Source organism: Ruditapes philippinarum, unplaced genomic scaffold (assembly GCF_026571515.1).
Source record: "Ruditapes philippinarum isolate M1 unplaced genomic scaffold, ASM2657151v2 ctg333_1_1_1_1, whole genome shotgun sequence".
Taxonomy (NCBI): Eukaryota; Metazoa; Mollusca; class Bivalvia; order Venerida; family Veneridae; genus Ruditapes; species Ruditapes philippinarum.
Genome location: NW_026864795.1, coordinates 253,976 through 325,509, shown reverse-complemented (window position 1 = coordinate 325,509; position 71,534 = coordinate 253,976). Strand labels below are relative to the sequence as shown.

At 33.1% G+C, this 71,534-nt stretch overlaps 4 protein-coding genes across 5 annotated transcripts in view; 2 read left to right on the top strand and 2 right to left on the bottom strand.

Moving 5' to 3' along the window:
• Window positions 1–390: 390 nt before the first annotated feature.
• LOC132726827 (uncharacterized) lies at window positions 391–8,681 on the top strand. The gene is given in 7 exon segments (XM_060712207.1): window positions 391–679; window positions 717–780; window positions 782–2,116; window positions 3,070–3,306; window positions 5,960–6,067; window positions 6,872–6,988; window positions 8,003–8,681. Coding segments are annotated over 7 exon segments (2,739 nt in total). The 5' UTR covers window positions 391–429; the 3' UTR covers window positions 8,631–8,681.
• Window positions 8,682–18,640: 9,959 nt separating this feature from the next.
• LOC132726826 (uncharacterized) lies at window positions 18,641–45,745 on the bottom strand. Of its 2 annotated transcripts, none has more exons than XM_060712206.1 (4): window positions 45,135–45,745; window positions 42,149–42,372; window positions 41,269–41,375; window positions 18,641–18,804 (listed from the first exon to the last, which is right to left on the bottom strand). In XM_060712206.1, the coding sequence occupies exons 1-4, from the start codon at window positions 45,430–45,432 to the stop codon at window positions 18,645–18,647; spliced, it is 789 nt and encodes a 262-aa protein (XP_060568189.1). In that variant the 5' UTR covers window positions 45,433–45,745; the 3' UTR covers window positions 18,641–18,644. The 2 variants fall into 2 exon arrangements, with proteins under 2 accessions (XP_060568189.1, XP_060568188.1); XM_060712205.1 differs by lacking the exon at window positions 18,641–18,804 and adding an exon at window positions 38,985–39,503 and having other exon boundaries at window positions 45,135–45,743.
• LOC132726824 (uncharacterized) lies at window positions 32,668–33,584 on the bottom strand. Its single transcript, XM_060712201.1, has 2 exons — window positions 33,440–33,584; window positions 32,668–33,254 (listed from the first exon to the last, which is right to left on the bottom strand). The coding sequence occupies exon 2, from the start codon at window positions 33,232–33,234 to the stop codon at window positions 32,668–32,670; it is 567 nt and encodes a 188-aa protein (XP_060568184.1). The 5' UTR covers window positions 33,235–33,254; window positions 33,440–33,584.
• Window positions 45,746–56,875: 11,130 nt separating the features above from the next.
• Window positions 56,876–71,534, top strand: part of LOC132726816 (stimulated by retinoic acid gene 6 protein-like) — a 25,883-nt gene continuing 11,224 nt past the window's right edge. Inside the window, exons 1-7 of the mRNA XM_060712191.1 lie at window positions 56,876–57,038; window positions 60,626–60,704; window positions 61,060–61,139; window positions 62,094–62,227; window positions 63,626–63,746; window positions 68,219–68,270; window positions 68,882–69,025. Of these exons, the coding sequence (XP_060568174.1) occupies window positions 56,986–57,038; window positions 60,626–60,704; window positions 61,060–61,139; window positions 62,094–62,227; window positions 63,626–63,746; window positions 68,219–68,270; window positions 68,882–69,025 (663 nt within the window). The 5' untranslated portion in view covers window positions 56,876–56,985. The remainder of the gene's footprint in view (window positions 57,039–60,625; window positions 60,705–61,059; window positions 61,140–62,093; window positions 62,228–63,625; window positions 63,747–68,218; window positions 68,271–68,881; window positions 69,026–71,534) is intronic.

Genomic DNA, 71,534 nt, shown 5'->3' with positions numbered 1-71,534 from the left:
CTTAAAATCTTGTCCGGCTTTCACAGGTCAAAGTGTAGGTGGGATTCAAATGAAACTTTACAAAAGAGATTAATACCATCCCTAGTTGTGCATATCGCTGTTTGTTGTTTATATTGGGTTTTTGTAATAAAGGCCAAGATGATTAAGATATGGGCTAGTGAATTTCTTATTTTCAATCACATTTAAATATAAGATATTAATTTGTCTTTTAAGTTACTTTTTATTAATAATTTTAATATCCATAATCATATGATCTTTACTATGTTTAAAGGACTTAAAAACCCAAACAGAGTCATGGAAACATAATACATTTAAGTAGCAAGGAAAGATGTTATTCTGAGACACATGTAACCAGTTTTGTAATTAATTAATGTAAGATAAATTCATCTTAAAGATATTATCCACTATTTTCAGAGCTACATCACCGCAATGTGTAATCCATTAGAGAAGAAGCAAGTCCAGTTTGACAAGTCCTCATGCTCCGAGTTAACTGACCCAACAACTTTAGAATACATAGAAAAAACTACCAATGCTTTTATAAGACCATTGAAGAAAATTGCTCAGTTTGAAATTTCAGGGACAGAGTTAGCAGTAACTCTTGCATTGTCACAGATTGAAGAATTAGCAGGGACAGCATTGGTTGGTAAAGATCAATGTAATGTTGAAGATGATGATCATGATGAACATGATGGTATGATAATGATCTCCCCTAATACCCATGAATGCATCATCCAGACTTTCAACAGTATTAGAGAGAGCACTTTCAGCCAATAGCGACGGTATTTTGCTCGGCTGAGGATTATCGTAAAGTTCCACAAGCTGTAAAACGAGTACTTGTTAATTGTCTACAAGATGATGATCAAGATGACATTGATGATGAATTACTTTTTGCAGATGGCACGAAGGAAAGTGGTGATACTGATAATTTTAAACGTTCTAACATAATGATGTTTTATGAAGGTGATGAGAAACCAATAGAAGTTGATGAGAAAACTACAGTACAAACATCACCTGGTATATCAACAATAGCTGAAAAAGTGACAGAATTAACTGTGTCAAATCCAAGTGTTTCCACACTTTTAACAAAGCAACAAGAGTACTTGCGTAGTTTTGGTATGTCAGTAGGTTTTAAAGAGGCAGAAGTAGATAAAGCTTTATGCTTTGTTCATGAAAAGACCAGGCCATCTGATTTTCTTGATATGTTAAATTCACTTCAAAACCAGGAAGAGAACCAGGAAGAGAATGACAGCGATGATGATGTCATCATTCTAGAAACAGAAACTGTAAATCTTGTTACTGATGAAAGAATTGTGGTTGATGAAACTCTAAATGTTAAAGATAAAGGGAAAATATCTAAGGAAAGCAATACAAATGATAGTAGAAGACTTTCTAAAGCACCTGGTCAAACCTCCTTACCAGATGGGTATAAGGAAAGATTGTTCCAGGATTTCTTTACTGAAGATGAAAATTGCTCTGTTGATGAACTTAAGAAGAGGAATGCTGAACGACAAAAGTTGTTGCGACAAAATTTTGAAAGTCAACAAAGAAATGATGCTAATAATGAAACTACACAAGAACAAACTGGTAAAAAACAAAATAAAAGAGGAAAAAATAGAGGAAAGAAAAAGAAGCAGCAGCAGCAGCAACAGCAACAATGTGTTGAAAATAAACAAGAAAGGGAAGGCATGCATGATAAACAATTCCGCTTAGACACTAATGAAAATGATAAAGCATCTAAGAATGATGATCAGACTTGTGTTTTAAGGGTTTGGAGTAAAGATCAGGGATCAACAAGTGCCAGTGTTGGGCAATCAGCTGATGAACCATTTCAGACAACACCAAAACGTAAGGCAGAAAACCCACAGCAGCAGCAGCAGCAGCCTCAACTAATCTCGGGAAATAACAATAATGTAAGACAGAGATCTCCAAACCCTGGCTTTAAAAGTGGGACACAATGGGTAGAGCCTGTAGGCAGAGGTAAAAAGCCGATGCAGATTGTGACACCAGTAAATACAACAGGAGGAGATTTCAACAAGATGGCTGGACAAGCTCAAGGTGGTCCAGTTGAGGAGGACTTAAGATATATTGTCATTGATGGGTCGAATGTTGCAATGACGTAAGTGAAGTTACATTTGTAATTTTTGTCTTGTAAAATTTTCAGATTTTCCTAACTTTAAATGGAATTAAGTGTACATAGTACTACATACTGAATTAGCATACCTTTTTATTCCATACATGGTACTTGAGTCTATTAATCCTCTACCTACCAAAATGGGATTATAGTTAACCCTGCATCTGTCTGTCATTCCAACAGTCTGAAGATACCTGGATCCAGATTAAAAGTACAAAAGTTAAGTTGTTGATACTTGGAAATAATGCACATCATTATTTTTCATTGTGGTTTCCATGCTTACAGAAAAGATGAAAACCAACAATAATAATTGAACAAATCTGGATCCTGTAATAACTAAGTATAAAAGCTTGGTTCTTAATACTTGGTATCCATCTCTCCATCCGTCTGTCAGTCTGATACACTATGGGGTTATGGTATTTTACTACTTGACATTGAGTGTCATTCTGTACAAATACTAAATAATTGGCCTGATAAACAAAGGAACAACCCCAAAATGTCTATCCCTGAAGGACGTCTGTCTGTACAAAAAAATTTAGAGTCTGCTTTAACTTAAAGAGTACAAATGCAAGGTTGATGATACAGTTTGCAGATAGTCTCAGGACCAAAATATATGTATCAAAGATGAATGTTGATGTGGTTGTGGAAATAGTAAAAACAATAAAATCAAATGCATAATTTAGATCATGCTATATTTTTTTTTGATGATAATCTTTTTTGTAAAAATTATTTTCATTTCCTTAAAAATAAAATTGCACAGCAGGAGTGATTTTTTCCTAGATATACCTCAACTTTTGAAAAATTGAGATAAAATCTTATTTCCACATCTATATAGATTGCAATAGGGAATCAAAAAACTGGAAAGGGGACCGCTGCATTGTCTTGTAATTTTTTGGACAATCTTGTATTGACAATACATTGTATTTTTTTCTTTACAGCCATGGCAATGGAAAACATTTCTCATGTAAAGGTATAAAGATTTGTGTGGATTATTTCCGTCAAAGGGGACATAAAAATATAACAGTTTTTGTTCCTCAATGGAGACAGTACCAGCCGAGTGATACCAACATGATTCTAGATCAGAACATTCTATATGAACTAAAACAAGAAGATATATTAGTGTTTACACCTTCTCGTAAAATTGGCAGGAAACTTGTGGTTGCCTATGATGACAGGCAAGTATAGTGTTTACTTATTGAATTACATACATTTTCTCACTAGGTTATTTTAATGTTTTTTGCCAGCATATCATTTAAGTAAACAGTTCATCAAATGTGTCACAGTGATTTAATTATCAGTCAGTAATTATTTATGTAGAAAACATGTCAACAATAAAGGTTTAAAATTTAGCACTCTATTATCAGATAATTTGTCCACATACTGGCACATATACCTACAATATTCTCTTTCCCTATATCTTATACATAAAAACATATTTGATTTTCTAATGTTACATTTGTATTAAAGATATTCTTCAATTATTATTTGAATTGTAATTATCATTTAATGGCATGATTTGTGAATTTATCATAAAGGATATAAATAATTTTAATGATTAGTAATGCTATCTTTGACAGCTTTTTTTCTTTTTACTTTTAAAATTTAATATTATCATCTTTAACTATCTAAATTGATAATCGTTCTTCCTTTTATTTCTTCAAGAAATAGAAATTTGGCTAGATTACTGATTTTTAAGTTATGTCAAATCATCTTCAATCAGAATAATGATGCATAAACTGAAATGCATGTGTAATTAGATTAGTTATAATAAATTTATTTATCACATAAACTGCGGCGCAGGAGTGTAATAAAGCCATTTAATAATCAAAGCACAGAAGGCGCTGAATTTGTTTGGGTCTCAGAATGTAAGAAAGGTGCAGGTTGTGAGATTATATGTATAGTGCCACCAATGCTTTCCAGCGTTTTAATTGTAGTAAATTGGCTATAAGACTAATTGCAACACTGATATTCAATCCAATGTTTATTTGACTTTAACAATTTGAAAAAAAAATGAGTTACCTTTACTGGGATTTGAACTCCAGACCTCTCGCTTCCTAAGCGAGCCCGAAAACCCTTCAGCCACGGTGAATTTATATGTGAACGGGCTGAAGAAAACCATATTATTCTAAATTAAGGCTTGTAACGACTTTAACTGTTGTTTAACACAGATGTAAATAATCCTGGAGCTTACTATAAGCATTTATATTTATAAAGAATCAAAGGGCTGCAAGTTCTGTGGTATTTTCTGATCTTTGCAATCTAAATCGTACTGTATATCTGTATGCATTTTCCTGTATAGGTTTATTTTTATGTATTATAATTCATTTTGCAAGGCACCAGAGTTTGATACATACGGAATTCTGCATAACTAGAGTTGCATCAAAAAATCATTTATGTTCATTTTTTACGACAGCCACACTTTATCCTTGCATATCATGGCTACTTCCTTAACAAAAACACTTAAAAAAGAATTTAACAAAAAAAAAGTTTCCTCGACTGGGATTCGAACTCGAGACCTCTCACTCACTAAGCGAGCGCGTTACCACTGTACCACGGAGAAGTTATACACAGAAAGTCTGAATAATATCAAGTCATTCTAAATTTAGAACTTCCATTGCATTTCGGGTTTGTAATCCTTATTAATTTCGAGGTATTTAGTTCAGCGTAAACCTGTTGTTTAAAATTGAAGTAAATATTTTAGCGAAAATCCTCTCGCCCAAACAGTCCGACATGTAGAATCTATATATTCCACTACTCGGTTTGTGTAGTATTTGGTAATAAATAGTATTTTCATTGATAAAATCATATTCATCCGCGTAATTTGTGATAGTGCATTTATTGACAATTCTATAAGCCAACGCTATTGTTTAACTTTAAATGCGTTGTAATTTGTTGGATACTTGTAACAAAATAAAATATTTCTTTCTTTTAAATCGCTAGTTTAAAGCTGTTTTGAGAACTACTTGTTGTTAGGTTTGTCGTAAACTTCTGTGTCAGAGATTGAATGTCCACTTTGTATTTAGTTATTTTCGATCAGAAAATACAATAAAACAATATTAGAAATCTTCGACCATTCGGGAATTACTTTGCTTGAAAATTGATGCGCCTGTCTTTGACCATCTTTACGCAGTGATCTCCCCTGAATTTTTCGGCTTTAGTGTACATACAAAAGGGAAGTAACCGCTTCAAAAAAGTGGACTACTTTCGGCATTTGCAATTAACAACATTAGACTCTGAAATTTCGCTACCATTATTTGTTTGGTCTGACGACCCAAACAAATAAAAACGATATTACACTAGTGTAATAACACTTTGACGTGACGTCATTTGCGCTATATAGAAACATAGCGTTAAAGCGCGCTAATGTTAGCGTTACACTATAGGCGCGTCATTGAAAAATTACTCATTTTAACAGTTTACTGTTCTTATTTTATATATGTGATAAAAAGAATATTATATTCGTGTAGATTCAATACTAAATTTATTGAACTCATTGAAAAAACAATATTATGCTTGCCAGAGGCTCGCATAATACAATTTATTCTATTAATTACATATATCCAAAATAAGAACTATTTATGGTAAAAATGAACACTTCTTCATTGACATGCCAATAGTATAACGCTAAGAGTCAGAACAACTTTACAGCACTTTTGAATATTTTGTATAACACATTTATGATATGAATTTGCAAATTTTTAAAAAATCGAATATGCTCTTCCATTTAAAAAAAGTAAAAATGCAACTGATACATTTACTAAGTTTATCAGTATTTTATATTAATATTGTAAAAAGTCATAACTATTGTTGTTTTACTGTTTATTATAGGTTTGTTTTAGAGCTAGCCGAGGCTGAAGATGGTATTATAGTGTCTAATGACCAGTATAGAGATCTCATGTATGAAAAGGCAGCATGGAGAAAGTTAATTGAAGAAAGGTTTTGATATTTTGATTAATTACACACGAAAATGTCACTGATTAACTTGTAATAATAATGGGGAGAGTTTACTGTATAGAAAACTTAGGTGACAAACAATAGACGATTAATGCACTTTTTTTGTTCATTATTTAACATTTGCCGAAGCATTTAAAGCCTGAGCCCACATTGCAACAGATTAAATAAGTCTGAGGTCTTCAGCAGATATTAATGCCAAAAAAAAGGTGGCGTACATAAGCTCTATTCTGATGTAAATGTATACCTTTTTTTTGTTGTTGTTTTTTTGGTAATTATGTGTTTTCAGATTTTTTGGTAATTATGTGTTTTCAGATTTGAAATTGCACTAAGTACTGGTTTACAATTGTCTCGCCCTTCTTTTTTTCTAAGCCTTTTTTTGCCTGATAAATCTTTAATATGAAACACTAGCATGGTATTCTCTATTCACTGTGTGAAACAACAATGTCCAGACCTTTGCCTTTTGGCTTGTATTATTGCTTAGTGAACTTCTGCAAAAGTTATATAAATCATGACCCTTTGGATAAAATAGGCCCGGGCCCCCATTCTGGGAATCAAATCACTTGGTTTGCATAGACTTATATACTTAACATGTCTTATGTTAATCTTGACCCTGAGGTCAAAATTGGCCCTTGCTTCCTGTGGACTAATGTATAGGAAAATTCATCTAATCTCTTTGTGGAAAACAGCAATTCGTAATTTAACGGAGTTTATTCCATTACTGATTATATTTATATACTAAATGAATAGTATTCAATTACGATTGATATATCTATATATATTATTCAGGTTGCTCATGTACAGTTTTGTAAGGGACAGATTTAAGCCACCAAATGATCCACTAGGAAGAGAGGGACCCTGTTTAGATGATTACCTTAGAGTTCCCAAAGTGACACCTTTCCAAAGGTAAAGATAGCATTAAATGTTAAGTCAAACATATTTATATTCTGCAAATATAATCTTGTTGATAATGAATGGAGATAGAGCTAACTCCACCAATATTTCCCTATTGTTAAAATTTGATGTTAGCAAACATTCCCAAACTACATGTATAAGAGAAATGTTGTCAAGTTTAATAAATGTCTTTAACAAATTACTAGTAACAAAAATTATTCTAAAAAGAAAAAAAATACTGTATTTCTAAATTATAAAAGGCAGTATTATATACATATAGGATATTAAAGTTTTTTTCTATAAATGCAAGATTATTTTCATCGAGTGGTATGAAAATATATATTTCATGAGTAGCGGTAGGCACAAGTGAAATATGATAATCTTCATACCACAAGAAATGCTCAAGTATTTATAAATTGTACATGTACCTGAGCATTATTCATAATATGTGTAGTCTACATACTTTGTAAAATAAACTAGAGACAGAAACTTTTTAACTAGAAACAGAAACTTTTAACTATGTTCAACAATATAGATATTTGTAGAACATAAAGGCACACTCATTTTGATAATTTCTATAAATAGTAACATGTTTAACATCAAACACCTATATATAATGTATATTAATGTCATATGGTAGATATATGTTGTCATTCTTTCTCTGAACTTATTGTGTTTTGCCAATTTACAAAAGTGGTTTGTATTTGATACAACATCATACATGTAATTTATAATAATGCTTCAGCATTTGGAAAAGATGTATGAATACTTTGTAAATTTGTTACAGACTTACTTTAGAATAAGGGGTTTCTGTGGCCAAGTGGTTAAGGTTTTTTTTATTCTTCAAATCACTTCCCCTTCACTCCTGTAGGTTCAAATCCCATTAGGGACTTTGGATTCTTTCATGTGAGGAAGCTGAGAGGTGAGGGGACACTTGTACAGTGTTGGTGTGAAGTAAAATCCTACAAAAACAAAAATCAGTAGAATACTTAGTAATGTCAAATTGTTTTTCCTTTTCATTTTCAGATACCGGCAAGGTTATAATACTCCACATCAGCAACAACTACAACAACAACATCATCAAAATCAACAGCAGAATCGGTCAAATCAGCAACAGAACCAGCATTATCAACCATTTCAGTCACAACAAAATTATCAGCAACAATTCCCACAAGCTGTAGGTCATGGACACATTCAGCAAGGTCAAGGACAATTTAATTTAGGTCAAGGTCATATGCAGCAAATGCAGCCACCTTTTCTAGCAGGTAGAGGAAATTTTGCCAAGGCTGTAAACCAGGGTCTTAATTATAATGAAAATAAACAACCATTCCAAAAACAGGCAGTTGGTGCAAGAAATAAAACACCTGTTCAAAAACAATCTGAAGGTCAGCATTTGAATGACGCAGATAATGCAACACAGGGAACAAAACAAGGTAAAGGTCAATGGAAAAGTACAACACAGAAAGGTCAGTGGTCACTAAAAGGAAAAGGAAATCCTAGAACTGATGAGGAGACTGAAGAATTGTTTAAAGAATTAAGAATAATGTTTCCTGATGATGATCAGGAGGAAAAGATAAGAAGTGTTTTAGCCAATCATGACAGGGAGCGTGACTTGACCAAACTTACTAATTATTTAATGAGTGTACTGTTTTAATAAATCTATTTTGTTATTGAATTTATTATCAATGAAATATTTGCTTTATGATATGTGATGTTTTTGAATCCATTGTTGTCACTTTTTGGTTGTAAAACAAGAAAAAAACTCTTAAAACTGCTTAAACTTTTTCTGCAAAAAATATACTATCTTTTAATTAAGAAATAATTATAAATTACAAATCCGATACTTAGTAATAAATGGCCTTTTTGACAAAACCATGAAATATCATGCCTGCAAAATTTATGAATTTACAGTAGTTGGTCCAGTCTGAGTTTCTAGCAAAGACAATGAGACATAGCTGTGAGACCAGTATCTGTTCAATCTAGCTAGTATAAATTCAAAGCAGTACATGTTTAGCATTGTTTAGGGTTAATTAGCAAAAGAACAATTTATGTGTTCGGATAAATCCTGGATATATTTTAATGAGATGTATGGATACATTTTATCATAAGCCAAAATTTATTATTTAGTTTGATAGTAAAATTAAATGAATGATTTGTAAAAGTAAAAAGTGCTATACTTTAATTAATAGTCTGTAGTTGAGTGGCTAAGGTCGTTGACAAAATATGAACCAACAACTTCAGATTCTTTCTTATGAGAAAGCTATCCAGCTAGCTTACCTTGTGTTGGTGATTCTACTCCGGTGCACGTTTGTGCCTAAAAAAATGCTCAATAGGGCACCTGAGGTCTTCCTCCACCAGTAAAACTGGAAAGTTGCCATTGACGTAAAATCCAACAAAAAACTTTTATCAAATTGCCAACTGGAAGGCATCCAGATGTTCATTTATATGTAATTTCTTAAAGTTAACTACAATTTCTAGATTTTTTAATAGAAATTGAAGTTTTTATGTTCATCATAAAATTATAACAATTGGGCATTTTTTCTACATTATTAATGTTGCATAAAACTGGACAAAGCGTCACAAGTAATAACAAACATATTGTCAACTTCTCCCTAACAGATTATAGAAGATTAAGAAAGGGACACAGTTGTAACTATGTATAAGATATTTTGATACATATTACATTTTAATATTATGACTCTTACATCACCTAGTCTAGTCTATAAATTCTCATGAATTCTAAAACAATACATGTACATTGCCATATTTCTTTCTGCTAATTAAATGTTAAAACTAGTTTATAATGGATGATTTCGTCACCTAAGAAGTAAAAGGTCGTAAGTGCATTTTTCATAATTTTCAGGAACAGAGTTTAAAGGTTTATACCTGTCTAAAAAGAATCAAAACTTGAATTCAGAGAAAACCAATTATTCTTATGTTATATGTTATTATATCATCTTTATTTTCTTATACACAAACATACAAAATATCCAATCAATCAATATCATCAAAACTGTACATACGCCCTTTTTCTCCTACATTTTGCTAAAGACATTAGAATGAAAAGGTCACATATGGCAAATATGACCTTATGCCGCTGAGGGATTTTAAGTTAATAAATTAACTGCTCATTCATATAAGATAGTATTTGACAAATACTACCCTTTCATTCTTAACAAATACACAAAACTTACACATACTAAGGGTGACATATGACACATCTGACCTTTTACCACTTACTTTTTTTTGTAATCGTGCACATTCACAATAAAATTGAAAACAATTATTCCTTTTGAAAATACAATGTACATTGAATATATTTGTTCTTCATATATGTATTTAGAATAATGGGTCACAATCACTAAAATGGCATAAACAGTCCTATAAGCAATGGAATGAAATTATATAACCGTTTGAAAGTGTTCAAGTATTAAATGATAAAAGGCGTAAAATCCATACAAGATTTCAAGGGTTACAAAAATAAAACTTTTACAGTTCCGCCATCATATCGTCACATAATCACGATTGTCTGTTTTAAGATGCCATCCTTATACATCCCAACTTTTAAACATAAAATCAATCAGAGATTTTTTCTCACTTAAATTTCTATACATGTATAAAACACATACTTTTTAATTCGTTTGTTACATTGTTAGCAGTTATTGTAAATTGTTCACCAATTAACATTCTTCATCTTCATACTCTGAATTTTCAGGAAGGAAGTCTTTGTTGCTTTTGTTTGTTGGTAAGCTAGCAATATATGAGTGGAACTCTTCGGGAATAATGTCTTTCGTGCAAAGGAATTCTCACATTATATCTGTTTATATTTCGATTCTTTTACCGGGACATATCCTTTTGAACTACACCAATCCTTGTAGAGTTGCTACTTAAGCTTTATCATGGGCTACATATTGTTTCTTAGAACTTTTTCTAGTGTAGTAAAAAAATTTTTATATGTTCGTACACGAATTTCACTCTTGCATCATTGATTTTTGTACTTGGTGTGTGCCTACCCCTCAAATCTGTTCCTTGAAATATACCATTTGTTTTTCTTTTAAGAGTGTACCGTATCAGCTTCTCACCAATATCGAGAGTTTTAAGAAAGAACTTCTGGCAAACACGGATGCTTACTTCCCTTTTGAAAAAACTGAATTTCAACGATACTTTTCTTTTGCTTTTAGTTCTTCTAACCGGGTCGCTTTTCGATACAACAACGCAAATAAAACAACGTAGCCTCTCATAAGTTGGAAGTGCATAATACATTTCAAATATATTTTTCTCTCTGTTTCTGTGAAGTTACTGTTCCATTTGAATCTTCATTTAGAGCAGTCACTTGGTTTAACTCCTTTTCCTTTCACTGTTTTACCCGATTTTGATTTGCAAGATTTTCATTGCAGTTTGTTTCTTTTACGTACAGGTGACTGCCACTCTTTTTCATTTCATTTTCTTTTCCGGATTGTTAGCGTCTGTTTAGGGCTGTTATAGTCTGCACGTTTGTGTGCTGTAACAGGAATATGGTTTTCATTCCCACAATGTTCCATTGAATTAACTCTTGGTGTATTATCAGGGGGAAGTTCAGTATTGTCTGGTTGTATAATTACTGGTTTGGTTGCATCATAATGCTCATTATTCCAGAATGCAATATACGCTATTTCAATTTGCTGGATATGTCCATCTTGTTTCCAGTTTGATGGCTTAACATTAATAAATGGAGTCGAAGTCGAGCTTGAATATATCCGCACTTCACAATTTAAGTAGTAAGCAACAGCTATAGACATGCAATCGGCTAGAGTTGCATCCCAGTGACCATTGCGTCTCATAATGCTTATATCTCTTTCAAAAACATCACTTTGATTCTCTCTTTGTGATATACTTGTCAAGAAAGATAAGTATATGTCCTTATTTTGTTGAATGTGATCACATAGCGAATTTCGAAAAGTATCTTCGTTCTTACATAAATTGTTGTTAACACTCTCAGCAACAGCTGCAAAGAAACAGTTTCATTCTGCGGGAATTTAAACTCGTTTTCTTATATTTACTGCTAACAGATGGTCTAATCTAGCCTCATGCAGTCGATTTAACCGTGCCTTAAGTGATGCAATTGTCTTGCTACACTTCACTGCTTTTTTTAAATTCATCATGTGTTTGTAAGTTTCTTGATTTTTTTCTTCTTTCTTTTAAAAGTTTTATTGATCTTGTAGGGGACTTTCCTTCTTTCGTTTGTTCAATAATTTCTTGGACTTAGATTTAAATGTAGATGCTTTTTTTTCTTCCACGATTTGTTTCTGCAACAAGTAATTTGTTTCCTTTTCTTCTGTCTCCTTTTTCACTGTTTTATTTTTTGGAACTCTTCTGTCTCTGAATCTGTAGAATTTAATATGTCCTTTTGTAGATCATATGATATGTCCTGATTACAATCATCAGAATACTCAGTATCTGTAACGATTAACATTCGCCGAACAGACTTCCTTTCTTTTCCTTTAAAATTATATTCCAGTAACTTTGAAGTGGTATATCCTCATCAGAAGAACTTTTATGATGTTGGGCGTCTCTGTGCAGCTTTCCATTGATTTCATTTACGTTTTGTCCGCTGCTGCTATCCTGTATTTCATGTTAATTCAAATGTTGTCCCTTGTTTTTGATCTGCTTTTCATGTTTGTTCCTGTGTTGACCATCGTTACTAGTACGTATCTCATTGTCATTCACGTTTGATCCTGTATTTCATTTCCATGTTCTTTTACATATTCTCCCTTGTTACTAGTCTGTTTTTCATTTGCATCCACAAGTTGTACTTCGTTACTAGACTTTATTTCATGTTCATTTATGTGTTGTTCCATATTAATAGCGTATCTCATTTTCATTCATGTATTATACCTCATTATTAGCCTGTTTTCAATATTCATTAATGTGCTGCTCCACGTTACTTGCACATGTTTCATTTTCATTCACACGTTCGTCATTAGCCTGGTTTTCTTGATCATTAACATGTTGATCCTGGTTACTAGGCTGTATTTCAGATGGATTCACCTGCTGCTCCTTGTTACTACCATGTATTTCATGTTCATGTACATGTTTCTCGTCTTTACTTTCTTTGTCTGAAATGAAGAATATGGAATAAAACATGTGTTAAATTCAATTAAATGCATTTACTGAATAATAATCACATAAGTAAATATGCAGTGGTAAGGTTTCATATAGTATACATGACTTTCTTGGTCCTTTTATAGTATGCTTATTACTTATGATGATGACTTTTAAATCAGTTTAATCAGCAACTCGCATAAACTCCCACCTTCCATAGACAATAACAGTAATATTGTATCAGCATTTCCAGTCACAAAGTTTATTTTCTTCCACATTGTTTAAGACAATTACCTTTATTGACAGCCACATTAATATCAAAGTACATCTCATCATCTGACAATTCAAAATACATGTATAGGTCTTCCTACAAAGAAAGCGTATACTTATTACTTAACGAATTTTATAATTTGGCAGTTAAATGAAATCAAAGAAATTTGTACCTGGACACAATTGATTAAGTTACATGCACATAAACATGCGAGACACACTACTGAACAACTTATTTTGCAGAATTAGAATACTGGTTATTTACTACTATTAGAATATTGTCTCTAAAATATGATATAAACTATTTTACAAATTAATTATTTTGCAAAGAATTTAATGAAATTGTACAAACCTGATTTTCTTTCATCCATGATTCCTTCTTGTAAACATAAACAAATGAACGTGGAAAGTTTATGATATTAGTGAAATTCTTATGTTATCATGTACTGAAATGATTTTCTCTATTATCTATAACACTGCTAATTTGTTCAGATAAAGGGGGCATATGTTTTACATTAAGTGTTTTGCATAGAAGGAAAAGGGCGTAATTGGCAAATACTACCTTATACGTCAGTTTTGGCATACGTTTTGCAAAAAAAGTTGAGAATGAAATGGGCATATTTGTCAAATCTGCCCTTTTACCGTTAATTTAGTTTCACTTAAGACCTTTTACCGCTCATTGAAATTTAAAAATAGTTGTTATGGCCTTTGATTTCTAATCAATAACAAAGTCAATAAATGGAATATAGCCAAGATATTTTTACAGAATATGCACATTGCTATGTGTATCACAGAAATGTTTAAATCTGATTTTCGGCAAAATGTTAGTTACAACCTTTTACCACTCGGGTGACGATTTGTTACATGACATACATTGAGTATTTATCTGTAAATATTATACTCTCTTATTACTACAGGTTCACTATAAGTTTGTCCTGTCTGAAAAACAGGATCCTTCAAAAATTAAAAAAAGTATTAGAAATATATTCATGAAACTTGAGGACGCATTCATAGATGGGATTATAGAGATTATACACATTGTTTTATTTTGTGCCTATTTTCAGAAATAATGTTGCTATGGCAACAAATAGCATTGTTGCAGAAGCTGATAATATTTTAATCTTGTAACATGTTTAGGAAGTAATAATTTGTTGTCATGATTGATTTTCATCCAATTACTTTTGATCTTGTACAAAACCTACACAATTTTAGACAAGTTTTACAGATCACAGATAAGAAGTCAATGGGCATTTATCTGTCTGTTGTATGTATTCAAAATTTTATGGGCCCCATTAATCATAAAATAATAGCTTTCAATTTTTGAAGTTTTGTTCTATGTAGTACAGGCCCTTCACATGAGTAGATTTATTACTTTGCTATAGTTGTACTTGGGGGGGTGGGGACTTTCACTAATTGAAATACTTTCATTAATCTTAAATAATTGAATTTTTAATAGATTATTATTTACAGTCTAAATGCTCAAGCATAGAATACAATTAAATATTTTTTTCAATAACATACCTGTATGAATTTGACATACAACATGACTGTGCCAGCATTGGGGGTTATTCCCTCCACCATTTTATTTGATAACTCATTCTGTGTCATTATCATTAGCAGATTTCAAAATTTCGTGTAATATAACAGGTAGAATTTTCATCTTTATTTTGCAATGAAATAAGAATTATTCCATACCACACGGTTTTTAGTTAAAGGCCCATTATTCCAAAAAGATGCTTTATTTGTATATCACAAAAGCTTTTGTTTTTGTGTGTCCTCTTTAAATTTTCAAAGAAGAAACTTACTGGTAAATTACTTGAAACATATTTTGCTTCTGCTGTTCCTTGTAACTGTAATGTATCAATTTTTAAGACAAGAAAAGTATAGCTAATGTGTGTGAAATTTTTTATCTACAAGCTTATCACATGTTCAATGTAATTATTTTAAAGGATATTGGGGCTTTATATTTTCTATGTGGCTAAATTCTGTTAATATTATATTATTACAAATTGACATTTTGTTTAGAGAAATACGTTTTGATTACCATTATCACACAAGAATGTGTTAAATGTGTTGTAAATCATTGGAAATAATTTTTGTTACTTAGAATTATATATAATTAATTTTGTGATGTATAATGTTTGTATTGTTTGTTAAATTTTATAAAAAGGTGCAGTAAATTGTGTTATGATAGTTGTTTTGTGCCTATTTTATAACCATGCGTTATCAAATTCCATATATTTGTACTTTTGTGAACATATTGTGTGTGCATAAAGCTGCGAATCTTTGCATATAGCAATCTTTGCACATAAGTGTATGTGACATGTTTGATAAAATAATAGCATGCACTGCTTAAATGACATCACTCTCTCTCTCTCTTTTTAGCTCACCTGTCACAAAGTGACAGGGTGAGCTTTTGTGATCGTTTTTTCGTCCGGCGTCCGTCCGTTCTCCGTCCGTCGTCCGTAAACTTTTACTTTAAATGACATCTCCTCATAAACCGCTGAGCCAATTTCATCCAAACTTCACAGGAATGTTCCTTTGGTGGTCACCTTTAAAAATTGTTCAAAGAATTTAATTCCATGCAGAACTCTGGTTGCCATGGCAACCGATAGAAAAAACTTAAAATATCTTCTTTTAAAAAACCCAAAGAGGTAGAGCTTAGATATTTGGCATGAAACATCTTCTAGTGAGTGTCTATCAAGTTTGATCAAATAAAAGCCCTAGGGTCAAAATTGGCCCTGCCCCGGGGGTCATTGATTTTCCCTATATGCATATAGTAAAAACTTAAAAAATCTTCTTTTAAAGAACCCAAAGAGCTAGAGCTAAGATATTTAGCATGAAACATCTTCTAATGGGTGTCTACCAAGTTTGTTCAAATAAAAGCCCTGGGGTCAAAATTGGCCCGGCCCCAGGGGGTCATTGATTTTCCCTATATGCATATAATAAAAACTTATAAAATCTTCTTTTAAATAACCCAAAGAGCTAGCGCTAAGATATTTAGCATGAAACATCTTCTAATGAGTGTTTATCAAGTTTGTTCTAATAAAAGCCCTTGAGTCAAAATTGGCCCCGCCCCAAGGGGTCATTGATTTTCCCTTTATGCATATAGTAAAAACTTATAAAATCTTCTTTTAAAGAACCCAAAGAGCTAGAGCTAAGATATTTAGCATGAAACATGTTCTAATGGGTGTCTATTAAATTTGTTCAAATAAAAGCCCTGGGGTCAAAATTGGCCCTGCCCCGGGGGTCATTGATTTTCCTTATATGTGTAAAGCAAATACTTTAAAAAAAATCTTCTTTTAAAAAACCCAAAGAGGTAGAGCTTAGAAATTTGGCATGAAACATCTTCTAGTGAGTGTCTATCAAGTTTGTTCCAATAAAAGCCCTGGGGATCATTGATTTTATTTATGTGTAAAGCAAAAACTTAAAAAATCTTCTTTAAAAAAACCCAAATAGCTAGAGTTAGGATATTAAGCATGAAACATCTTCCAGTTAGTGTCTTCAAAGTTTGTTCAAATAAAAGCCCTAGGGTCAAAATTGGCCCTGCCCCGGGGGACTTTGATTTTCCTTATATGTGTATAACAAAACCTTAAAAATCTTCTTTGAAAAAACCAAAATAGCTAGAGTTTAGATATTAAGCATGAAACATCTTCTAGTGAGTGTCTTTAAAGTTTGTTCAAATAAAAGCCCTGGGGTCAAAACTGGCCCCGCCCTAGGGGTGTCATTGCTTTTAAATATATGAGTATAGTTAAAACTTAAACAATCTTTTTTTTTTAAAAAATTCAATGAGCGCTAGACCTTAGATGTTTAGCATAAAACATCTTCTAATGGGTGTCTACCAAGTTTGTTCAAGTAAAAGCCCTGGGGTTTAAACTGGCCTCGCTCTGGGGGCCTTTATACAGGTGAGCGACTTCAGGGCCATCATGGCCCTCTTGTTAAAATCCAGGACCCCTCCTGCAACTGTTTTGCTCATTTGAAGGCACAAAGTCCCCACAGGGTCAAATTTGACCCATCAATAAGAGAGTCATTAAGTTTATGTATACTTGTATATGAAAACATGTAAAAAATATTTTTGATGGAATAAACAATGCCCAAAGAACAGATATAAATCAAGATTTCTACAAAAGTTTGAAGGCTTGTCCGAGGATTAAAATTGCTCACACAGGGGAGTGTACTTACGAGTTGGTCATATATATGTTAACACAATTGCTGTTTGAGTTTGTCTTCTGGATGATGATATTTTATCATTTATTAGTACACATGACCACCATAAAGTTAGCTATCCAGCTAACTTACGGAACGTCGGTGGTTCTACTCAGGTGCCCGTTCGTGCCTGAAATAATGCACGGAAGGACACCTGAGGTCTTCCTCCACCAGTAAAGCTGGAACGTCGTCAAATGACCTATACTGTGTCGGTGTGACGTAAAACCCAAACAAACAAACCATAAAGTCAGGTCGCGTCTCCTGCAAATTCCATTTTACTATGCCAAAAGTCACAGCAGGGGATTACACTTAGTATATTTCTCTTCTTGTTTCCCCTGAGCGCAGTTAGGGTATGTGTCTGTATTTTCTGCATACTTGATAGGATTTTAAATAAGTAGTTTATATGACCATAAGTAGATGTAATGCTTGCTATATCAAGGGTCAATGTCATAGCAAGGTATTGAACTAAATGCATTTCTCATTTACATAATGTATTCTCAGACGCGGCTCATTTGGTTAACAGATGTCATATCTGACGTCATATGACGTGTTGCATTACTTTTTCATGCCGTGCATATATCGTGTAATCGACTATCCCATCTGTTTAATTGGGGATAACGTATTACCTTTCATATATCATTGTCTACATGTACATACCACACATTCACCTACATATTACAACACTCGATTACACAACAATATAAACAACAAAAAATATTACGTGAAGACCTAATAGACGATTAGCTTTTTTACAAGAAAACTTCATTCCATATTTTGTCTGAAGCGATCATATTATTTGTATATTGCCAACGAAATTCAGTTTTGTTGTATTAATATATCAAAGTTTCATCATTAAAACACATCACAGTCCTTATTTGAATCTTATATACATCACAGTCCTTATTTGAACCTAAGATAAAGATCTGAAAAAGTGGTATTTCCTCGGAAGCAAATAAAACATCCATATAATATGAAAACTGCAGACTCGGTTTGATTGAAGCTGTTCAAGAGAGATAATTTTTAAGTGCAACATCTCTCACGGCTGGAGCGGCATTCAATGATCCCAAAGGACAAAGGCGATATATTAATCGTGATTAATTCATTAATTCAATTATAAAAGTACGACGACATGAGACTTTTCATAAAGAAGATCATATGATAGATCTGATAAATACAAACTTGTTTGGGATCTTGGATATAAAACGGTTTCTCTGTCGCCTGTAGCTCCTCCAAAAATAACTATTTGCTCATCAACAACATTTGCCAAAGCTCTGAAAACGATACATGGTTATAAAACTATACTGGTATTTTCATATGTACTAAATAACTTTAGTGTTTCTTATATTTGTCAAAACATCAGATCGATTAGTTTAAGATAGGAAACCAGAAAATTTTACATGTCTGCCTGTTTCTTCTCTGAATGTTTTTACTGGGGGAAAAATTTTGCACAGTGCTTAACAGAGGGTTGAGGGGAGGACCATGGTACAAGTATACGTTATCATTGGGCACGTGTAACTGTGTTAATGCTTTACCATACTTGACTGGAAGTTTGTCTATGTTTTTTATTGTTGTTTCTGTTTATCTCGTTTGTATTATTGTATGATGTAATAGCATAATACAGTAATTCAAATATTTACCCTAGAATGATATGATCCCCCCATTCACCGTCCTCACTGATACGGAGTAGTAGCTTTCCAGTCTTCCTCCCATTCGGGGTGGCAGCGAAGCATCGAGCAAAGAGGTTCCCAACTCGTTCCCAATATCAATATGAAAATTAAAATATGACCTGACATATTAACAAAAAGGCATTTATCTTTAACTAACTTTTATGGACAAACTTCTGGGCATCTTTGGCATGTAAATGTTTAACAAGAGAACCGCACAACAATCAAAATGTAAGCAGACCTCAGTTTAGCTCATCTAAAATAAATTTTGTAACATCTCAAGTTACATAGCATTATACTGGTTCTGCGTACGGGTTTAAGGAAACGTTTAGTTTCTAACGGCAAACTGTAAATTATCATTTATAGACGTATCGAAGACGCGTATGGCGGTGGCTCGGAATTTATACTAATTATTCGTTCGTTTGAAAAAGTGCATGACATAATATCCTAGTTGATAACGTACATTTAAGTTTTTTTTACATCGATGGTATGAAAAAAAATGATATAAAGGATATTCAAAGTTTTTTCTATGCAAATACACTGATTTATTTTCATCGAGTGGTATGAAAATAAAATGATTTACATGAGTGGCGGGTACACGAGTAATATATGGTAAATTTCATAGCACAGATGAGAAATAAATCATGTATTTATAGAAAAAAACTTAAATTTTTCTGTTTATTAAATGTACATTTTTCTCTTTTTTTGCGATAAATTGAAAACATTCCCTTAAAGTTTTGTGGTACTGTAAGAATTTAAAAAGAAAGTAGTCCGGGCAGACAACTAGTGAAAATACGGAAAATATGTTTCACTGCTAGTGAAAAGTCAATTTTTACAGTGGAGAAAGACGGAAAATGAAAAGGGAGCGCATTTCTTGAGATCGAATTCAATAAGTCGAGATTTTTATATCTCTCACTTATGAAAGTCACGGTGAAAAAACTGAATTCTGTGAGAAAGTTATGAATATATATGAATAATGAAGTGGCGGTAGCCACTGAGCTGAAATATGGATCAATTTTCATTATCTCAAGAAATATTTTCTGTTTATTATATACTTTTTTGTCTCTCTTTTTTCAATAAGCGACATTTGAAATAGCTACCGGCCTTGAAATTTTTTTGTTTGACTCATTTAGAAGAAAGTAAGTCGGCAAGACACCAATGAATAATAAGAAACTATGTTCATTGCAGAGAAAAAATTTACACTGAAAAAATACGGGAAAAATGAAATACGCATCATCAATATCCAATTTTCATTTATTAGGTTCATGTATTATAAATTATCATGTTATAATACATAAATATAACTCTCAATTTCTAGACTGCTTTACTAGCATACAATATAATGATGTTGATAAGTTTATTTTAGCTTGTATACCGTAATGTTGCTGGATACCTCCTCAATAGTTTCACGGCAAGACTGCCTTAATGTGGGTGTGGTGTTGAAACTAATAGTTCACCCTGTCACATCGGAGTTGATCAAACAATCAGCCAAACAAAAATTACAAGGGGTCCGGAATAACACATCATTTTGGAACTTAAACCTTTTATCTTTTCGGATCTTTATCTCGGCATCGATGGTATCAAGCTTTTTCAATACGTAGAATCGTTTGAAAATTTTTTGTCACCAGTGCGCTTTGAATAATATACTGTTCATAATGGAAAAAATACAAACTTTACAAAAAATTCAACAGTAACAAAAACATAATTTCGAAGAGAAAACTTACTATCTCAGGCTTATGTCAGTCCTAAATTCTTGCAGATAGGTATACCAATATTCAGCAAAAGGATAGATTCCTCGTGACCCACCCGTGTGCCCGTCACGCGTTTTTTAATTATAGTGACTCGGCTGGCGCATATGGGTGACTCGTGGAATGGGTCGACCACCCGAGTCTCGTTGGATCGAGTCACGGGTGTATGGAAATTAACACATTGGCACGTTAAAGAGAATCAGAAAGCTGCTGGATCGGGGCATCTTGTTCCCTGCATCTTCTACACTGTCCTTCAAAATCTAAAATGACAATAATACACTTTTGGAGGACTCGGTGCCATATGAGCAACCAGTGAGTTATAAAAACTACATGCACGATTGCCCCAGTACAAAACATAACTACAAGCATGACAACAAGCCAGAAAATGGTTTTTCTTATACGCACTGGGCAGACGTAGGAGAAGGGAACGGCAACGGGAAGCGGAATTTACACGGTTTGAGCTGGGTATGAGGTTTTAATACTGTGAATAGCGCGATGCAATTTTTTCTTTATTAATCGACAGAAGTCCTTATTCAGTCTCGGATTCAAATGAGTCCTCGTGCTAATGAAATAATACTTACTGAAACAAAATGTAAAAATGCTGAGAAACAACCCTATATTGGGATAAAATCGACGAATACAAAAATAATCTAATTAAAATAAGGAATCAATTTTCGAAGCAGTGTCAATTTTTGGATCAACTGTAAAATGCCGGAAATATACCAATCTATCACGTTCTTAAAACTTTATTCAAAACAGATATTTATATCGAGATGGTCATAAAAAAATATCGTGTGGTATAAAAGGTTATATTTTCCTTTGTGTTTTTTTAACGTAATCGCATTTTACAAAGTGGCAATTCTAACTAACCTTTTTAAAGTGGTTTGTTTCAAATCAATACCGTACATTAGTGCAGAAAATTTATATTCCATGTAAAGAAGTAAAGTTTATTCTAAAATACATTGTAAAGTGCATCACCGAATTGTGTTTCTAATATGATTTGTTATCTTTTTCACTAACAATTAAGGCAATTCAATTTTAATTCTAGCGGATAATTCTATAACTCTTTACTTTTATTAAAGTAATTATCAAAGCAGCGACAAAGCGCGCGATGCGCAGGCTGGTGCCTGGATCATGCTGGGTCGCAAACCATTATGTTGGTTTTGTCGTGACGCGGCTTCCAAATAAAATTACGAATATAACATACAATTGTGTTAACCATTATCTAATGAGTTATTTATTTTTCCCGCATACATCTTTCAGAATTACGGCCGGCCCCATTGTTGTCCGCTGGCTGGATAAGCTACATATTTTTCTCTTTTTTATCGTGATGAGCTTTTCTCTTATTGTTAATCAATTCTAAGATTTCACATCGCTTGCGAACTTATCAATTCGTGTTGATCAATGTGATTTTAAATAAGAATGATATTCAATGTACTTCTCAAATCAATTCACAACGATTAATTCTTCTTACTTTTGAAAGCCTTAAGTTCAAGGTTGTTCAACCAATGTCCATTTTGTATGATTTTCAGGCGATGTCTGTAACTTGTGTAATGTCCAGTATTATTCAACAACAAGGTCTCTGCAAAATATATCACTTTATAATGACTAGAAATAACTGTCACTAATCCATAATGAAAGCCATTGTTTAACATTTATGACTAGTGCTATAAAAATCTCCCCATAGAAAATCTAGATGTATTGCCTTGGTAGGTAGGAACTTCAGCTTGGGAAAAAATAATGTATTTTGTTGCAAACCAAATTGAAATTGAAAGAAAACTTCAGTGTTTTTTACAGTAACATTAATGACAATAGCATTCATTCCCGCAAAATTGTGGTAAAATATTTTACACGGTTCACTCCAGACTATAAATAGACAGAAAAATGTTGTTGACTTAAATTTACGCCAAGACCTTAAAGTATTTTTTAGTTCAACTGCATCATTTTTTAAATTTTAATTTTCTTTTCTCTTAAAGTTTATGGCATTGTCTAAAGTGTAAAATACAACTTGTAAAATGATATCAGAATTTATCTTGATTATTCCATATAAACATCACTGAATGAAGATTTTGCAAAACTTGGTAATGGATAAGAGTACTGTAATAAAGTTTAAGCTTTTATGATAAATTCCCTTCCTATCTACATGATGATTTTCAAAAGCTATCCTCTGTTCAAAGTTATCAGATAAAGAATAGTTCCAGTAATTTTATGTTCATAAAGTTCATAATAGAATGGATGCCAGTACTTTTTATTACAATTGTACAGACTTTTTGAATTATTTACCAGGTTCAATCAAGGAGACCAAAAACTATATGCCCTTTAAGAAGGAAGTAAAAACATTATTGTTTTTAAAGAATGAATATTTATCTGTCCTGTACTGTCACGTTCATTTCCTACCTGACTAAATCAAACCTATATCAATTCCATTCATATACATTCAACAAATCCTAGCGGCTACTGATTACACTGGCTGGCTCTCCATTACTTTGCATTACTATAATGGCTTTGGTCTCCTTCTTGAAAAGATGGCAACAAAGGCTTGTTGTTGAATCGACTCAAAACTACCTAAAATAGCTATGTCCTCGTGAAGGGTTTAACAGGAAAGTAAGGTAGATAAATTCAAAAGGCTCATTATGCCTCAGAAATGGTTTTAATTATGTTTCTCAAAAGGTTTTTATTTTGGTATACTTTAATAGGCTCCAAAAAATTACCATTGGCTAATTATCTCATCAAATTTTTTTCATGTTTTATTTTTTGCAGTTTGTACAGTTACAGTGATTTAGTATTTTGTATGGAAGTCAAAATACTACTTTGTTTACATTTTGCTACTTTTCTGACACAATATTTACATTTATCGCTAATTTCTTAGGGTGGCAAGCATCTAATTTGCTCAGAAATCATAATTTAAATGCTATTAAATTCATTTAGTTCCGCCTCGTCACTTATATAATTACATTTATTTAATTCCGTCTCGTCCGCGTGACGTTTTGTTGGCCTTTTACATATTATTGCTATTAGAAAGTTTAATTTTGACTATATGTCTATATGAAAGCTCCTGAAAACGTCTTTAGCATTTAAAGATTCATGTTTCACTCCATTTATGCACCAATTTGAAATGTAAATCATCGATTAGGGTAGAAGCCCTATATTGAAAATTTTTAGGGTTTTTTTTATAAAGTCAAATAAGAAAAAAAATGTAACAGCGCAGAAAAAAACACACATTCCTGGACTGATAACTAAAAAAATAGGATGGTGACCCTCAAATGTGTTTCAATTATGGTTCTTTTTAATCGTGCAAAGTTTTAAAAAAAGAATTGCACCAGTTTAAATTTTCCATTGAATACATCGTGAAAATACTAAAATCACCATCTTATTTTTTAAAAAAATTGTGATTTAAAGAAAAAAAAATTAATTTCAACCATTTTTTAAGATGATTTAATCATTATATATAATCAGAATAGTAAATTCTATCGAAGGTAGAAAAACATACTATATAACAATTGTATAACTTTTACTTCTTTGATATCTTTAAGTATGTTGTAAGCCATACTTTTTTCGGTCGCGATTAAATTATAACACATAAATTAATGAAAAAGCAATAACGTGTGGTTGATTTGTTGTGTTTCTAAGTAATTGGGGAATTATATTAAAAGTCTTTTTAAAGTTTCATTGATCTTTTTATTTTGTTTTCCATCACGGTTACACTTGATTAACAACCTGCATACAAAAACAATGTTCCAAAAATAATAGTTTTTAGTTCCTAACATCTAATCGAACTAAAGGTGTGACAACACTAATTTTGATGTTAACAGACTCTACCATCTACATCTAGGAATATAACACTCCCCGCCCCCCCCGCTGAAAACCAAGAACAATAACCAATTTTTCCAATCAGTGGGTAGATTCTGATGACACATCGCAATTAGGCATACAGAAAATGTACAAGCAGTCGTTCAAAAACATAGATGAGTGATACGAATTGAAAAGCCAAAAATAAAAATATTGCAGAAATGAGAAAATGAATGTCATCTGACATGTCAGCCATAAACAAACATACTGGCAGACATCTCAACGACTAACCTTTACTCATTAGCAAATGTTAGATCCAAAGTTAATATTTTTGTCAAGATTATATCATGTAGAAAGATGCAAGACTAGATACTGACTAGACCAATAGAGATATAACTAGACTAAAGTGAAACTCTGACACAAATCTTTCACTGAGAACAATAATAAACTACAATGGCTAACTTTAATGCAAAGACGGTTTATGTGTAACATGGAACATCTTTTTGGCAAAGCCAATAATTGATTTTAGAAATTATCATATGGAACGCTTGTTTACAATCTTGAGTGATTAAACATTGGCAAATATAAACATCATATCAAAAGACAAAACTTGATAGCAACTGTGTAAGCTAAGTATTATTCCCCAAACTTAAGTTAACTTGAGACTGAACAATAAATTCTATTAATACATTTGTCTCATGAAATTTTGCATGGAAAATACAACGGTAAGTCTCAGAAAACATGAAACTTGGTATATTTGAAACCATGTAATACTCAGCAATTGCTTAGAATAAGTAAAGTCTGTAGTCTAACTTCCATTTTATCAAACAGATGCAACAAACATTTTGCATCTACCACAACTAACACAATTCAAACAATAATATTTGCTAATTACAATACAATTTGCATAAGAGATATACTTTGTAGTTTCAAGAACTTGTATATCTAGTCTATTATAGCGCAAACAATATTTGAATGTAATGCAAACACTGTGAAGTTTGGTAAAATCAAAGGGAAACAAAATGTTGAGGGCTTTAAGTGCAATGAAGAATTCAAATTGAAAGAAACTTCCCAAGAGTTTCCTTCTTGGTAATCCCATTAGAACAAATCAATCAAAATACCTGTAAGATCAGAATACAAACATCACAATTAAGTTACATAACATGAATCATCACAACAGAAAATGTCAGAATACAGTTTAGGTGAAAATGTGAACTAATTCAAACATTAAGACTGCAATAAAAATGATCATTTCCAACAACGAGGGAAAAAAACATTTTCAAAACCATCTTATTAAATTTACAAAATAAACTGCAAATCGATGTTCTCAAGTATTTAATACTGTAGGTAGGAATACATTTTGAATGATGGTACAAAATCTAAAAGGTTAACTGTTTTGGTACTGAAAGCACTTTGGCAAAAAGAGCATCAGAGTTTTAATAGCATCAACAATAGTATTAATTGATTGAGAAATATGGATCAAAATTAATGGCAATGAGAATATGGCATATCATGGTAAGGAAATATGACATGCATCATGGCGAACTTGAAAAATTATGACATATAAACATCATCAATGCAGCTTAAAGGTTAGAGTAGTCCATGATGAGTAGAATTGACCCCATATTGATTTGAAGTCACTGGGTCAAGAGGTCAAGGTAAGGACTTTGACTTCAAAAAGTTTGTTTCCGCCAATCATTTAAGAACCTTTAACCCACAGTCTTTCATAGTCTGGGCATGGTGGTTGATGCATGATCCATCTAGGTGACCCCTATTGATTTTGAAGTCACTGGGTCTAATAGGTCAAGGTCAAGGGGTCCTTTGACTTTAAAATAGCTTGTCAGTCTCAATTGCTTAAGAATGCGTTTGGTCAACAGTCTTGATAGACATATTTTGGTATTAACGGTGTGATGACTAGTAGTACACCCCTTTTGAGTTTTTAGGTGACTGTCAAAGGTCAGAGGTCAACAGGGGATTTACTATAATAACGCTTGTCTGCTCAAATGCTTAAGAATGCCTGTCCGCATTGTATTGATTTTGACATTTTCACTTTTGAAGCATGTAGAGTACATAACTTAGCAATGCACTGGCTTAGTAACCTCAGATTTGGCAGGGAATTTGTCCTTGAGCTCTAAATGGCCACTGCTTATTCTTTCAAAATGGTATGTTAGGCTATTCACGCCATGACAGTGGCAGTTCTAGTTATTACAGGTGCACTATAACAGTATAAGTTTGTCCTGTCTGAAAAACAGGATCCTTCAAAAATGAAAAAAAATTAGAAATATATTCATGAAACTTGAGGACGCATTCATAGATGGGATTATAGAGATTATACACATTGTTTAATTTTGTGCCTATTTTGAGAAATAATGTTGCTATGGCAACAAATAGCATTGTTATATTGCAGAGGCTGGTAATATTTTAAATCATATAACATGTTTAGGAAGTAAGAACTTTCACTAATTGAAATACTATCATTAATCATAAATAATTGAATTTTTAATAGATTTTCAATCATTGAATTCAATTACATGTACTAGGTTTATGTCAATGTATAAAACAAAATTTTTTTTTTCAGTAACATACCTGTATGAATTTGACATACAACATGACTGTGGCAGCATTGGGGGTTATTCCCTCCACCATTTTATTTGATAACTCATTCTGTGTCATTATCATTAGCAGATTTCAAAATTTCGTGTAATATAACAGGTAGAATTTTCATCTTTATTTTGCAATGAAATAAGAATTATTCCATACCACACGGTTTTTAGTAAAAGGCCCATTATTTCAAAAAGATGCTTTATTTGTATATCACAAAAGCTTTTGTTTTTGTGTGTCCTTTCTAAATTTTCACAGAAGAAACTTACTGGTAAATTACTTGAAACATAGTTTGCTTCTGCTGTTCCTTGTAACTGTAATGTATCAATTTTTAAGACAAGAAAAGTATAGCTAATGTGTGTGAAATTTTTTATCTACAAGCTTATCACATGTTCAATGTAATTATTTTAAAGGATATTGGGGCTTTATATTTTCTATGTGGTTACATTCTGTTAATATTATATTATTACATATTGGTACATATGTATTTTGTTGAGAGAAATATGTTTTGGTTACCATTATCACACAAGAATGTGTTAAATGTGTTGTAAATCATAAGATAAAATTTTTGTTACTTAGAATTATATATAATTAATTTTGTGATGTATAATGTTTGTATTGTTTGTTAAATTTGATAAAAAGGTGCAGTAAATTGTGTTATGATAGTTGTTTTGTGCCTATTTTATAACCATGCTTTATCCAATTCCATACATTTGTACTTTTGTGAACATTATGTGTGTGCATATAGCAATCTTTGCATATAAGTGTATATGACATGTTTGATAAAATGATAGCATGCACTGCTTAAATGACATCACTCTCTCTTTTTTTAGCTCACCTGTCACAAAGTGACAGGGTGAGCTTTTGTGATCGTTTTTCGTCCGGCGTCCGTCCGTTGTCCGTCCGTCGTCCGTAAACTTTTACTTTAAATGACATCTCCTCATAAACCACTGAGCCAATTTCATCCAAACTTCACAGGAATGTTCCTTTGGTGGTCACCTTTAAAAATTGTTCAAAGAATTTAATTCCATGCAGAACTCTGGTTGCCATGGCAACCGATAGAAAAAACTTAAAATATCTTCTTTTAAAAAACCCAAAGAGGTAGAGCTTAGATATTTGGCATGAAACATCTTCTAATGGGTGTCTATAAAGTTTGTTCAAATAAAAGCCCTAGGGTCAAAATTGGCCCTGCCCCGGGGGTCATTGATTTTCCCTAAATGCATATAGTAAAAATTTATAAAATCTTCTTTTAAATAACCCAAAGAGCTAGAGCTAAGATATTTAGCATGAAACATCTTCTAATGAGTGTTTATCAAGTTTGTTCAAATAAAAGCCCTTGGGTCAAAATTGGCCCCGCCCCAAGGGGTCATTGATTTTCCCTTTATGCATATAGTAAAAACTTATAAAATCTTCTTTTAAAGAACCCAAAGAGCTAGAGCTAAAATATTTAGCATGAAACATGTTCTAATGGGTGTCTATTAAATTTGTTCAAATAAGAGCCATGGGGTCAAAATTGGCCCTGCCCCGGGGGTCATTGATTTTCCTTATATGTGTAAAGCAAATACTTTACTTTAAAAAAAAATCTTCTTTTAAAAAACCCAAAGAGGTAGAGCTTAGATATTTGGCATGAAACATGTTCTAGTGAGTGTCTATCAAGTTTGTTCCAATAAAAGCCCTGGGGTCCAAATTGGCCCTGCCCGGGGATCATTGATTTTATTTATGTGTAAAGCAAAAACTTAAAAAATCTTCTTTGAAAAAACCCAAATAGCTAGAGTTAAGATATTAAGCATGAAACATCTTCCAGTTAGTGTCTTCAAAGTTTGTTCAAATAAAAGCCCTAGGGTCAAAATTGGCCCTGCCCCGGGGGACATTGATTTTCCTTATATGTGTATAACAAAAACTTAAAAATCTGCTTTGAAAAAACCAAAATAGCTAGAGTTAAGATATTAAGCATGAAACATCTTCTAGTGAGTGTCTTTAAAGCTTGTTCAAATAAAAGCCCTGGGGTCAAAACTGGCCCCGCCCTAGGGGTGTCATTGCTTTTAACTATATGAGTATAGTTAAAACTTAAACAATCTTTTTTTTTAAAAAAATCAATGAGCTAGACCTTAGATGTTTAGCATAAAACATCTTCTAATGGGTGTCTACCAAGTTTGTTCAAGTAAAAGCCCTGGGGTTTAAACTGGCCTCGCTCTGGGGCCTTTATACAGGTGAGCGACTTCAGGGCCATCATGGCCCTCTTGTTAAAATCCAGGACCCCTCCTGCAACTGTTTTGCTCATTGAAGGCACAAAGTCCCCACAGGGTCAAATTTGACCCATCAATAAGAGAGTCATTAAGTTTATGTATACTTGTATATGAAAACATGTAAAAAAAAATTTTGATGGAATAAACAATGCCCAAAGAACAGATATAAATCAAGATTTCTACAAAAGTTTGAAGGCTTGTCCGAGGATTAAAATTGCTCACACAGGGGAGTGTACTTACGAGTTGGTCATATATATGTTAACACAATTGCTGTTTGAGTTTGTCTTCTGGATGATGATATTTTATCATTTATTAGTACACATGACCACCATAAAGTTAGCTATCCAGCTAACTTACGGAACGTCGGTGGTTCTACTCAGGTGCCCGTTCGTGCCTGAAATAATGCACGGAAGGACACCTGAGGTCTTCCTCCACCAGTAAAGCTGGAACGTCGTCAAATGACCTATACTGTGTCGGTGTGACGTAAAACCCAAACAAACAAACCATGAAGTCAGGACGCGTTTCCTGCAAATTCCATTTTACTATGCCAAAAGTCACAGCAGGGGATTACACTTAGTATATTTCTCTTCTTGTTTCCCCTGAGCGCAGTTAGGGTATGTGTCTGTATTTTCTGCATACTTGATAGGATTTTAAATAAGTAGTTTATATGACCATAAGTAGATGTGTTGCTTGCAATATCAAGAGTCAATGTCATAGCAAGGTATTGAACTAAATGCATTTCTCATTTACATAATGTATTCTCAGACGCGGCTCATTTGGTTAACAGATGTCATATCTGACGTCATATGACGTGTTGCATTACTTTTTCATGCCGTGCAAATATCGTGTAATCGACTATCCCATCTGTTTAATTGGGGATAACGTATTACCTTTCATATAACATGCAATGCCGCCATCGTTTTATACATGTAAAACTGCTACTCGTATACAACTGTTTCATGCTACATGTACAACTGTTACTGTACATATATAATTATGAGAATAATACTCAAGTCATATATAGTCAACACATTTTGTATTTATAATACATTCCGGCATTGTATTCAGTACATGTATAATAACTTCTTAGTTCTTCTAGATCTTTCAGAAACGGTCAAAAGAAATAAAAGTTATACATATATGCTACAAACAAATTAATACATTAACAAGCATATGTTTGTTTACATAATTATGTAAACGTGTAATATCATATTCTTGAATGTTTAATATCTTCAGTCATCAGTTCGAATGCTCATGCGTGGGGAAAATTCAATGTGATGTCACGATAGCAAATATTGCTACGGCACTATATACATCATGTAACATATAGATCATTTATATTTGTTCAAAGAATGGTATATACAGAGAAGCATGCATTTAGATATCCTTTCATATAATATATTGTAAGTTAATGTAAAAGAGCTACCAGAATGAACCAGATACTGTTAAATTTCATCGCGATCTACTAGTATTTCTGGTAATGATCAAAACAATGAATCCATGACGTGATAATTAATTATTTCGTTTTACGGTATTGTTGAGCTTCTTATTTGGTTGTTTCATGTCGTATATAGATGTACCTACAAGTTATACATTTTAAATAATTTCTCCGTCACAGTGTTCAATTCAATAATATTGCTCTTTGGATCATTGTTTCTTGTTTGATTACTTTTTTAGATACCTGTTTTGGATTCTTTGATATGTTTTGGCCCCGTCTAAGGCAAGCTGCATGATGTCAATATTTCTCAAAGACAAAGCCGTTCCTAGACTTTCTGCAATTAACACGAATGTCGGCATCATTTCTCGAAATTCTTCCACGAAGAGGTGTCTACATGTATTAAATAGATTTACATACAACGAATGTAACAATGTGAGACTTGTTGTAGACATTGTCGCCCCCACAACACTCATCCCTCTGCTTGTAAAGTCACGTCTGACCAATTTCGATCCAATATCCGGAAGAATAAGGGAATCTCCTGCTAAATCTCTATATCTTTTCAGGTAAAACTTTATACATTTGATGAAAGTTGTTAAGCTAACAACTTGTTTTAATATGTCAAAAACATCCAATGCAAATTGCAAGTCGCCGTTACAGATGCTAAAACACTCTGGAACCATTGTATCAGGTAAATCAGCGCAACATTCCGGACCCAACACGTCAGACACACTAACACACATGTATCCTTTACACAGCTCTGTTGTCAAATTGGTTTTATGTTGAATGTCAACATACAATCCAAAACAACATAACTGTCTTATGCTAACCCCCCTGACTACGTCGACAGCCAGTCCAACGCCATCTGCATTTAAACTTTTCCCATTTGTTTCTAAAATATCCTGAACGACCAGTAAGGCAAGTTGGTAGTTCCCTTCGCAAATAAGATCTTTACAGAACTGTGAGTCCTTCTGAAATGAATTACGTGGAGGTCTGCTTATGTTTTGCCTACTCTGTGAATAAAAGCTGATATTCTCAATCATATCTTCAACAAAAGTTTCTATATTTGACGAAAGATCCGTGTACTGATCAAGTAGGAGATACACTAGAACAAATGGCTGCATTCTTGCACTTTCTAGCCTCTCAAAGCACTCGTCAGTTGTTTTCCGAGGAATGGACTCCAGTAAATTCTTTTCAGGCATGAAATAATGTGGAAGATGCCGAGTCTTCATGCAAATTGAAATTTTTTTCAATAGCAGAAATATGCATTCGACTGGCTCTGACTTCCACACTGACATTGTGATATTCTCACAGGCGTAAAAGAAAACGCTTTTGACAACTGAAGCTGGTAGTACAATGTCTTTCAAAATCATGTCAACTAGCGTGTTGTATACCAGAAAACACTGCCTTTGTTCAGATGAAAGAATACGGGATATTTCCTTTTCAGCAGCGGCGAATGAGTAACACCATGTATGGTCCACTGACGGTCCTAGATAAACGGCAGGATCATCAAGTTATATTGACATTCTGGCAAATGAGGTCACTGGAAATAATATTGACAACCTTTTCTGTAATCGGATTTTTACTGCTTGTTTACTCTGGAACCCGACAGTTTCGTGACGATACGCCATTTCATTGAAGGTATCTGGGCCTAGGGAACATCGGAAGCTAACACAAAATGCATGTCGATGTTCAGTTGGAACAATCCCGGTGGAAACAGTGTGCTATCGGAGTCATGGCATGTATCATTCGTTTGTAAAAATATGCGTCCCCCAATGGAAGATACTGTTTGTCCGCGCCATAACTTCGGTTCACACGGAGATAGTTTGAGATGACCAGCAGTCATTTGTTCTGTTCTAGCAAACAACAAATCGACCGATTTAGAATTGGTCATTTGTGTCACTATATCGGTGTCATGAGGAATTTCGAAAATTGTCAGGCTGGCTTTTAGAGTATCTTTTTCATTTTCTTTTTCATGATCTGGATTCTTAGCATAACCTGTCTGTTTGCTTTTATACGGGACCATTTTGCAAATGAATGATCCAAAATTCTCAGTGTGATATCCATTCTCCTCAATGAGAAGCTGTGACAAGCTGTCAGCAACAGGTGATAAATGAGATTGTATAAGGTTATTCTTGATCATGTATCGCAATATAATATTAAAGCGCTGCACGGGAAACTGTATCATAGATTTATCTCTAAGTGCTGTCTTTCTCATTATTTCTCCATTCTGCAAACCTTCAATGAATAGAATGACATCGCATTATTAGACATGTCAAATCAAACCATTCTAAAGTTAAAAATGCTTAACTCAAAATTTGCATTTGTACATGTTAGGTTAGAATTCGATCCAATTTATCGCGAGATTTAAATTATCGCGGGTTTAAAAAAAGAAAACGTTTGTATTGAAAACATGTTTATACCATTCAGCAGGGTTTGTTGCCAATTCTTTGGTCGTAGACTAATGTAATGACTGTCACTAACATGACCAACAAAGATGGGGTTATATTCATTTGTCTTGTCTTGTCCTGAAGACGAAACCTCATGTTTCCCTGTAAGTTTATTTATTCATTTTTTTAGATAATTCAATTATACATTTTTATACATTTCCGAATCATTAAGTTTTATATCACATGGTTATGGATGGCATAAGAGTTATTTTTCTGGTCCTTAGGGATCATTGATTCCAGCACTTAAAAGTGTTAAAAATTGAGTACCGTTTAAGCCGGGGCGTAATGGATGTTGCACTTTTTCATTATCCCTCATGTACTCGTACAGACCCAATCGAACCGAGTCTGCAATTTTCATGTTATTTTGCTAATTTTGATGCTTCCGAGGATCACTTTTTTCAGATATTTACTATAAGTGAATTCATCTACGTGTTGTTATATGAAAGGAAAACTAAAGGATATTACAAGAAATCATTGTAAAGGTTGGTATGCAAAACTTGTGACGAACAACAACAACATCATAATAAGCTTTTGTACAGCATCACACTTTTATTCGTTATTTCTAATGTAACATCGACACATTCGGGTAGTGTTGAATCTGAACTTACATCATCATTTTGGGTGACATGGAACCAAGTAGTGATAACCCATCTGTGGATAGTATTCATTCGCTTTCTAGAACATTCCACGATAATAAGTCTCACTTGAACTTTGAAGTGATAAACTTTCAGAGTATTCGCAATAAGGAAACAGAGTTATACAATATTATAGCTAGTAAAGCGCCGGATGTTATCTTAGACACTGAAACGAATTTGAATAGTGAAGATCTGAGTGCTGAACTTTTGCCAACAAATATTCCATCTATTGACAAATATCAAATATTCAGGAAAGATGGTGGTGTTATTATAATGGTTAGACCTGGTTTACAAGCTGAGGAATGTTCAGATCTAGACTCTGCCTGTGAAATAAAATGGACTAAAATCAAAATTGACAAAAATGAACAAGTTTTAGTTGGATCTTTCTATCGAGAACCAAAGGCTACTTTAGAAACTTTGGATGAACTTGAAAATTCACTTTTAAAAGCGAAGTGCACTTCTCCATACAAAAATATGAAGACATTCCTAGGGGGTGATTTCAACCTCGGAGATGTGGACTGGGATAAAGGGTGTACATTGCCAAACGCTAGGGATAAGACTTTTGTGATAAATTAATCGATATAACTTCAAATTGTTAGAACCCCTACACGTAAGGGTATGATTTTAGACTTATTCTTTACGAGCCATCCAACACTTGTACAGCGACACGTAGTCGGACCGCCTATCGGGCTTAGTGACCATGATATCTTATCCGTAACAACATTTATAAAGCCGGTTATCAACAAACTACCGCCGAGAACTGTGTTCAATTATAGAAAAGCCGACTGGCCGAAAATTAAAGATCGTGCGCGAGTTTCTGCGTAATATACATTACAACAATAAACTGGAACAATTTTAAACAAGTGATATTAGAATCAATGGAACATTACATACCGAAGAAAACTGTAAAATGGAAATCGGATATACCGTGGTTATCAAAGAACATCAAACGTCTTATTAAGAAAAAAACGTTACATATATAACATTGCAAGAAAAAGTAAAAGCGCAAGTGACTATAAAAAATTTAGTGACCTTCGCAAAATTGTAAGGAATAAACTACATACTTCCTACTACAATTATATTAGTAATCTTCTTGATCCAGAAAATGATAAATCTTCGAAATCCTTTTGGAAATATATAAAGTCACGTAAGCAAGACAGTGTGAAGATTGGAACATTGAAAAACAACGGTCAAATCGCCGGATCCGCTAGTCATAAGGCAGAAATGCTGAAAAACCAATTTTGTTCAGTATTTACGAAAGAATTTTTGGACAATCTACCAAATAAAGGAACTTCGCCATACCGCTCGATGCCCAAGATAAACGTTACATTAAATAGTGTTGTTAAGTGTATTAACAGACTTAATCATAAGAAAGCCTCTGGACCAGATAAAATACCTATCATAGTCTTGAAAGAATGTGTAACTGAAATAGCACCAACTATTCAGTCTTTATTCCAACAGTCAATTGATAAACCTGAAGTACCATTGGACTGGAAAAACGCTAACATTGTACCAATTTTCAAAAAAGGCGACAGAACCAAAAAAATAGATAAATACAGAATCCCTAAAGAAAGCCCAACACGGCCAAATTGAAAATGTTGCAGGCTGGGTTTGATTGAGCCTGTTCATGGACGGTACTGGAAAGTGCAAGTTACCGTCCACGCCCCCTAGCACCGGCTTAAGCAGAATTCAACATTTAAACATGAAATAGTAAAATTTTGAATTTAGAAACATCCGCAGATGTGTTCATACGGCAGTTATCATGGAACCTTCAATATGACACTTCCTTGCCATTCCATGAAAAGCGGCGTATGGTCCCCAAGTAATAAAAAGCGTGTTCCCTAAACGAGAAAACAATGGGCGGAACTAAATAAAATGGAATTTTGAAAGGGGATCAGAGGTTATGAAGCCTGCGTATCACAGATAAGACGTCAAAAGACAAATTTTTAAAAAGGAGGCAGCATATCAACATTATTCAAGTAGGAATATTGGAACCACCCAACTAGAAAATGCCGAAAAGTTGAAACTAAAAATACCACAAGCACAACAATAATGTCGTGCTGAACGATCTTCAAGGATCGAAAATATAACATCATTGATTAAATGTACGGGGCGGGGAGACTTTTTACAGCCGCCACACGGCACAAATAACACGGATATGATCATAAAATAGATAAATACAGAATCCCTAAAGAAAGCCCAACACGGCAAAATTGAAAATGTTGCAGGCTCGGTTTGATTGAGCCTGTTCATGGACGGTACTGGAAAGTGCAAGTTACCGTCCACGCCCCCTAGCACCGGCTTAAGCAGAATTCAACATTTAAACATGAAATAGTAAAATTTTTAATTTAGAAACATCCGCAGATGTGTTCATACGGCGGTTATCATGGAACCTTCAATATGACACTTCCGTGCCAAACCATCGAACTACCGCCCTGTAAGTTTAACCGCAGTTGTTTCTAAAATGATTGAACTCATAATAGTTTCGCAAGTAATGAACCGTTTAGACAGCCAGAACATTCTTCACGAAAACCAACATGGGTTTAGGGCTAAACGCTCGTGTGAATCTCAACTTTGATTATCTACAGATGACATTGCTCGTAGTGTTAATCTTGGTCACCAGGTTGATATGGCGGTGCTTGACTTTTCTAAGGCTTTCGATAAAGTGTCACATCAGAGACTCTTTGTGAAAATGCAATATTATGGTATACGTAATGAAACCAATTTGTGGATTAATGAATTCCTTAACGAGTGGTAGTAGACGGCGAATCATCAAGACCGTCACTGGTAACATCGGGCGTGCCTCAGGGAACCGTGCTTGGTCCTGCATTGTTTTTACTATATATTAACGACATCGCTTCGGATATTATATAAGTCATCAATTCGCCTATTTGCTGACGTGTAATTTATAGACCCATACTCAACAGTGAAGATCACAATATTTTACAAAAAGACTTGGACACTTTAGTTGATTGGAGTTATATCTGGCAAATGGAACGTCGATAAAAGTGCGACCATGTCAATAACAAATAAACGTAACTAATCTGTGTTTGACTACAAAATGAAAAATCAATCACTACATGTTGTTAAAAACCATCCATATCTTGAGTTGAACTAGCAGATACTCTGAAATATAACTTACACATCGATTCAATCACAGCAAAAGCTTCTAGAACTCTTGGTTTTATCAAGATGAACTTAAAACACTGTCCGACCACGGTAAAAGAAAGAGCTGATCAAACTTTGGTTCGACCTAAACTGGAATATGCGTCGCCAATTTGGAATCCTCAACAACTCAACAACTTAATACATCAAAGAAAATCGAACAAATACAACGGAACGCGGCAAGATTCGTTATAAATAAGCCATACAACCGTAATAATCCGTCTAGCGTAACATCAATGCTACACGAACTAAAATGGCCAACACTTGAACAACGTCGTCAGTGTGCGGACTTAATTCTCATGTATAAAGTGTTAAATAACCTGGTGGCTGTACCAGTTGAATACCATCCACAACTGTCAACAAAATACACACATTCGGTAAAGTTCGTCACTTACCACTGCAGACTTAATGCGTACAAACATTCATTCTTTCCAAGAACTGTGCCTTATTGGAACAACCTACCACTACAACCTACAACTTTTTTACTTGGGGACCATAAGCCGCTTTTCATGGAATGGCACTAGCGTGTCACATTGAAGGTTCCATGTTAACCGCCATATGAACACATCTGCGGATGTTTCAAAATTCTAAATTTTACCAGTTCATGTTAAATGTTGAATTCTGCTTAAGCCGAGGCTAGGGGCGTGGACGGTAGTTTGCACTTGACAGTACCGTCCATGAACAGGCTCAATCAAACCGAGCCTGCAACATTTTCAATTTTGCCGTGTTGGGCTTTCTTTAGGGATTCTTATTTCTCTCTATTTTATCGCCACATCAGCGTTGTTTGTGCCGTGTGGAGGCCGTAAAAAGTCGCCCCGTACATTCAATCAGGGATGTTATATTTCCGATCCTTAAAGATCGTTCAGCACGACATAATTGTTGTGTTTGTGTTATTTTAGTTCTTTCTATTCGGCATCTTTCTTGTTGGGTGGTTCCAGTATTCCTACCTTGAATACTGTTGAATCACCCTAAGGATATGTGGCCTGCTTTTTAAATTTGTCTTTTGACGTCATATCTGTGATATGCAGGCTTCATAACCTCAGATCCCCTTTCAAAATTCCATTTTATTTAGTTCCGCCCATTGTTTTCTCGTTTGGGGCACATGCATTTTTTTTACTTGGAGACCATATGCCGCTTTTCATGGAATGGCACTAGCGTGTCACATTGAAGGTTCCATGATAACCGCCATATGAACACATCTGCGGATGTTTCAAAATTCTAAATTTTACCAGTTCATGTTAAATGTTGAATTCTGCTTAAGCCGGTGCTAGGGGGGTGGACGGTAGTTTTCACTTGACAGTACCGTCCATGAACAGGCTCAATCAAACCGAGCCTGCAACATTTTCAATTTGGCCGTGTTGGGCTTTCTTTAGGGATTCTTATTTCACTCTCTACCAGCTAACATCACAACTGAGGACAACCTGGACAGTTTTAAGACTGCTGTCCAGTCTTACGTCGTATTGGTGTAAATAGGTAAACATCGTGTATAGTGTACATACATGTTTGGATTTTACTTCACGTCACGATTCACATTATTTTAACTCGAACGCCTGGTGCCGCGCATGGGGGACAGGTTTTAGCTCACGTTTTTAATGGAGCACATTTCACATCAACACTCGTCGCTAATGTCTGCACAGCGGATTTACAGACATGACCAACTTAGAAGTAGAAGTAGAAACAATATAAACAACAAAAATATATGAGACTGATTACGATTAGTCTTTTTACAAGAAACTTCATTCATATTTGTCTGAGCGATCATATTATTTGTATATTGTCAACGAAATTCAGTTTTGTTGTATTAATATATCAAAGTTTCATCATCGAAACACATCACAGTCCTTATTTGAATCTTATATACATCACAGTCCTTATTTGAATCTAACATAAAGATCTGAAAAAGTGGTTTTCTCTCGGAAGCAAAAAAACAACATCCATATAACATGAAAACTGCAGACTCGGTTTGATTGAAGCTGTTCAAGAGAGATAATTTTTAAGTGCAACATCTCTCACGACTGGAGCGGCATTCAATGATTCCAAAGGACAAAAGGCGATATATTAATCGTGATTAACTCAATTATAAAAGTACGACGACATGAGACTTTTCATAAAGAAGATCACAATATAGATCTGATAAATACAAACTTGTCAGGGATCTTGGATAGAAAACGGTTTCTCTGTCGCCTGTAGCTCCTCCAAAAATGACTATTTGCTCATCAACAACATTTGTCAAAGCTCTGAAAACGATACATGGTTATAAAACTATACTTATTTCATATGTATAAATATTTCAGTGTTTCTATATTATTTCAACAACATCATGATCGATAAGTTAAGATAGGAAACAGAAAATTTTATGTCTTACTTCGCCTGTTCTCTATGCTGTTTTTTTACTGGGGAAAATTTGTGCTTACAATAAAATGTTCGGTAGTCATGGTACCAGTTTACGTCATCATTGGGCACGTGTAACTGTGTTAATGCTTTACCATACTTGACTGGAAGTTTGTCTATGTTTTAATGCCACCGCAGCATCTGCGATGCGGTGGCATATAGCGATTCACCTGTGTGTGTGTGTGTGTGTGTGCGTGCGTGCGTGCGTGCGTGCGTGCGTGTGTGTGTGTGTGTGTGTGGATTATATAGTGAACTTAAAAAATCTTCTTGTGAAAAACCACTAGTCCATTTTCAACCAAACTTGGCAGGATTGATCCTTGGGTAAAGAGCTTCCAAAGAATTTAATTCCATGCAGAAATCTGGTTGCCATGGCAACCAAAAAGAATTATAAGAAATAAATTTAAAAAATCTTTCTTGTTAAAGACCCAAAAGGCTTATTAGAGCTTAGATATTTTTGCATAAGCATTGTCTGGTAGACCTCTACCAAGTATTGTTCAAATTATAGCCCTGGGGTCAAAATCGGCCCCCCCCGGGGGTCACTGATTTTCCACGTATATTTTATACTTATAGTAAAAAACTTAAATACCTTCTTTAAAGACCCATAAGCCTAGAGCTTAGATATTTTTGCATAAGGCATTGTCTGGTAGGACCCTTACCAAGATTGTTCAAATTATAGCCCTGGGGTCAAAATCAGCCCCGCCCGGGGTCATTGATTTTTCACTATATGTACATATAGTAAAAACTTAAAATACCTTACTGTAAAGACCCAAAAGGGCCTAGAGGCTTAGATATTTTGCATAAGGCATTGTTGGTAGACCTTTACCCGATTGTTCAAATTATAGCCCTGGGGTCAAAATCGGCCCCGCCCCGGGGGTTCATTGATTTTCCTTATATTTAACATGTAAAAACTTATTAGTCTGAAAACTTAAAAAAAAATTCTTCTAAGCAATTGACAAATGCCTTGAAAGGTTAGATATTTTGCATGAAACATTGTGAAGTCGAACCTCTAGCAAGATTGTTCAAATAATAGCCCTGGGGTCAAAAATGTCCCCGCCCCGGGGTCATTGATTTTCAATATATACATATAGTAAAAAAAATATTATTGTCTGAAGGAACAAGGCTTAGAGCTTTAATATTTGTTAAATGATATCATCTATAGGTACTCTACCAAAGTTGTTCAAATTTTGCCTCTAGTGTCAAAATTAAAAGTGAACTTTGATATCAGCTGACCTAGATTTTGACAAAGTGTATTACATGTTGTCTTTTGATGCAGTCATGAAATTTAGGCTGTGTGAAATAGGACCTTCACCACCAAATTCACTAGACTCAAGTGCATTGATATATTCCTACTCCGATCTTTTATTGGATTAACAATAGATTCAACCACTAATCTGGTAATAAGAATTAGATAGGTCAGGGATCTATGCATTATGACAATCTTCAATTGTAAAGAAACAAAAAAAATCTGTTCCTACGCTACTATTTAGTGTTGTATTAATGCGGTGGAATAGCATTTTTCTCAAATGCAATCTTGTTTTATTGTTGTTTCTGTTTATCTCGCTTGTATTATTGTATGATGTAATAGCATGATACAGTAATTCAAATATTTACCCTAGAATGATATGATCCCCCCATTCACCGTCCTCACTGATACGGAGTAGGTAGCTTTCCCAGTCTTCTCCATCGCTAAGGAACATCGATAACGAGGTTCCATCGTCCTTTAATCAAATGAAAATCTTAAAATATTGACCTGACATTCAAACATTATCTTTAAACTAACTTTTGGACACTTTCTGCATTTTGCATTAAATGTTAACAAGAGAACGGCACAACAATCAAAATGTAAGCAGACTCAGTTTTAGCTTCATCTAAAATAAATTTTGTACATCTCAAGTTACCATACATTATATTTCCTGCTACGGGTTTAAGGAAACGTTTAGTTTCTAAAGGCAAACTAAGCAAATTACTCATTTATACCCGTATAAAGTTTGGCCGGAATTTATATAATTTTCGTTCGTTTGAAATACATGTACATAATATCCTGTTGATTAGTACATTAAAGTTTTTTTCATCGAGTGGTATGAAAATAAATATTCATGAGTGGCGGTAGCCACGAGTGAAATATGATAATTTTCATATCTCAAGAAAAAATACTTAAATTTTCTGTTTATTATATACATATTTCTCTCTCTTTTTTCACATTACAATTTGAAATACTACCCCTTAATTTTTTTGTTTTGACTCAATTTAGAAGAAAGTAGTCCGGCAAGACACCAATGAAAATACAGAAACTATGTTTCATTGCAGTGAAAAAAAATTTTACAGTGAAAATACGGAAAAATGAAAATACGCATCATCAATATTTTTCAATATTTCATTTATAGGTATATAATTACCATGTATATACAAAATATACTCTCAATTTCTAGACGGCTTTACTAGCATACAATATCATGATTTTGATAAGTTATTTAGCTTGACTTGTACGTACTGTTGCTGGATACCTCCTCAGATAGTTCACGGCAGACTGCCTTAATGTGTGTGGTGTGAAACTAAAGTCACCCTGGACACGGAGTTGATCAACAATAGCCGAGAACAAACAATTACCGTCCGGATACACATCATGTGGAACTAAACCTTTATCTTCGATCTTATCTCTCATCTGATGTATCAAGCTTTCAAATAACGTAGATGTTTGAAATTTGTCACCAGGCGCTTGATAAATATACATGTATAATGGTAAAAAATATCACTTACAAAAAATTAAAGTAACAAAAACATTAATTTCGAAGAGAAAACTTATATCTCAGCTATGTCCAGTCTAAATTCTTGGATAAAAACTGGGCAGATAGGTATACATATTCAGCAAAGATAGATTCTCGTGACCACGTGGTGTCGCACGTTTTTAATTATGTGTGACTCGGGGCGCATATGTGTGACTCGTGCAATGTCGACCCCAGTCTCTTGGATCGAGGTCACGTATATGGAAGTTTCAATACTTGGCACGTTTAAGAATCAGGAAAAGCTTCTGGCACCGGGGCATCTTTCTGTATCCTGCACTGTCCTCCAATATCTAAAGTGACTAATACTCGCCCATATGGTCAACTGGTGGCAAGTATAAATAAACTACACACGACGGCCCCAGTACAAAACATTACAAAGCATGACACAACGTGGTTTCTTTATACGCACTGCAGATAACGGATCGCGGAATTACATTTTAAGATGTGTAGTTTTATACTAGAATAGCGCTCATGCACCTTTTTTCTTTTCTTTTTCTCAACAGAAGCTCACATGCAGTCTCGGGTTTAAATACGTCCTCCTGGTAATGAAATATTACTTAAACAAAATGTAAAAATGCTGAGAAACATAGAGGATATTTGTTTGTTTGTGTGAAAGATGAAATTTTATTTCATCGAGTGGGCTTTAAAAACAGTATTGAGAATACTGTTTTTAAAGTTCACGAGATGAAATAAAATTACATCTTACACAATAAACAAACAAATTTTCTTTTTATTTTATGCTTAAAAACAAGTTAAAACGTAATTTCCATAATATAAACGTTAATATTAAAATCTGTTTTCCCCATTGAGAGCCCCATTTAGTCGGAATTTCTCATTAAAAACAAGAAGTCTTGAGCTGAAAAATAAGTCCGACAATCAACGTTAAATGACGGTGATATTATTCATTTTATTAAAAAAATATGAATGATCGCTTGTTTTAATAATAAAAACAAACAATTCTTGTAGGAGAAAAAGTCCAACCATCCATCCATATTTCTGTTACTTACTGCGAATTTATATTAGACCTGGCTTTGTAAAATGTAAACGGTAGCCATTTTTTAAAGTTGTGTATTTCACGGGAGGAAAATAATTGTGTATGATTCAGAGGGATATCATTTGGATTTGTTAGTCATACACCTTTTTAAAAGAAAGAAAACTTATTTTAGGATTGTAACAGACAAAAAATAAGTGTTGACAGATGGGAAAACATTTAAAACAGCTAGGAAAATGGAAAACTTGGAATCTGGCTCAGGAACGCTGGGTTGTTTTACTTATTCTTCGAGTGATGGCTGTCATTGCTTTTCAATTTTTCATAAAGCATACGGCAGTTATTGCTCGTAGGATACTTTAATATGCCCAGATGTCATCAAGAGCAGCGTTGCATGTGGAAGGAATGTATTTTTCAGACTGTAAAAATGAAACAAAAAAATTTAGAGACGAAATTTGGTGATTGGAATTTGAATGAATAGAAGTGAGTTTTCTTCTTTTTATTATTTTTGACATTTAAGTTATTTATCAATGTCAGCTTTGCTTTTTCTTTAAACAGCCTGACATGGTCAGAATTGTCAGCCAAAATAAAATTGAGGTACCACATGGGGAAAATCTTAAAAAAGTAGTTTCGTCATTGAAAAGTGTGAAATTATATTTTGATAATTTTCACTGAAATTATCAAATATAATTTTCACGGATAAATCAGTAATCCACTGAAAAGCATAAAATCAAACCCTATATTGGGATAAAATCGACGAATACAAAAATAATTTAATTAAAATAAGGAATCAATTTTCGAAGCAGTGTCTAATTTTGGATCGACTGTAAAATGCCGAAAATATACCAATCTATCACGTTCTTAAAACTTTATTCAAAATAGATATTTATATCGAGATGTGCATAAAAAATATGAGTGGTATAAAAGGTTATATTTTTCCTTCGTGTTATTTAAACGTAATGCATTGACCATGCAACAACTAGTTTAAGGGGTTTGTCCAAATCAATACCTACATTAGTGCAAGAATATATTTATATTCCATGTAAAGTAAAGTTATTAAAATCATTGTAAAGTGCATCACCATTGTGTTTCTAATAAGAATTTTTATCTTTTTTCACTTAACAATTAAGGCAATTAATTTTAATTCTACCGGACAATTCTATAACTCTTACTGTTTTAAGTCATATCCAAAGCAGGCACTTAATAAAATACAGGACAGGATTGCTAAGACATATGTTCAACTGGTACACAATTGAGCCGCGTCACGACAAAACCAACATAGTGCGTTTGCGACCAGCATGGATCCAGACCAGCCTGGATGATGTTCACTATCAGTTTCTCTACTTGTAATAGGGTTGGTAAGCGAACAGCATGGATCCTGATCAGACTGCGCGGATGCGCAGGCTGGTCTGGATCAATGCTTGTCGCAAACGCACTATGTTGGTTTTGTCATGGCGCGGCTCATATATACAATTGTTTCATAAGCAGTATGGCCAGTCTCTCATAAGAAAATATTTAACAAAAGTTTATCAGCCAGTCTCTCATGGTAACAACGAAAAAAGTTAGGCCGTGAAATGTTATATTTCACAAAAGTTAATCAGCCAGATCAAATATAATCAAATATATATATCGCATTTTAATTAGTTGTATCGCATACTCTAAAACAAACACTATAGTAATGCTCTAATCTGTCAAATATTACTTACCGTGTTTCGGCAAAAATGGTTTTCTACACTTTTTTAGGAAACCTCGTTGGTTTTTATATTCTTCTTGTCGAGACTTTTTCACCGGAAGTAAGCATAATAAATCCTGTTCTTCTAGCGTCCACCCAGCTGTTAGACAGTCTCGTCCTATCTCAGTTTGTATAAAAGTATCGTCAGTTTTATTGACTTCATTTGTTAATTCTCCCTTCTTCTCATTCTTCACATCTTCTATATCACCTGTTTCCTCGTCCCCGACACATTTATTATGCTTTGGTGTTACTGAAATTGTTTTATTTTCCATCTCTATTCCCCTAAGATCATTCCTTAATAAAAAATACGAGTGTCTTCATTTTGGCTTCTAAAATGAGACTGCCTGAATGAACAAGTGGATTTTATCTTTAACAATTGATTCATTGTCAAAACTATAGTATTCGAGAACCTTCCTTAGTAAATAGATTTTCCTTGATTATGTCCTGATAGCTTTTATCTTCCTCAAAATAGTTATGTCTTAAGTTCATCTCAATTACCGCCATTTAACTAGGAAGTTAATTAACTGCAGCCAGTTTCTACATCATTTTCTATGAAATGATACTTTATAACATTAGTAATTGCTCGACTTCAGATTTGTAACTTTTATCTTTTGTTGAACTCCCTGTAGTAGTAATATCAACTGATGAAAAAACATTCAAATAAATTTCCTTTTATTAAATTTTTACATATGAACTGTGAAAAAAAAATTCTTGTTAGATTCAGACAAACCCCGACATTAGAAGGAAGAACTTAACCTCAGCACGGATTTATATTACAATTATTGTAATGTAAATCCGTGACCTCAGGGACCACAGTTTTTGCAAAAAAAAATGACGCGGACATTACAGATGTGAAAAGAATAAAAATAAAAGAAAAACATAAATCAATGTCAAGGTAAATATTTCCGACAAAATTATCAACGGTTTTATGAAAGTTTCGATAGAAAATTAACATCATAAAGCCGGTTTTACCATAAGGAAATGATATGATTACTGAAAATTTTGTAAACCTACAGAATATATTATAAGTTATAAATATTTTGACAGATTATATGGCTCTATATAAACGGTTGTTTTGGAAATACAACCCGAGCCGCTAGGCGATGGTTATATTGTAAACGACTTTTAATATACGGCCATTTTACCTGTCAGAAATACTTATAACGAATTAATAATACAGTAAGCATCTTTTATTTTTATTTTTTTTAAGTGAGATTTCTTCATAAATTGACAGCAGCCAATGAAAAGAACCGTTCCAAACGTACAGCGTTATAAGGATTATTATATCTTAACAAATGAACCGTGTCATGACAAAACCAACATAATGGGTTTGCGACCAGCATGAATCCAGACCAGCCTGCGCATCCGCGCAGTCTGATCAGGATCCATGCTGTTCGCTATCAGTTTCTCTACTTGTAATAGAGTTGTTATATAAACATAAAATAGAAAAGATATGTCATTTGATAATTCAAACATTTGCACTAAATTCCATGCTTAAATTTGACTTTTTATGTCACATAAATCGTCCCATCACCTCATTATCATTTCCGTAACATTTTATTAAAAATCAGTGTATATGGAATTGCCTCCCTTGAATACTCATTTTATGTTACATCATACAACCTTTGAAAGGCGGGAAAATTTTGAACGCGATTTTTGTGTGCTAGATGGCAGAAAGAGGAGACGACATTTTGATTGGTAAGTACAATTTTTTGCGTACATTTAAGGAACATCATTGCCGTACGCTGTGTAAATGTAAAACTGACATGAACTGCATAAATTTTCAAAAATCTACATAAGTATTCTATTGTAATCTTAAACATAAGCCACGATTCTCAATTGCAAACACTCATAGGGGCTTTCAAAAATAAAAATTGATCATATTTATCATTTCCGTAACTCTCATTTCCGTAACTTGTTAACTGGTAACGGTAATGAGGATAGCGTTACGGTAATGAAAGTTTTCAGGTCTAATGATTATATATCTATAAATGAGCAATTCTGTTAATTAAAATGTATCATATTGTAGATCTAGATTTATATTTGTTAAACAATACTTAAAAAATTAGATCTAGCTACTTCTTAATATGTTTTTCAGGTCCTGGTCAAATGTAAAGAAGAAGTATTAACAAGAATGTTTTTGTAGTTGTCCCAAAATGTGCTATTGTTATGGAATACCGAAAACAACATTTATTGACAAGGTAAAAACAGTAGTTTAGTACATTGTAGTTTAATATAAATTGTATAATTCATCAGGGCTGGCCAAGAAAGTCCAAAGACCTTCACTATTGCTTTTCGGCAAATACCTGAGAGTATGCATGTAGATCTGTCGATAGATATGACTCTGTTTAAATATTGTTTAAATATAGAATTTCATATATCAGTTAAGTTGTTTTGAAAAATACTGACATATTCTAGTTATTATTTATTTAAGTGTTTCGGTTAAGGCACTTTTAAAATTATATGTACTTAATCAAGTATATAGAAAGTATGCGTATTAACTGAATCACACTTTTATTAATATATGTAAGTGTTTGTAGGCGAGTCTGCAGTTGTCAACTATTTGTGTTTGTTTTCTTTGCTTTTGATGATATCTCTTTTGTAATATTTTTTGTGTATATATATTTACAATATTTTGATTTCAGTATGATCAAAGTTCAAAGTCTATTGATTACCAGTCTAGCGTTTCTAATGGACATTCAGAATTGGCTCAACCTGCTATTACAAATCCACAAAAGCAATCTGAAACTCTGCCACAGATGAAATCAAAAGTAAGTCCTCACAATTTTCATTGACATTTAACAAAATCATTAAATAATCGAATAAATGATTGTCATTATAACTTTACTGAAAAATTCATTTGTAAATTGTTTATAACCGAGAATGATTGTGTCTACAATTATCTTATGCCAAGTGTTGTGAAATAAGCATATATCTTTATATAATTGTATAATTTTGTTTTTCAGGACAATGAACCAGTACTTCAGCCAATAGACACAGTAGATGAAACATTAATTCATCAATACATTGTTGTTATATATATGACGGTATTCCATATCCAGGCAGGGTGTTGGATGTTGATGAAAATGACCTACAAGTCCAAGTGATGCATAAAGTCAGCCCAAAATTACCAAACAAATATTTTTGGCCTTTACTTCCTGATATATGTTGGTATCACTTCGATAAGGTCATTACATTTCTTAAGTCGCCCCAGAGCCACTATAAAATAATAAAAGACATATTAGGAAATCACTGAATGCAATAATTAAAAAAAGTCATAAGCGACTTAACATGAGGAATGAGATATGATTGTTCGTGGTTAAAAGGTTGGCGTTTAAAAAGTTTGCTTTGTTCTAAGTTTTGTTAATTATAGATATGTCCATAGGAAAACAGTTTATTTCGTTAAGGTATGATCCACCTAATGCATTATCTCAACTTTGAAGAGTATTCAAATAGACTAGGACTACTGTAAACTTAATTGTAACTGAGGGGCGCGGGTTCAAGCCCCAGGAGAGGCAATTTTTTTCTTCCTTTTTTTCTTTGAACATTATTTGCGTCTCTCAGATCACTCTTAAGAAAAAAAGTGTTTCATTTTAATTAAGAAAATATTATTGGTATTTATCGGCTAAATTGTTCAAAAATTTATTATCAAATATGGTACCTGATATTTTCAAAGTCTAGTAAAATAAAAACTTGACGGTAAAGTATTTTATATTTGACAAGCGCAAAAAATATACTTTAAAAAAATTATGCAAACTTTGATTAGTAAATTTAGGGATATTTTAGATAAGGCCTGCCAAGTAGAAAAATGATCAAACAACTACTTAAAATGGATTGGGTAGGGTAACATTTAAATACATATTTCAAACATTTTGAGTAGAAACAATAATTTTGCTGGGTAATTTGTTAGCTGAATGCTATTATTTGTTTCTTAAAAATGTTCTATAGGAAAACATTTTTTCATAATGATTATTAAATAGAATATTTAGGTTTCTCATTTCTGAAAACGAGCCCTTCTAATAGGCAATTTTTACTTAATAAAAATAAGAATATCCATAACTCGTAAACTATACGGTAAAGTTTGTTTAGATTTTGCATTCTTGTGTCTTTTCAGGTATATAACTGATTAATGTTGTCAATTTTATAGTTCCTTATAGTGTCTATTAGGGGGCTCATACCTTAAATAACGCTGTGTGAATTTACGGATGTACAGACTTGTGGTTTCACAATATTCCAGTCAACTAGAATATAATACTGTTGTTCTGTTTTCTTAGAAAGCATGTTATATATTTGTCATCATCAAAAATGAGCTGTCTCTAAACTCCAATCAAAACAGTGAGATATTTATTAAAGAAATATAAAAAAACTGCTACTCAGACTTTGCATTGATTGCAGCTTATAAAATTTAAAAGAGTAAAGGTGTCGTGATATAAAATCATAAATGAAATGTCTGACATTCCATTTTTTATATTTTAAAGATTGTTAAGTTATCTTTAGTTTAATGATTTGTTTCCAGAGATCTCATTTGGTGTATCCTATACTTTGAAGAATTTTATCCAAAATCGTTTCTTAATATAATCATGAATTTGATCTCTGAAATATGATTTGCTTTAACTGTTATGTAAATTAATGAAAAGAAGGTTTGAGGTACTGATGTACATGTTTATCTGTAAAAGTTTAGTGGTTAACGATGTTATGGGAATAAATTTGAATAATTTCCTTATGTTTACTTTATTGTCATTTCCGTAACTAAATTGTCATTACCGAAACCAACATTTCATTCCCGTAACATATCAAAATATTCATAATATTTATATTGGCAAAAGGTATATTATATAAACTAAATGAACAATTTACAGTACAGTTCTCAATTCATGCTTGGACATCATTGTTTATCTTCTACTTTGATCGAATAGATCCTGCTAATACAAATACTTGACCATTTTCACTTATCTTTTTTTATTAACACTTAAATTAAGCAAATTGTTTATTTCCAAAAGCATAAAACGCAGTTTTTGACGTTTTCTCGGCACTAAAATGTTAAAATGTATTGTCTGAATTTAAGCTTTGATTGAAATCATCACTTTCTAAAAAAATATCACAATGAAATGTTTGGTTACGGAAATGATATTTCCTTTCTCCAGTGCAGACAAACTACAACTGTTTTTATTGTTAAGTACATTTCTAGTCATAATCATTACCAGAAATGCACTGACAGATGATGTCCTTACACAATTATGTAACAAAAGGCACACTTCTGTAATACTGTAATTGACACATGCTGTATTATCAAAGTAGCCAAAAATAATAGAATGACCCAGTTGTGCCAGAAGGTGATAATCGGCTGCCCTCGGGCTGAAGCCCTCGGGGCCATTATTCATTTTGCGGGCCGATTATCACCTTCCGGCCCTACTCTGCCGTGTATTAATCTCTTATTACTTTGTAATAGTATTTCGGATTCCTATAATGGCTTTGATCTCCTTCTTGAAAAGATGGCAACAAAGGCTTTGTTTTTAAATCGACTCAAAACTACCTAAAATAACTATGTCCTCGTGAAGAGTTTAACAGGAAAGTAAGGTAGATAAATTCAAATAATTAAATAAATTTAGTTCCGCCTCGTCACTTAATTACATTTATTTAATTCCGTCTCGTCCGCGTGACGTTTTGTTGGCCTTTTTACATATCATTGCTATTAGAAAGTTTAATTTTGACTATATGTCTATATAAAAGCTCCTGAAAACGTCTTTAGCATTTAAAGATTCATGTTTCACTCCATTTATGCACCGATTTGAAATGTAAATCATTGATTAGGGTAGAAGTCCTATACAGTATTGAATTTTTTAGGTTTTTTTTATAAAGTCAAATAAGAAAAAAATGTAACAGCGCAGAAAAAACACACATTCCTGGACTGATAACTAAAAAGGTAGGATGGTGACCCTTAAATGTGTTTCAATCATGGTTCTTCGTGCAAAATATTAAAAGAAATCTTTGCACTAGTTTAAAATTTCCGTCGAAGTCATCGTAAAAATACTAAAATCAAAATCTTATTTTTAAAGCAATAAAATAGGTTAAAACAAAAAGAAGCGATTGATAACCATAAATAGAACACACTTGTTTACTACATATACATAACATACATATTTAATGAACAAACCTCTTTAAAACTTACCAGAAATCTTTTATAGTTTCAACAATTTCCAGAGGAATAAATTAAAAAGAACAAAATGAAACAAAAGAACAAAAAAGTACTTGTTCAGATACCTTTACCTTACTTAACCAGCTAATATAGATAATAGGCTTCTCTTTGGCCTGGAGTGCATCTAATTTGTGCAACTGATATCTAATCCGCCAGTTCCGTACGTATCATGAAAGACAATATTTTCATCTCATGTGTCATTGGTCAATAGAAAGTGTTGTTTTTTATTTGTTTGGGTCGTCAGACCAAACAAATAATGGTAGCGAAATTTCAGACTCTAATGCTGTTAATTGCAATTGCCGAAAGTAGTCCGCTTTTTTGAAGCGGTTACTTCCCTTTATATGTAACACAAAGGCCGAAAAATTCAGGGGAGATCACTGCGTAAATATGGTCACATGACAGGCGCATTAATTTTCAAGCAAAATAATTCCTAAATGGTCGAAGATTTCTAATATTGTTTTATTCTTTATAGATATACTTGCTTATAGTAAGCGCCATGATTATTTACACAGTTAGCGTCGTTACAAACCCTAATTTATTATTATATGGTTTTCTTCAGACAATTAATATATAATTCACCGTGACCGAGGGGTTAGCGCGCTCGCTTAGGAAGCGAGAGGTCTGGAGTTCAAATCCCAGTTAATGTAACTCATTTTTTTTTCAAATTGTTTTTTTTTTCAAATTGTTTAAGTCAAATAAACATTTGATTGAATATCAGTGTTGCAATTAGTCTTATAGCCAATCTACTACAATTAAAACGCTGGAAAGCATTGGTGACACTATACAAAAACAAATTGTTTTATAATCTAACAACCTTCACCTTTCTGACATTCTGAGACCCAAACAAATTCAGCGCCTTCTGTGCTTTGATTTAGTGTGGTGGTTGTGTTGGTGGTGGTATTGGTAGTTTTAATTCCTGATTACTGCAGTAAGGCACAATGAATTTACAAGAACACAGTTCAGCCATCGCATCGTTCCTGGGCAGGCTGTCAAGCCGTGTTTGTTTACATTAGACTTAAATACATATAATAGAAATACATGTGTATGACAATTGTTTTAAAGGTCATATCTAAATTATTCCACATGTCTGTTTGGTTTTTCCACATATGAATCAAATCGGTACATATATAACAGAATAATGACAATTTAAACAAAATTCATTACTTTGACCTATACGGTCAATGTCATTTAAAGCTCAATGTCTAGGTCAGTTGAACATCTTTTTAGAATGCCTTGTCCAAAAGGTTGTTTTATCCAACCATTGACTAATTACAAAGTTACAGCCAATCATAGCGACAATCGGTGGAAATAAATTAATTTTGAGTCAAGGAAGGTCCTGACCTAAAAGATGTTGTGTCTTAATATGAAGTTATCCATTTATAAATAACAAAGTTATAGCCAGTTTAAGGGAAAAAACAATAGAATTTCATTAATTTCATTAATTTGACCTTTGCTGTCACGGTCTACTTAAAGTCAAGGTCACATTTAAGGTTTAAAACAAATCCGTACAAAAATAATATTTTGACAATTTAACCAAAATTCATGATTTGACGTTGACGGTATCATTTAAAGCTCAAGATCAAGGTCAGTTCAACGTTATAGAATGTCTTGTCCAAAATGTTGCTTTGTCAAAGTATTAAGATAATCCATTAATTTATTGCCAAGTTACAGTAAATTGTAGCAAAAATCAGTGAACATTCAATAATTAGGCCTTCAATTCAAGGTCATACATGAGTCAATGTCAATTTGACTTTGATAAACATGGGTTTTTTATCCTTAACATCGTTCTGTTGAAATCAATCCACTCAATTATAACAAAGTTATAGCCAGTTACAGTAAAAAATGAAAATTTTGATAATTTAAACTTTAAGGTCAATGTATTTTATGAGTGAAGGTTAAGGTCTGTCCGGGCCACTTAAATGTTTATCCTAACATATTGTTGCGTTCGAGTTTGAAGACAATCCATTAAAAATTACAAAGTTATAGCAACTTAATAGCAAAAATCAGCAAAAATTTTTTTAGACATTTAACCTTGAAGGTCAATGACATTTATAAATAAAGGTCAAGGTTAGTCTTGTCCCAAGGTTTGTTGAGGTCAAGTATGAAGATAATACTCGAAGAGATTATAATGTTATGATCAAGGTTAAAGTCGAATTAAAAATGGGACCAATTAAAGACTGAGCCCTTGAGATCGACGGTTGAGATTTCAGTCCATTCGAAATAATAATAATAATAATAATTATTATTATTATTATTATTATTATTATTATTATTATTATTACTATTATTATTATTATTATTATATACCAAACTTCTTGAGCACTTTTTTCATGCACATTGACACGTTCAAAAGTACTGTACAGTATAACCAAATAAATGATACAATATTTAAAAAAATAAATTAAAACTTCGATATTGCTCAAGTCACAAATTCAAATCAAATGTAGCTTAAAAGTTAAAAAGACCCACAAATACAGGTAAGACTTAAGAATTGTTTTAAAAAAATCAGTCCAAATAAAACCTCTTAAATAAGTGAGTTTTAAGTGTTCTCTTAAGCAGTGTTAGAGTTTAACAGCTTTTAAGTGTGCTAGAAAGGGCATTCCAGAGTTTAGGGGCTGCCGTCATAAAAGCACAGTCCTGCTACGCGGTACAACAAGTGCTAAGCAATCATTCTGGGATCTAAGTTGTCTGGATGGGATATAAATGTCTAGTATGTTTCGTATGTACGTAGGTGCCTGTCAATGATGCGCCCTAAACATATATGTAATTACCCTTAACCTAGATTCTTTCCTTCTTCTAGCAAGAAAATTAATTACCCAGTCAATGCTATAGATTTTTATGCCCCCACAATGTGGGAGCATATAGCGTTGCACTTGTCCGTCCGTCCGTCCGTCAGTCCGTACGTCTGTCCGTCCGTACGTCCCGAAATCTTGTGAACGCAACTCCTCTTAAACCGGATGGCAGATTTTGCTTAAACTTACAGGGATGAACAACCTTAATGTGTAGATGGCAGTAAAGGAAGGAATTTTCGCTGCGACCAAATTTAACAGAATTATGGCCCTTTGTTGATTTTTTCACTATATACTATGTGGAAATTTTGTGAACACAACTCCTCTTAAACTGGATGGCAGATTTTGCTTAAACTTTCAGGGATTAACAACCTTAATGTGTAGATGGTAGTAAAGGAAGAAATTTTTGCTGCGACCAAATTTAACAGAAATATGGCCCTTTGTTGATTTTTAGTTTTCAACTTGTGGCACATGTAGTCTAAAAAATGTTTGACCTAGAGTCATAAGATTGACAGAACCGTGGCGTGTGGAGGCATCCGTGTCCTATGGACACATTTCTAGTTTATTTTGATATGAGGAAATAAATAGGTACATATGCAAGTTTGTCTTAGGAACAAGCGTTTATTGTGTGTTATAATAAATAAAAGGCTTTTTTTAATATCCAAAAATATCGAATCTACTCGACTTATTTTGTTTATTTTGATACTTTAACATTAGTTGTCACATGGTACATAAAGGATCCCGTACAGCTTTTTTAACAAACTTTGCATTAGATTGATCTAGGTGAAATAGGGATCGTATTTATCTTCTTTATTTTCACATGATGATTTCACACTCACTACTTTCCGAACATCTAGTTTGTTCCTTTTTTTAAAGGTGTAATTTATAATCTAATCAGATATTATGGAAAGTGAATGATGTAAAAGATTGTTATATCTGTTGAATACCTAAAGATGACACACACCTCATTAAATTTAGATAAAGGTAGTGCATACTACTTCCTATTTTGCAGCAAACCATTTACATATAATTTGTTTCAGCAGACCGATAGCATAGTTACTTAAAGATTTCTAAAACTGCCAGGAATAATGTATACATGAAGACATCATGCTTGAGTATTAAATTCAAAGCGTATTTTTTTTATCCTGTAAGTCAATGCTCTACATGAACCATGTTTTCAGTCATTCTAACAGTCTTCGAAATAAACGCCAGTCCGAGGCCCGAGGCCACTAAATTTAGCATCGGTCCGGTGATTATTGCAAGGTTGGTGGTCCAACGGGCCAGTAGATTTTTGGCAATGCAAAAATATTATAAGAAAAATTCATTAAAATAATGAAGCAGGGCTCTAAAAAAATTGATATTTTTGCCTTTTTTTGCAAATGAAACTCATCAATTCTGTCCTAAATGTTCAAAACACATTGAGAGATGTCTAAATTGTATCGAGTAATGGAGGCCTCTAGTTTTTCTTGGATATTTTCCGTACCGCACCGTACAGTTACAGAAATTACACCATTGTTTATTATGGTCTATATTTAGCTATGATTTTGTGATTATTGAGTTAAGTAAATATTTTGTGTGAAAGTGATTTGTTTGAAGCAAATTGCGTCGTTCATGTTCAATTCTAGTCAATTTTCCCTAATCATTTGGTCCTTGTAGATTTTTCAAAGCTGTCAACATATAGCCCAGTATACAAGAAGTATTATGCTTCTTTTAAAATTATCAAGGGAAGCATGATAAAATGTTTTCCTTTACCCATCAATTTATTACCTATCTATTAATTTGGTCCGGCTAAAATTCACCAGGTCCAGTAAGATTTGAAAGTTTACTGGCCCGAATGTCCTGTGCGTTTTAAAGTTTTTCGTGAAGATGAAAAAGTAAAAAAAAAACAAACAAAAAAACAACAACAAAAACAAACACTAAAAACCCAAACAAACACAAAAAGAATTAAAAGAAACAGATGTATGAAAAATATCTCTTGAACTGAAATACATTCTAAACCAACGTGATATAACCAAATTTTTGTGCAAATGATAAGCGTATTATGCTTCTACTTATTGACTAATAAAATACGCTTAAAAACGCCGTAATTAAGCGCAAGAAACAGACTGGCAGTAACAAAAGTTATCATTAGAACTCCACCAGGACATATTATGAGCTATCACTCCGTGACATTTGATCGGGTATAAATTTATTAGCCTGGGCTTAATGTCTGCAACTTTCCATTATAATTAGGTTATTAAGTATAGCAACGAAGAAGATTACAAATGAAAGGTTAATATGTACGAATCAGCAAGTAATTTGGAAATTGTACTCAAAACTACCAGATTTTTTTTAAAAGGCGATGAAAAATGGATTAAAGGTTTTTCTGAAACATAATATATATGTGAGGCAAGCTTAATTATGGCACCTAATCCCCATAGGTAAAAAAATATTTTTTACGTTAGTTCTCCAAGTATATAGAAAAGTTTTCCACAGAAACTCTGAACGTTTTTTATCATAAGAACTCCAGACCATAAGAACTCAATCTTTCGTGTAACAGTTCCAGAGATTCATGCATCATCAGCTCGGGAAACTTATTTCATGTAAGATAAAATGGAGACAGAGATATGTTTATTAGTTTATTAGTTATATTTGTTCGCGGATACAGTCTTTTAAATGCCTAAATTTTAGTCAGATAATTTTACCGCTTGATCACGGTGACACACTTAAGGTCATGCGCTGATAACTTATGTTGGTGAATCTATTTATAGACCAGGATATGGAAATGCAACCATTACAGTTATACTATACAAAGTTATAAATTCTGTATTTAAAGTATGCGTTAACTGTGTTAAATAGTAATGGATATTAGAGCTAGAAATAATAACAACAGTGCAAATACTTTATCCCCACCGTAAGTAAATTTTCGTTTATCAAAATACGTTGTATATGTGTAAACATTTCACTTACACTTCACAAGATACCGACCGATCTAATCAAAATTATGATAATAAGAAATTTAAAGACAGGAAATGATTTGTTGATTATATTTGTATCTCCCATACTAATAAAAAGGGTGATCATTAGCAATATTTCTAGTGTTTGTATGTAAATTATCTGATCTGATCTGTATTGTTTTGTAAACATAGAGAATTACGTTAAGTACTCGAAATACATGTATATAGTTACTTTTCGGTATAACCTAAGAAATAAGAGCATTTAATTTGTATATCTGACTAGTAATGGCTGATTGGATTGAGTTTAAGATAACGACAGTAACTGTTGTCAGTTACTTCCTGTCATAATAATTAGTGTACATTAAATATTAATATTATTTTTTAGAAAAGGCAGACATATTTATGGTGTAATGGGATCATGTCTTTACAAAATTATTCACGTGTAACACCTTATTGAAATCTATCATATTTCAATTTACAATTTGTCTAACATGCAGATTTGTGCAAATACAAAAAATACAATAAAATAACACTATATCATTGTCCTGTCCTAATATTCTAAATAAGTCATTCATCCAAAAAATAAAACAATGTAGTTTAGTTTTAGATGGTAACACAAATTCTATATGTATCACAGTGTTTGATATTTAAAACGTACAAATTACATGCTGCAGTTAAGCACTTTTAACCCTTAATCATTTACCATGTTAAATATAGGTAACGAATTTGTTGCAACAGTCCATTTAAAGCAAAGTTTAAACACAATAAAAGATATACGTCGAATATTTTTATAAGGAAATTGTTCACTGATCGAATCAGTCTGAACAAGTTGACTAGTCACGTATATAATTAAACTACAACTAATATTATGTTGTAATAGTTGTACATGTTATTTACTTTAATAGTTGTGAGTGTTAAAGGAAATTTAGCATACATTAGATAACCACAATTAAGTTCGTTTTATTCCACTTGGAATTTGTAGCATTATACATGATGTAATGTACTTGGAATTTGTAGCATTATACATGATGTAATGTACTTGGAATTTGTAGCATTATACATGATGTAATGTAAGAAACTTGGTAATTATCACATCCTTGTAAAATACTTTAAATTAACATTTTGTTACTTACATTGTATTTACATACTTATGATTCATTTACCAAGAAAATGTTGACTAATTTACAAAGAATTTAATCTAAATATGCATAGATACGTATTGCCAAATAAAAGTCAATTGGGGTCAATGCCATATGATGTATGTATTTGTCTATTAAGTTGTAAGTTCCATGGTTTGGCCAATAATTTTATACCGTAACGGTGCTTCTTTGTTTGGGTGATAAGTTGTATTGTCTGCATAAATGTAATACAGAGTAGGAGAATGCGTTTATATGTGGGGCTATGACGATATACATCAACTGACGCTTTATATGGAGGCATGACAGTAGCCACTTATGTAATCGCCACATATGTAGTGGAGATCTAAATGTGAACAATTACATAAATTTAATGAAATTGATGTAAATAAGATATAAAAATAAATTATTCTATATATTCCTTTTGTTTAGACAGAAACAACTTTAGATGTAGAAATTTGCAATTTCGTTTTAATAAATGTATGAAAAAGTTAACTTTAATGGATTATGCAAATGACTGAGTAGCAGTCTGATTCAAGTATTTTTATGATATAATTGTTTCAAAAATGTATGCTATTGTGAATGAATGGAGAACAATACTTCATCTTAATGTTGGTTAGAATTTGAGAAATGGTAATTAATTAAGAACTTATAATCAGTTGTATTAAATTGTCAAGGAAATATCTGTGACTAATAAACATGATTTTCGTTGAATCCTTTTGCAGTTTTATATTTGACAAAAAAAATGAAAATAAGTTTGCAACCAGAAATGTTTAAAGTACAAGTTTGCAAACAAAATGCGCTTGAACGAAAATATTTTTGTGTATTGAAACTTTAATTGAAACATGCAAATTAAACAATTACACAAGATTAACAGAAACATATTTTACTTCAAAACTTACAGATGTGAATAAATTAGCATAAAAATCAACCATGATTGTCATTTGTCCAATTTTAAAATATGTACATGGCCAGTTTATATATCCAATAACTTCGTCAAATCAGAAGTTAGGAAGCTGAAACCTTTAACCGAGTGTGTCATAAACATTGCCTTAAGGAATGGGCATATTTAACATACAAACCCACTTACCTGTGGATGATTCGGTAGCCATTTTGTCAAGTTTGCAACCGTTTTTCTTGCTTGAACCAAGTGTGCAACCACTTCACGTACTGCCCATCGTTTAATATCAGAGTGTATGAACTGATGGGGACAAACTGAAATTTTGACAAAATCACATTATAATTATATTATTATATACCAAACTTCTTAAAGCAGCACGCCTCCAGATTCATGCTAATTTTCATGAAACTTTTGAAAATGTATTTGTATAATATTGTGAAATAACCAAAAAGAAGCAATTTACACATTATCAATGGCACTTACAACCCACGTAAATTACCAAAACGTGGTCAAAATTTGCATAAATAGCCCTCTCTGCGTTAGTAACGCAGTAGAAATATAGTTGTAAATACCAAAGAATCAGTCGTTAACCGTACATAACATGTAAAATATTAGTTGAATCTTGAATCATTTTACATTTCCTAAAATCTTAGTACATATTTCTCAAGTTTGATTTTATTGAAATATTTTGACTCATCTGGCATGCAGCTTTAAGCATTTTTTCATGCACATTGACACGTTCAAAAGTACTGTACAATACGTATAACCAAATAAATGGTACAATATTTAAAAGAAAAAAAAATTAAAACATCAATATTGCTCAAGTCACAAATTCAAGACAAATGTAGTTTAAAAAAGTTAAAAAGACCCACATAAATAATAAAATTCAGGTAAGAACCTAAAAAATAATCAGTCCAAATAAAACCTCTTAAATAAGTGCTTAAACACTGTTAGAGTTTCACAGCTTTTAAGTGTTTTTGATGTCACTAACGAGTTTATCAAGGTTCTGGTTGAATCAACAGTCAACTAGTTCATCAACATTGGAGCTTTCTTTAACACTATTTAAAATATCTGATGTCAAAATGTCTGTTTTAAACTCATTAACATCTATTGATTTCAATTTTCTGGAAGTTTTTCGTACTGGTGGTGGTTTTGATACACTAGCATTAAATACAACAGCGAAGTGATCCCATTATAGACTGGGAGTCCAGGATCAGATATTTCTACATTCCATACCGTTGAGTCTGTATCTCTGGTAATGAGCCCATTTTTACACAACACCCTTACGAGAGTTTCTGGTGAATTTTGAATTCGTTCATTAGTTCATTGTTTGATTTGGTAATGAATACTTCGATACAGAGTAATTGCAAAGCTTGTCTAGTGAGCTAAGTCGTACATTAAAGTTAACCTATATGCTCACGGATAATCATTGCAAATTATAACGGACGATATATTAAAGTGTCTGATATAATTATATTTATTCGGGATTTTTTTTTATTTCTTACAGAGTAATCTTGGACAACACAGCATGCGGTTCTGATGACACAGTTAATAATCAGCTCCAACTGTACGGTCTTGCGGCATCGGTATGTTGTTCTGTTTACTTTAGCACGTTAGGAAAGTCAAGAAAGAAATACACAATAATTATTTAAAATTAACATAAAGACTACTAAAGTGTTTGAATGCAAAACTATTATGACGTCATCTTAAGAGCTTCATCGTTCATAAGACAATTGTACATTTTATTTAATAATTTAAGAAAAATATATTTTCTCCATTCCTTTTCGAACATACAAGAAAAAGATAACGAGGTGTATTACATCCGTCCAGGACGTTAGAGTTGTAAGCTTTCTGTTGTAAATGTGCTGCCTCAAATTAATAAGGTTTCTATCTTTCTGGAATTTATCTTTAACTTTTATACTTATTTTTCTTATAATTAAGGTCGCCATACTGATTTGTTTATCACTGCTTGAGAAGAGATCGAACAAAAGATGTTGTTGTGCAAGACCGGGTATAATCTAGTGAGTATATTAATGTAGACAGATTAATGAAAAACAGAATCACAAAGGTTCAGCTTTATGAAATTGTATCATATTTTAGGGACCTTTCTGTTGAAAATTTGTCAAACACATACATGCACAGTGTGTTAACTACACTGCAGCTATCGCACTGTCTGTCGGGCATGCTCGTTGATTTGTTCTCGGGTTTACTCATTGTGACGATAGAGAAAGGAATTACGATAGAAATGTCATATTTAGATGCTCGAAACTTGGTTATTTTTCTAAAGGTTTCATAGTTAGACGACAAAGAACCTATTTTTTTTAATTTTTGTCTATGATACAAAAGGTAAAGAAAATCAAACCACTTGGTAATCTGATTTATACTCGCCCCTCCAACCTCGTACAAATTAGATAACCTCGTGCTTCAATGCTCTTTCTATTACATAGTATGTTATTTACTGTTAGAAACTGGTAATACATCGACAAAAATCCTTGTATACTTCCGTAAAACATCAAAGGTTTCAAACTTTATTAACATAACAATATTTTGCAAAAACAGATATATATGACATACAAACGTATACAAAATTATATACTGTATGTTTTATGATAAATTATTTCGAACATAAGAAACAGTAATACTTACATCAACGGTGGTTTTAAAACAATGTTTGTTAACCAAGAGTCATTTTGCCATATCAAAACAAAATGAGCACTTAAAAATCAGAAACCCTCCTCATGTGTTGTGAAGTGATTTTAAATCGGACTTTTGTGAGAAAGTCATGAATATCGGTGGTTCTTCTCATTTGCCATGTGAGCCAGAAATAATTCATGCACACGTGAGATTGTTCTCCATCAGTAAACTTGAAAAGTCGCTGTACTATCCAACCAGTATCACGTGCGAACATACAACACACGCAGACGACACACGCAGACGACACACAAATCATGTTTAGAATTATTTCTATTCCACAGTCCAGTCAATCTTCTTGACCATGGGTGTGATAACTTTGGTTATGCTATGGCGTTTGGGAGCGTTGCCAGCTACTGTTTTAATCTGTTCTTTGGAATGAGTAATATCGGTAGCAAATTTCCTGAATGGAGTAAATGTATGTATTCTTTAACAATCATATTTGTTTCTTTTAGTCGATTTGTTCGTAGTAACAGAGTTTTGCGTTTTCTGCATGCTGATTAGAAATAATAGACAAAACTTTAAATAAAATAAGTGAATCTTTTAGAAAATATAATTTCTGAATATACAGGCGTATATACTATTGGTGTTTTCCTCAACAGTATGTCATATATATAGGTGGAGCGAAGGTGAAAGCGCTCTTTCATAGCAATATGACTATACTTACACATTTTATATATTACATCCACATATATTATAACACGCCACTGACATAGTTACATTATATCACATCTAAAATATATTACAAGACTTCAATTAATATTATAATCCATCTTAATATATTATATGACGTTACTGACACATTGACATTATAACTCATCTAAATATATTATAAGACGTCATGGCACATTAACATTATAAACCACTGAAGTTTATTATAAGATCTTTTGATTGTTTGTTTGATTGGGTTTTACGTCACACCGACACAGTATAGGTCATTTGGCGACGTTCCAGCTTTACTGGTGGAGGAAGACCTCAGGTGCCCTTCCGTGAATTATTTCAGGCACGAACGGGCACCACCGACGTTCCGTAAAGACGTCACTGACACATTTACATTATAACCCAGCTAAATATGTAATAAGACGTCACTGACACATTTACATTATAACCCAGTTAAATATGTAATAAGACGTCACTGACACATTTACATTATAACCCAGCTAAATATGTAATAAGACGTCACTGACACATTTACATTATAACCCAGCTAAATATGTAATAAGACGTCACTGACACATTTACATTATAACCCAGCTAAATATGTAATAAGACGTCACTGACACATTTACATTATAACCCAGCTAAATATGTAATAAGACGTCACTGACACATTTACATCATAACCCAGCTAAATATGTAATAAGACGTCACTGACACATTTACATTATAACCCAGCTAAATATGTAATAAGACGTCACTGACACATTTACATTATAACCCAGTTAAATATGTAATAAGACGTCACAGACACATTTACATTATAACCAATCTAAATATGTAATAAGATGTCATTGACAAATTTACATTATAACCCAGCTGAATATGTAATAAGATGTCACTGACACATTTACATTATAACCAATCTAAATATGTAATAAAAGGTCACTGACACATTTACATTATTAATGTAAATATGTCATTGACCTTTGATTATGGCTGTGATAAATGCTTGGTGCTTTGTATTTGAGGTAAGTTTTACAATACATGCCAAGTTAAACATTGCTTTTTAACGTTTTATTTGAAATAAGTTTTTTTTCAGATAAGAAATTACATATATATGAGATATATATTATTTTCAATTTTCATATTACTGCAGCATTAATTTTGATGTATCACGTGTTAGAGAACGGATTTATGTTCTACCCACTATTTGCCTGCCTGACTACCACCTGGGTCTTTCTTGGTTCCCTTCTAGGACTTGGATATACAGCTTTCTGGTAAGTTTATTGTATATCATCTCATATAGGCTATAGAGGCTATAAATGAAACTCATTTTTATGCTCCCCGAAAAATTTCGTGGGAGCATATAGTCGCCGCCTTGTCTGTCCGTCCGTCCGTCTTTCCTTCCGTCCGTCCGTCCGTCCGCTTTTCTTGTCCGGGACATAACTTTGAAACAACAAGAGGTATCAACATGAAACTTTGTAGGTAGATAGATCTCATTGAGTAGGTGTGCAGTGCACAAGAACCGTAACTCTGCCTTGCCTAATTTTTTAATTATACCCCTTTGTTTATTTTACACTTTGAACTTTGTCCAGGACATAACTCTAAAACTATAAGAGGTATCAACATGAAACTTTGTAGGTAGATAGATCTCATTTGGTAGGTGTGCAGTGTACAAGAACTGTAACTCTGCCTTGCCTAATTTTTTAATTATCCCCCTTTATTTATTTTTACACTTTGAACTTTGTCCGGGACATAACTCTAAATGTATAAGAGGTATAAACATGAAACTTTGTAGGTAGATAGATCTTATTAAGTAGGTGTGCAGTGCACAAGAACCGTAACTCTGCCTTTCCTAATTTTTGAATTATCCTCCTTTGTTTATTTTACTTTTTGAACTTTGTCTCGGACATAACTCTAAAACTATAAGTGGTATCAACATGAAACTTTCTCACTGAGTAGGTGTGCAGTGCACAAGAACCGTAACTCTGCCTTGCCTAATTTTTGAATTATTCCCCTTTGTTTATTTTTACACTTTGAACTTTGTCCAGGATATAACTCTAAAACTATATGAGGTATCAACATGAAACTTTGTAGGTAGATAGATCTCATTAAGTAGGTTTGCAGTGCACAAGAACTGTAACACTGTCTTGGCTACTTTTGGAGTTATTGCCCTTTGTTCATTTTGACACTTTGAACTTTGTCCGGGACATTACTCTAAAATTATAAGAGATATCAACATTAAACTTTGTAGATAGATAGGTCTCATTGGGTAGAAGTGCAATGCTTAAAAATCATTACTCTGCCTTGCCTCATTTTGAAGATATTGCCCTTTGTTTATTTTTAGCTCACCTGAGCAATGCTCAGGGTGAGCTATTGTGATGGCCCTGTGTCCGTCGTCGTGCGTCGTGCGGCGTGCGTCGTCAACTTTTGAACATTAACAACATCTCTTCTGAAACCAATGACTGCACATCAACCAAACTTTACAGAAATGATCCTTGGGTGGTCCCCTTTCAAAGTTGTTCAAATGGTTCCGGTCTGTTGCATATGTAGGTCATAGGGCCAGAAAAGGATTTCAAAAACACAAAATTAAAAATCTTCTTGTCTGAAAGTACATGGGCCAGAGCTTTGATTTTTGGTATATGGTATCATCTATGGGTCCTCTACCAAAGTTTGTCCCTAGTGTCAAAATTGGCCCCATAGTTTTTTCCTTATATGTATATTAGTAAAATCTAAAAAAATCTTCTTCTCTGATTTGGCAAAGGCTACAGATTAGATATTTGGCATGAAAACATTGTGTGTAGTAGACCTCTATCAAGATTGTTCAAATAATGGCCCTTAGGGTCAAAATGGCCCCGCCCCGGGGGTCATTGATTTTCATTACATACATATAGTGAAAACTTGAAAAAATCTTCTGGTCTGAAAGTAAATGCCCTAGAGCTTTGATATTTGTCTATGGTATCATCTGAAGGTTCAATACCAAAGTTGTACAAATTTTGTCCCTAGTGTCAAAATTGGCCCCACCCCGGGGTCATAGGTTTTTCGTATATGTATATAGTAAAACATAAAAAAAATCTTCTTCTCCTGAATTGGCAAAGGCTACAAGTAAGATATTTGGCATGAAACATTGTGTGGCAGACCTCTACCAAGATTGTTCAAATAATGGCCCTCGGGACAAAATTGGCCCGCCCTCGGGGTCATTGATTTTCATTTATATACATATAGTGAAAACTTGAAAAATTCTTCTGGTCTGAAAGTAAATGGCCTAGAGCTTTGATATTGTCTATGGTATCATCTATAGGTCCAAAACCAAAGTTGTACAAATTTTTGTTCCTAGAATTAAAATCGCCCCCAGCCCTGGGGGTCATAGGTTTTTCCTTATATGTATATTTGTAAAACCTAAAAAAAATCTACTTCTCTGAATTTGTAAAGGCTACAGGTTAGATATTTGGCATGAAACAATGTAAAGTTGACCTCTACCAAGATTGTTCAAATAATGGCCCTCGGGTCAAAATTGGCCCTGCCCCGGGGGGTCATTGATTTTCATTATATACAGACAGTGAAAACTTGAAATATCTTCTGGTCTGAAAGTTAATGGCCTAGAGCTTTGATATTTGGTATATTGTATTATCTGAAGGTCCAATACCAAAGTTGATCAAATTTTGTCCCTAGTATCAAACTTGGCCCCGCCCCTGGGGTCATAGGTTTTTAGCTCACCTGTCACAAAGTGACAGGGTGAGCTTTTGTGATCGCTTTTCGTCCGGCGTCCGTAAACTTTTACTTAAAATGACATCTCCTCATTAACCGCTAAGCCAATTTCATCCTAACTTCACAGGAATGTTCCTTTGGTGGTCACCTTTAAAAATTGTTCAAAGAATTTAATTCCATGCAGAACTCTGGTTGCCATGGCAACCGATAGAAAAAACTTAAAATATCTTCTTTTAAAAAACCCAAAAAGGTAGAGCTTAGATATTTGGTATGAAACATCTTCTAGTGAGTGTCTATCAAGTTTGTTCAAATAAAAGCCCTGGGGTCAAAATTAGCCCCGCCCGGGGGTCATTGATTTTCCCTATATGCTTATAGTAAAAACTTAAAAAATCTTCTTTTAAAGAGCCCAAAGAGCTAGAGCTAAGATATTTAGCATGAAACATCTTCTAATGGGTGTCTACCAAATTTGTTCAAATAAAAGCCCTGGGGTCAAAATTGGCCCCGCCCCGGGGGTCATTGATTTTCCCTATATGCATATAGTAAAAACTTATAAAATCTTCTTTTAAAGAACCCAAAGAGCTAGAGCTAAGATATTTAGCATGAAACATGTTCTAATGGGTGTCTACCAAATTTGTTCAAATAAGAGCCATGGTGTCAAAATTTGCCCTGCCCCGGGGGTCATTGATTTTCCTTATATGTGTAAAGCAAAAACAAAAAAGATCTTCTTTGAAAAAAAAAATAGCTAGAGTTTTGTTACTAAGCATGAAACATCTTCTAGTGAGTGTTTACAAAGTTTGTTCATATAAAAGCCCTTGGGTCAAAATTGGCCTCGCCCCGGGGGTCATTGATTTTATTTATGTGTATAGCAAAAACTTAAAAAAACTTCTTTGAAAAAAAACAAATAGCTAGAGTTAAGATATTAAACATGAAACATCTTCCAGTTAGTGTCTTCAAAGTTTGTTCAAATAAAAGCCCTAGGGTCAAAATTGGCCCTGTCCCGGGGGACATTGATTTTCCTTATATGTGTATAGCAAAAACTTAAAAATCTGATTTAAAAAAACCCAAATAGCTAGAGTTTAGATATTAAGCATGAATCTTCTAATGAGTGTCAAATGGGGTCAAAACTGGCCCCGCCCTAGGGGTGTCATTGCTTTTAACTATATGTGTATAGTTAAATCTTAAAAAATCTTTTTTTAAAAAACTCAACGAGCCAAACCTTAGATGTTTAGCATGAAATATCTTCTAATGGGTGTCTACCAAGTTTGTTCAAACAAAAGCCCTGGGGTTTAAACTGGCCCCGCTCTGGGGGCCTATATACAGGTGAGCGACTTCAGGGCCATCATGGCCCTCTTGTTACTTTTTGACTTTTATCCGGGACATAACTTTAAAACTATTAGAGATATCAACATGAAACTTTGTAGGTGGCTAGATATCATTTGAACAAAGCCTGGTCTAATTTTGAAGTTATTGCCCTTTGTTCATTTTTACACTTTGAATTTTACCCGGGACATAACTCTGAAACTATAAGAGATATCATCAGGAAACTTTATAGATAAATAGATCTCATTGAATAGAAGTGCAGTGCAAAAAAACATAACTTCGCCTTGCCTAATTTTGGAGTTTTTGCCCTTTGTTCATTTTTTATACTTTCCTGTGTCCAGAACCTTCTCGGGGAGCATCACCCGGTTCAACCGGTTCTTGTTTTATATATTTATCTGTTGTTTTATTTTTATTTATTTATTCTTTTTATTTATTTATTTATTTATTTATTTATTTATTTATTTATTTATTTATTCATTGATTCATTTATTTATTTATTATATTAAATTGTATTTTATTTATTTATTTATTTATATAATTATTTTTTTGATTTATTAATTTTTGTAAATTCGTGATCATTCTGATTTTTTTTATCTGATTTTCCTATATTTATTATGCATATATTATATTTGTTTTATAAGAATTTTAACAATGTGTAAGAAAGTAGACACACAGTTTTTTATTATATAGAGGAGGCTTATTTTTGTCTCTCTCTTTGCAGGTTGTACTTTAACTTGAGATTTGTCATTACTTGTCCAAATGGACCTGAAGACGTAAGTTGAATCTTTATATATAATTTAAAATGTTAATTGTAATTTTTGCTAGTATTGAAAATATATTGTTGTAAATACATGTATGACATTAGTTGTTGTTATACTAATATATATGTTTCTCTGCAATCTGTGCATTTTCTATATAAATTATTATACAGGTGTGTTCTACTCTATTACAGTTAATCTTTAACCACCTATTGTGGTAAGAAGTCTGCACGGAATATTCGAATATTTGCTGAACTAAAACCTATGTGTTTTGCATATTAGAAGCGACAATTGAAATATATTACAAGAAAAATGACAACAGGTAGCTACAGTGTAGCAATATCACGTGACCTTCACGTCATTTTTGGCATCGTTTCCAAGACTCGGTAAAGAAAATAGCTGTAGCCACTTTAGTAAGTTGTTTTATACGTGTATCGGTGGCCAAGTGATTAAGGTGTCTCTCAACCCTGGGGCCATTGATGCGCGCCTTTCCTGGGTCACGACATGACACCAGACCTGGTATGTTCCAGGAAGCAGAATGGAGAGTGATTCATAAAATGCTTCAAGCCTTTTCTCAGTGGAGTTCAAATTAACTAATATATTTATTAATTTTCACATTGTTTCAGTATAATTTTCAAGGTCAGAATATTGCTGTGCAGATTCCAGTTCTATTTTGTTTGATGGGCTTGTTTTTCCGGTATGGATATATTCTAATCAGGCATTCTATACATGTTGTGAGAGAAAGGTCGGTACATAGATTTATTGAACAGGTAATCAATGTGTCAGATTTAGTCTATGATAACGTTTCAGTGTACATAAAGATTGATCAAATATCCATAGAACATATCAGGAGCATATCGAGGGTTCAAAGGTAAAAGGTAATAACTGCCATTTTCAAGATTTCGAGAAAAACGCAAAAAACATATTTTTTTAATACAACTTTATTTTCCGTAATATTGTTATAACAATTTTGATTCTCCCATATTTGTTGACTACATTAGATCATATTTTGTTAAGTTTACATTGCTTGGTGCCTGATAAAAAACCACTGTAATTATAGTCTTGTTTTAAATGCTAAGATCAAAATAATATCTTTTACAGAAGTAAAAGTAATAAATGTACTTAGATTCTGTCAAGACTACAATATTTGAGCCGTTTTAAAAAGGTAATAAATCTGCACTTACGACCCTTTACTCTGAAGGGTTTTAGCAATAAAAAGTAGCAGATAAACTTGGTTTAAAATGTTTATTAAGTGCAGTTATAGCCTCTGTTCTTCTGAAAAAATATAGATGTCTGCAACAGTAATGTGTTACTGTTGCTAAATTTATCCAATTATGTCCTTTACTTTGAAGAACCTTACGTAAATGTAAATCTAACACAATGCACATTAATACTCGTCACACAAAATATTAACACTTTTTCATTCATAGAAATATGAAATATGTACCTGTCAAATATTAGATTCTAACAGAAAATAAATTAATTTAACTAAAAAGTTTAAACCGAAAATACCGCACCTAAAAAATCTAAGTTTACAAATTTTCAATTTATTTTCGAATGTCTCTCGGTATATAATTCGAACTGAAGTCAAACAGAACCCCAGACACAGCAATTAAGATATTAGTGACCCATAATCGTAAGTTAAGTAAATTTAAAGACTACTATGTTTCATGTCACAAAAATTGAATGTTTTGGTTCATTAATTAGTTCTATGACCTTTCCACTCATCTTCTTCCTACTCTCACTAAACCAGAAAAGGGACTGAAAAGTTTGTCCTTTTTATAGATTTGCCTTGCATGGCAATTTGACTACATTAGTATAATTCGCAAACTCTTTTCGGAATTTTCCAGAGGCAAACAAGTGAACCATCAAAATTCAAGCTTTTGCAACAGCAGATATTGGGAAGCTTCCGTATAAGCCTTTCGTTGGAGCCCTTAAATACTTTTCTTTGCCTTCTGTTTTTCCTTTTGCCATAACCTAAACTGCTTTGAACCACTAACCACAAAACCCCATAGCTCATACAATTAAATACTGTTGTTTTTGTTCCTTTATCTAACCCCCAGTCATTTACTTCAATTTGATAACTCACCAGTTTGCAGAAAAACCCAAAACTAAAAATAAGATTTTATCGGGGGAAAAAAAAAATGAAACCTTTTAATTTTTCTAAAAATTATTAAAAGCAGGAAAAAAACAAATCCCAGGTTGTTTGTCGGCTGGAAAGGGTTTACCCGGGTTTCATTTCCCCGAAAGTAAAATTTTTGGCCTTCCCAAAAGCCCCGCCAAAATACATTTTTCAAAGCTAAACCGGTTTAAACCTTTAATCCATCTCAAAAATCAACTATGTTTTTAAATATATATTCAGCCAAAAAAAACACTTAAACCAAAACAACGTCGTTTTTAAATTGAGCCAAAGTTTTTTTTTTGGGTAAAAATTTTAACAGAGTCACTGTTTTTTTATTAGAACGACAATAGGGTTTGCCCGGGCGGGGTATGATATAACTGTTCCCACTGCAAAAGGGAACATGAACTTTTGAAAGGGCTTTGGTTTTGATAATCATGTATGGAATTTGCATTCCATTAATGAATGGCCAATTTCAAAAGAAATGTGTGTTTTACCATTGATGTGAGGTATATCTTTGGACACAGTAACTAAGCAACTTGCAACAAATGATTGCGAATTCCTTAATGATGTCCTCCACCATGCATTACTATATAATGTCACTTTTCAATACCAAAGATGTCTTACTTGCAACAAGGGTTACATACAAGTACAACAAAAATGTTCCTACTTTGCACGACCTGGTTTCCCCATGTGTCTCCATCCAACAGATAACAAGTCCCGTTACCATTTCCCAGTTCATAGAATGACAAATTGCAACAACACAGTTTTTCTTTTTGTAACCCGAAGATCACCAATTTTAAAAACTGAGTGGTGTTTTTCAAAAATAGCCTGTGATATCAAATGCAGACACAAGAAAACTTTGCGATTCTTTCTTTGTGCGTTTTTTTCGGCTGAATTTTTCCATTCTAGCACTGTTTTTATTTGTTTGGGTCGTCAACCAACAAAATAAATGGTAGCGAAATTTCAGAGTCTAATGTTCTTAATTGCAAATGCCTGAAAGTAGTCCACTTTTTTGAAGCAGTGTATTCCCTTTTAGTATACACTAACAGCCAAAAATTCAGGGAGAGTCACTGGCGCGTAAAGATGGTCAAAAGCAGGCGCATCAATTTTTTTTCAAGCAAAGTAAGACTCCCGAAGGTCGAAGAATTTCTAATATT

What these genes read in the sequence shown, in the direction of transcription:
- LOC132726824 (XM_060712201.1), bottom strand. Translation starts at nt 33,234, where the DNA reads ATGAGAAAGACAGCACTTAGAGATAAATCTATGATACAGTTTCCCGTG.
- LOC132726826 (XM_060712206.1), bottom strand. Translation starts at nt 45,432, where the DNA reads ATGGAAAATAAAACAATTTCAGTAACACCAAAGCATAATAAATGTGTC. An exon ending in ACCATTTTTGCCGAAACACG is followed by an intron (nt 42,373 to 45,134) that starts GTAAGTAATATT and finishes ATATTTATCAAG; the next exon opens with CGCCTGGTGACAAATTTCAA. An exon ending in GGGGATCATATCATTCTAGG is followed by an intron (nt 18,805 to 41,268) that starts GTAAATATTTGA and finishes TATCGTTTTCAG; the next exon opens with AGCTTTGGCAAATGTTGTTG.